We start from the raw sequence: 69,956 nt of genomic DNA on the forward strand, positions 1-69,956 counted from the left end.
ACGGATGCAGGCATAAGAGCCAGGAATCTTGGGTCAGGGCCAGTGGTAGAGGAAGCAGGCACAGTGGGAGCTTGGGGGAGGGCACAGCGGGACCTTCAACTGGCCAGGCTGCCAGCCCAGGCAAAGGGGACAGGAGGCATTCCAGGGAGAGTGCGCGTGGAACCCCCCGGCCATAGATGTCAAAGGTTACCTTGGGCCCCTCCACACCGAAAACAGCCTCTCAACATCCAGTGGTCTGAGCCAGAACTGGCTTTGGAAAATTGAGCGATCAGACAGTCATGTTAACAGGACAGGGACCTCTGGAGCCCTTGGCGCTGCAGCGGCATGGGGCACCCTCTCCTGCACAGCCTGCAGTGCCGTCGAGCCTTGGGTCTTGCCCCTGCCTCTCTGGCAGGGCCCAGTCTCTACGGGTTTGTTATCAGCACCACATGGGCCCATACTGGGAGCCCCTTTAGTTGGCTCTGGCTAGATGGCCTTTGGCTGGTTGGCCTTCGCTTAGCCTCTGAGCTTCCTTCCTCTGAATGCTAATCCCAGCCCCAAACAGGGCAAAAGAGCATGTCCAAATCCCAGTCCCTCCCCTACTGGGACCCAAGGCCCAGTCCAGGATCAGGGGCCCAGGTCCCGGGCCTGGAGGCAGTGTTGGAGCAAACGCTTGCTCACCCGGGCCACTGGATTCTCAGGCCTTTCTGAGCCCACCCTACAGATCCACCCACATTTCTCAGCACCTTCTAAGCCAGTGCCATCCTATTAGTGACCTCCGTACAGGTTTTACAATCATCACTTGTGCCAAACTAGCCCGGTGAATGATCTGAATAATATTTGGCAGACAGGGCTCCAGGGATGTAGCAGTTTGCTCAAAGCCCTTGGCCCAGCAGAGGCAGGTTAGACCGTTAGGTAGGCAGCCCTTTGGCGCTTTACTCAGGGCCTCGTCTCTTCCAGCCAGCTCTGCAGGAGCTGCCCCACACTGGATTCATGGCTGTTGAGCCTGTCGGGACTTGTCTGCCCTTTGGCTCCCTCTTCCAGCTGGGCCTGCCACGTACCTGGGCCCCTCCCATGCCTCAATGGCCTGCTCAGCACCCTCCGTGTGCATCTATCCATAGTGTTGCAACTCTACCTGGCCACCGCCTAAGCTAGTTGTCTCACTGCCTTGCACTTGGGTTCAGACAGAACCTCATGCTTGACTGGTTTTTCCAGACGAATGTTAGAGGACCAGGACACTCCTACCCCACTGATCACCAGCCCAGAGGAATCCCTTTCGAGATCCCATGTACCTCATTAGCCACTGTGGTAGGTTGATTAATGGCTCCCAAAGATGTCTACATCTTGAGGAGAAGGAGATGTGGCAATGGAAAACAGAGACTGGAGTGAAATAGGCAAGAAAATGGATTTTCCCCCCAGAGCCTCCAAAAGCAACCACCCTGTTGACACTTTGACTTTCTGTCAGTGTAACTGATTTTGAACTTCTAGAACTGTAAGAGAATAAGTTTCCATCGTTTTAAGCCACTAAGTTTGCGGTAATTTGTTACAGCAGCCACAGGAAACTCATACGTCTAGTATTCCCATCCAGTGCAGGGGTTAGGGGCTCAGGCCACTCAGGATTATCCTGGGAGAGTGGAAAGCCACTGGGGAAAAGAAAGTTGGGCCAGAGGGCAGCCAGCCTGGGGTTAAGGCACAACTGTGACTCAATCAGCTGTGTGCCTTGAGAGAACCCCTCTCCCCCGCCCAAGGCTTTGGGCTTCCCTGTACAAAGTGGGGATTAGAATAAACAGGACTGTTGTGAGGATCAAAGAAGAGAACACTGACCCGTGTGTCTGTTCATCCGTATATTTGGGAATGTGCTGGCTGAGGAGGTGCTGAACAAAAGCCAGCCCTCTGCCCCGCTCCCTAAGACCCTGCTCCTGTCATCCTGCTCTGCATTCCTCTTTGGCCTTTTCTCCAGTCCCCTCCTATCAAAATCATTTAACAAATCTGGAGTGTCATTGGTGTGAATAGCATCATCTGGGTCAGGAGCTGGAGGGTTCTTTAAAGTCAAAGAAAATCTGCCCTTGAGAAGATGACCATCAAAGAAGAATACGGAGGGGAAGATGGAGGATGGATTCGAGTTGCCCGAGCAGGACATGGAAATCTGCCTTGGGTACAAGAGTACCACTGACTGACAATGCTTGCTGCCTCAGGCTGCAGCTTCTCTGTGACCACTGAGCCCAGTTGTAATGAACTGTGATTCTGTCATTAATAACTACCTCTTCCTCCCTCACCAGACCGTGAGCTCCATGTCACTCTCCAGGGGGCAAGAAAGTCAAAGCTCCTTGACCCCTGCAACCTCGTCTCCTACCATTTCTAGCCAGAGCCCACGGTGGTTCCCTTAGCCTGGAAGGTGGAATGCTATTCTTCCTCAAGTTGGCCGAATCGGTCTCATTCTATTTTGTTTTGTTTTGTTTTTTTGATAGTAGCCATCCTAATGCGTGTGAGGTGATATCTCATTGTGGTTTTGATGTGCATTTCCCTAACGATCAGTGATGTCGAGCAGCTTTTCATGTGCCTGTTGGCGTATCGGTCACTCTTAAGCAGACGTTGGCAAAATTTTTCTGTAAAGACGAACTATTTTAGGCTTGTGGGTCACATGACCTCTGTCATAACTGGTCAACTCCGCCGTGGTAGCACAAACACAGCCATTGACAATATGTAAAAGAACGAGGCAACAAGCAGGATGTGACCCTGACTTCACGGTTTGCAGACCTCTGCTCTTGAGGCAAGGAGCACTTGAGTTGTTACTTTCTCTGTGGGACTCACTGAGAGTAAGGGCTCTATCTTGGTCACTTCTGTATCCCTTTGGACTTAGCGTGGTCAGTTAATATTTTCTGCGTTGATGGTCCCCAACTTCCCCCGCCACAGCCAACGGCGCCTGTGTCTCCTAGTACCTGCTAGACGAGGCATATTGCAAGGGTTAGTTGGGAGACAGGCCTGCAGTAGAGGACAAAAGAAGGGACACTTTTCCCTCCTTTTCTCCCTTACCCAGGTCACTCTAGAAAGTTCTCTGGGCTGAAGCAGCTAATGTGAACAAAACTGCTGGGGCTGAGTAGGTGCGAGGCAGACACAACAAAGGGGAGTCTACTTCGTGGCCACCGTAATTTGGAGTCTTTCGAGATCAACAACTAGGTAGTGCTTATGGAAAGAGGTGAATGCTGGTGATGGAAGGTTCTAGTGTCTCCCAATATGCCTCTTTTGTGCCCTGTGAGTCCTTCACTCTGGAAAGCCTCAGATGAGAGCCTGTGTCCCTTGGTGGTGTGTTAAGCTCCCTGAATCTAGATGGTGGCATGGGGTGCACTGGCCTGGGGAATCGGGAGCCCGTGGTCCAGCCCTGGCTGCTTCTCTCTGGGGCTCCCCCAGCTGGTCAGTGTGGGTGTTACTGGCTTTCTCCTCTCAGTGCCCTTCCAGTCTGGTGACACTTACTGATCACCTTCTCGGGAGTAAGCACTACACAGGACTCCAGGGACAGAGAAATGAATGAAAAGCCCCTGGCCCTTGAGCAGTGTAGCGGCTCACCGGAGATCTGGGCAGCTGAGCCAGTGATTACCGTATGATCGAGGAAGTGCTCAGACGGCAGGCCAGGATTTGTAGGAAAAGCCAGAAGAGAGAGGTCTTCATGGGGGGGAGCTGCGAGGAGGAAATGCTGCTACAGGTGAGGTTTGAAAGAAGAGGATGCGGGCCCAGCTGTGCAGAGGAGAGTGCCGCGGAGAAGCCACGAGGAGCTTAGAGGCTAACTTGCTGGGGTTGTGCGGAGGGAGGGAAGGCGAGGGAAGTCACATCAAGAGGCATTTCAGTTCAGTAGAAGGGAGAACTTTCCAGCACCAAGGCTGTCTCACCCAGCAAGTAGAGGGGAAGCCTAGAGCTCCTTGTCAGTGAGGAGAAACGCACACCAGAGTTTAGAGGGCTGTGGCCAGAGGCCTCAACCGTTCCTGTCCTGTCTGCTGAGCCAGCGTCTGCCTTGGTTCCAGTCCTTCCCCGGTTTGGAGTCATGGACCCCACAGATGGAACAGCTGGCCACAGGCACCCCCTGTCCCAGGAACACACGCAGATGGGGGTGCCCATGAGGCCTGGGAGCCCCAGTCTGGGCTCTGCCCCCTCGGCTTGTCTCTCTTGGACCCTCCGTCCAGGGCAGGCTTCTCTGCAGCTGCTGGCCCCCAGCCCACTGGCTCGAATTTTGTGTTGGGCCACAGTCATCTGTGAAAAGCTGATGACAGCTCTGTGCCTCTCCTGCCAAAAGACACACACTCACAGATGCCCCAAAGGCCATGTCCAATTTATGGGGTTCACAGACCTCCCGAGTCCACGCACGAATGCCAGGCCTGGAACCTCTGCTCCAACTAGGCCCGCTGGCTGCTGTTCCCCATTCCTTGGACTGTTTCCTCTGCTCGCAGCTGTTACTCCAGGATTATAGGCCAGGCAGGTGCTTACCCACGCTTCCTGACCTCCCCTCTGTGCTGTGGGGACACTGGTTGCCTCTACCTCCAAGGAGCTCCTGCCTGGTGTGGGTAGGAGGAAGCACACAGAGGGAACACAGTAAACGACGTAAAGATCGAGAGCCTCGGGCTGGGAGCCCAGAGGAAAGAGATGGTTTCCAGTCGGGAGGCTCAGGGTAGGCATCGGCGGGGAAAGGGAGCTGGCCATTCTGGACTTGGGGCCACCTGGGGGACAGGACACTGCAGGCGGCGGGGGCAGCCTGGGCAAGGGGATGGATGACACGGCCAGAGCAGTCTGCCTAGGGCACAGCAGGTGGGAAGCCCAGGGGAAGAAGCTGGCAAGGTGCACTGGGCCGTTAGGGACTGGCTGCAGAATGTGCTCAGGAGAAAACTGGGACCCACTGAAGTGTTTCCGGCAGAGGAGAGGCAGGATCTAGTTGTGGTTTAGGAAGGACACCTGTATGGGCGTAGAGTCTGCATTGGAGGGGACACAGATCAGCTCAGCCGTCCCAGTACACCTGACCCAGGTGCGCACGGGGCCACGTGTGGAACTAGGTCAGCACGGATGGGGAGGGGAGAGGGCCTGAAACAAGAGAGCTCCCCAATGAACATGCAGAACCGGGCCTGGACTTGTAGCTGTCCCCAAGCTGGGAGACAACGGCCTTCCCTCAGGCCTGAGGCTGCACAGGGGTGAGCCACAGGCCGGGTCGGTCATCCAGTGTGTCATTTTAGGGACGTGCACTGCACTGCCAGGCTCTGGTTGGCAGGAGAGGGACGGGGTGGGAAAGCGGAGGGAAGGCGGTGGTCCAGGGATCTGGGCAAGTTCAGTCTTTCGGGGGCTGACACGAGGTTCTAGCTGTACTCAGTGACCTGGTGGGAGCCCACTTCAGTTGCTCTGAACCACCAGGGGGGCTTGTGAAACAGAGTGCCAGGCCTGCCCTCCAAGTCTCAGTTCAGGTGTGCGGTGGGGCGCCAGTTTCTAACAACTTCCCAGGGCTGTGCAGAGTCTGTTTTCCTGGCTGTCACACTTTCTACAAACGGGTGGGGGGCCGAGAGCATTTTGGTCCTCGGTGCTCCTCAGCGAGACCCGCCAGCTTCAGTCTTCCCGGCCTGAGACCCCTCCTTCAGCAGCTCCAAAAGCGGAGTCTTCCCTTCACTGCCCTGGCCTCCTCCTGCCTCTCACCCCCCAGAGGAATCCTGACTCCTTTCCAGGCCCTTCCACTAAGGCTCCATTTCTAGTTCCATGGACAGCTGCAACATTGCTCAGAGTTTTGTTACTTCCTATCTGGTCTCTCAGGCTCCACATAGGGTGGCTGGAATGAGCTTGTGGGTTTTTGCTCCCCATTGCTGGAACTGTCAATGGTTTCCCAGGCCTACAAGATAAAGTTCAGCTCAACTAACCTCCAAGGCCAGCTGGACATTTCTGTACTTCATTGAATCTGAGAGACAACACATTGCTAATGAAACTATGACAAGCCAATGCCTGTGAACCTTACCTTTTACCTTGAAACGCCATCTAGGGGCCTGCACCTACGTACTCTTTAGCCATCCTTCAAGGCCTTGGCTGGAAGCCACGTATCCTTCCTCTGAACTTACACCACCTCGTCTCAAGTGTGTCTATCATTTCCTACCTGCTATTATAGGGGCTTGTGAACGTATCTTAACTCCTCTGTTCTAACTGCCTTAGGGGCAAAAACCCTGTTTTATTTCTGTTTGTGTCCCCCCACCCCAGTAGCTGTTTCCCCCCAGGTGGGGGTCAAGTTCAAATCACACAAACTGCACAGCATGTACAATACCTTCACTTTATTCCAGTCTCCCCAGCTGTCTCCCAACCCTTGCACAAAGGCAGAGAAGCAAACAGAAGTCTTTAAGGTTACATTTCAATGAGTCTGAGAAGAAACCAGATTCTGTAAGCAGAGCACCAGAAAATAAAGAATGCTGAATCACTATATGTGCGATGACTGTCAGGAACTGGCCTGAAGGGTTCTATGGGCGTGAGCCGCAGGGAAGTAGCCCTTTCGGCATCATCTCGTGCTGTTTCTGCCCAAACTCCAAGCAGATAAAGGGGGTACTCTTCTCTCTGACCTTTTCCACGGCTTACTGTCAACCTGCCCAATGTCCCGTGTTAGGAGAGGTGCTAAACAGCTTCAAACGGCATGCCACTCGGGCAGACCACCACCTTGCCATTAAAAGGGCACAGGGCTCTGTGGATAAAGAGAAAGGTGCCCATCAAAGAATGCTGTATGAAAAAATACTGCAGGCAGGCACACCAGCTGCACCTGAGAGAGAACTTGGGAGCATGCAAGGAGATGAGCAACTGGTAGCTCTTCTCCCCAGGGATTTGGGGGGTTTACGGTTATTCAAGCTTTTTAAAAGTTTTTGCTCTAAACTCTGTGTCTATTTAAAACGTACACTTGAAGCCTCACCATGTGTTTAGAACTTCTGCTTTTCTCTAGGGTATCTGTCATCTGTGGCTCCTTGAACAGTCTGCATGGAAATAAGTCTAGGACCCCCTCCTCGATCAGCAAATGGCTTGTTTCTTCCCTAGGCTTCTTTGACTGTTTACAAGGCCACTGGAATGATAAGGGACCCAGGAGGAAGCGGGTGGGGGAGAGGGAGAGAATACAAACCAGAAAACCAGGAAGCTGCCCTATTTTAAGAAATCTAAATCCAGTCCTACGAAGAAGAAACGTCTGCTGATTTCGCCACCCTCGGAGTCACAGAAGGGTGGGTGTGCTCTCACAGAACCAGCCGGAGGAGACCTAAGCTCAGAAGAAACTCACTGCAAGGAGAGAGTTATCGGCTGGGGAGTGCGTGGAAGGGCCCGGGCTCCAGGCCGCCTCACTCGACCTTCCGCAGGTGGCGAAAGCTCCGCACCGTCCTGTCCACGGCGTCATCCATGCTGACCAGCGGCCGGTAGCCCATGATCTTTTTGGCTTTCTCACAGCTGTAGTAATGGAACGTGCCAGCCAGCGCGACCCGCATGGGCGTGAAAGTGGGCTGAAGCTGGGCTATGGGACTGATTACCGTCACCAGGAGGGACAGCAGGAGGGCCAGGTAGTAGGCCACCCAGTAGGGGATGTGGTACTTGGGGGCCTCGTAATTGAGGCCTGTCAGGATGCGGGACAGGAAAGTCCAGAAAGGGATGGGCTCATCGTTGGTGATGTGAAAAGCCTGCAGGGGGGAAGGAGAAGTTAGGAACTGCTCTCCAGCAGGATGGGGCGGCAGGCCATGCTTGGAGCTTGGAGCTCAGCCAGGACCAATATTTTGAGAAACCAGTGGCCACTCCCTGCCTGCCCGCCCCAGTTCCTTTGCAAGGCAGCTCGAAAGTGAGGCGGTTATTAAGCCTACACAGGCCGCAGGCTGCAGGCAGCTTTCAGGCGATGACAGGATTTCAAGGGAAGCTTAGATTGCACTTGGGAAGGTACGTTTGTTAATTTAATAATTGTGTTAATCACGGTAACTGCAGTAAATCATCTTATCTTCAGATGCAACGAACGGGCCATATGACATTTCTGAAACGTGCCACCACACTGAGAGTTACAGGAGGGGGAAAATGGCAGAGGCCCAGGAGAAAAAAATGAGCCCAAATACGGGGGATTCCAAAGGTCGGAGTGAGAAACAAAGAAGACGGGGGCCCTAGGAGTGGGAGTGAAAGGAGCCCGCGTGCGCTCTCTCATCTCTGCGTGAGAGCTGACCTCACCCCACCAGAGGGGCTCAACCGTGGCCCAGTGGGATCCTAGAGCAGCTTTGCCAGGATGCAGGGTCACAGAAGCCACTTGCCAGTGGGTCCAATCACTGGGAGGAGAATTGTGAAGGCAGGCGGACACACAGGGGCAGGAAATGGTGGGCCAGCTGCTGCCGAGCAGGTAGAAGCAGGAAGAAGCAGGTGCCTTACCTTCCCACCCAAGGCTGTGTCTCTGGAGAGGTGCTCTGCAGCCAGGATGTGTCCGTGGACCACGTTTTCCACGAAGGTGAAGTCCACCAAGTTCTCCCCGTTCCTGCATGTGCACAAGGAATGGGTTCCCTGCGCCGGGGGAGAACCTGGTAGAGCCCCTGCACGTGGACCCAGGGCCAGGACCCGCCTTGGCAATGCCAGCCCCTGGCACACCTGGGCATCCGTAACAGTTGAAGATGGGCAGGAGGCCAGGGCTCCTAGGCCCTCAGGGCCAGTGGGATATTTAAGGGCCCACCAATGAATCTGCAAGTCCCATGCCCTGCCTGCCCCGTCCCAGTGTGGCCAACACTGGTATTGTCTGCTCTGGGCTCTAATTAGGGCAGCAGCTCTGAACTCCCTCCAGGGCACTCTGGGCTAATGCCTTTCTCTGGCCTCAGAGTTTTCTACTGTCTCTTTCAAATCCCACAGCAGGAAAGCCAAGTGAAAGGCAGGGAGGCAAAGTGGCAAGGCACAGGGATAAATGGGGAAAGAAAGGGAGAAAAGAGAAGGAAGAAAGGAAGAAAGGAAGGGAGGAAGGGAGGGAGGGAGGGAGGAGGGGGGAAGGAAAGGTACACTGGGGACACAGTCCCAGTCTCATCACCTGCAGCAGCCCTCCCACTTGCACTTGCCCAGAGGAGGAATGTGAACACCTACCCCCGCCTTCCTAGATGCAAGGAGAGCGGAGGGCTTGGCCCTTAACCCTGGGCCAATTGTTTCCCCTCTGAGCCTGTTTTCGCAGCCTACCTGAGAGGGTTCATGGGGCACAAGAGTGTCCTGCCACAATCCGTGTCTCCCTGGAACTCGTGACTCTGGCCTTATCTGGAGATAAGGTCTTTGAATATGTAATTAGTTTAGATAATGTCACACTGGTGTAGGGTGGGCCTGAAACCCAATGACTGGCGTCCTTATAAGAGGAGGGACGTTTGGGTACAGACACACAGAGGAAAGAACGTCACATGAAGATGTAGGCAGAGACTGAAGTGACGGGTCTACAAGCCCAGGGACGCCAAGGGCTGCTGGCAGCCACCTGAGACTGGGAGAGAGGCCTGGAACAGACTCTCCCTCAGAGCCTCCAGTGGGGCCAACCCTGCCCACACCTGGATTTTGGAGTCCTGGCCTCCATCACTGGGAGTGAATCCATTTCTGTCGTTCGAAGCCTCATCTGTTGTGGCAGCCCCAGGAAATGAGCAGCGGGCAGCAGAGAAGGCCACGTAAGGCAAGAGCCGACTGTGTCCAGGGCGGGGGGTGCGGGGAGGAGAGCAGCAACTTACCCGATCATGAACTTCATCTTGCCTTTCCTGGCCGCCTCGATGAGAATGGGGACCAACTGGGGGTCCCTTGGGCCAAAGATGCCATGAGGGCGGATGGCTGTGGTTATGAAGTTCTGGCCAGGATCGTTGGCACCCAGTACCGCCTGCGGCAGAGCAGAGGGACCATGTGGGCTGCAGACATGCTCCCCAGGGGACAGGACCTTGCACAAGGGCATGGATGCCACCCACCGCCCCGGGCTACAGACTCACGTCAGTGACACTTATAATTCGGGACTACTTCTGTATCCCTTTCCCCACTCCAACACCCAAATCTGAAAACACAGGAGACAGCTGGGTCGAAACCAGTAGAATCTAACAGAAAGGCCTGGGTTGGGGTTTAAACACTAAAATGCATGAATGCAGCAGTTTGTGGAAAATATCTGAGAGATCCAGTTAATGAGTTAGCTGGGGGCCTTCAGTAAGGCTGCTGCCACCAAACCGGCTCCTGACTTAAGTTCCATGTGCCAACTGTATGTTTCCACCAGTCCTGGGCTGTTGTGGTCAGAACTGAGTACCACCTCCTAGGAAGGGACTCTGATGAAGCCAACTGGGCTGGAAGAAGGGGCTGAGAAGGGAGAAGGTCTGGGAGAAACAGGGCAGCAACTCAGTAGCTAAACAGATGGACCAACATGTCGGGTGAATCCTCAGAGCCATGTTCTGTGTGGCTTAATGTACAAGCTAGCACTTAAGGGCTTCAAGTACAGAGAAACAAGTTTTGTCTCAAAGGGAACAAAACTTCCCAAAGGATCAGATAGGTTGTTGTTAAAAATGGGGACCACGATGGTACTACTGCCAAGGCTGTGTGCTGCTGAAACGAGATGGCCCACCTCACCTAGGATTTCTACTCCGTGGTGGCAAAATCCTCATTCACGTTTCGGTCCAGTGAGCTTAAGCCACTTGTTGACTGTGTTCACAATGATCGGAGTTACCCAAAGGTGGAGCTGCCTCTCCCCTCCCCCCACCAGGCCCTGGTCCCCACAGGGGCAGAGGAAATGACTAAATAAGCCTTCAAATGCCCTCTAGCCGAGGCTCATCTCTGTTACTAAAGAGGAGAAAGCTCTGGGAGTCCTAGATAACACCACACTCCATCTATTATCTGTCAGCACGTTTGAAAGCCGGCAGCAGCTTGACATCTGCCGCCAACTGGAGGCTCCAGCACAGTTACTGCCAGAGGCGTTTACAGGCTGAGCTCATTTCCAGCAGAGCACCCAAGAGTCAGTGCAAGTGACACGACGATGGTCTGAACCACAGCTGCCACTTGCAGCACCTGAGCCCAGGGGGCGGGAGACCCAGGAGCGCTGGCGGAGGGTGCACGGGGCCCAGTGGAAGCTTTAGCGCTCCTCGGGTCAAGTCTGAGCAGGTGGGAGCTACGTGAGGCTCTCTGTGCTCCAAGGAGCAGGCGGGCAGACCCAGGACTGGAGCTTGCAAAAGCTAGGCCTCCATGCGCTGCACCAGGAAGCCCTTGGGTCTCCCGGCAGATGAGGTCTTTGGGGACTTTCTGGGTTGGAGTAATAGCAAACAGATGGGAGACGGCTGACACTCAGGCCACGCAGGGGGACTCTGGCCAATCTGGCGTTAAGCTCTGGTTCCATACATACCGGCTGGGAAAGAAAACCTCAGTAGGCGTGGCCCGCTGCCAACAGCTGGGAGAGGCAAACTCACAGCTGCCTGGCTAAGGTGAGCTGCCTGTGGCCGATGAGCATCTATGGCCTACAGTATCGGGTGTCCTCAGGGTAATATTCTCCTGGACGTTAGTCCCGGAGCTGGCTACTGTCACAGTCTCTGCTACTTGGCCCAGACTGCTGCTACAACCAGGTGCTCCCTGGTGAAGCTGGCTTGCCAAGTGGAAAAGTACTTTTCCTTAAAATAAAGCAAGAGCCTTCCATTGTTTAATTTCAAAAAAAAAAAAAAAGGACAGAGGTGCAAGAGTGCCACTAGGAAGGTGTGTTCAAATCAAAACACACTTGAGTGTTTAGCCTGAGTTCTGCCTCCCACTTTGGGTCGTCATAAATTGTCTGATTGCTGGAGCAGTTCAGTAAACTTGCATGGTATACATGTTGAGTGCAGGCTCTAGAGCTGCGCGACCTCAGGAAGCTTCCGAATCTCTCTGCACCAACTGTCCTCCTCTGTAACCTGGTGACGGTAACAGTACCTGCCTTATGGGGTCATTACGAAGTTTAAATGAGGCAGCTCCTCGTAAAATACAGAGTAGCGTCTGGCCACATTAAGCTATTATGTTATTATTTTTTCTGTTATTATCCTTGAAATTGAATTCCATCCACAGATTTTACTGCCCAATTTACTTATTAGGCATCAGAATACTAACTTCCTATGTTCATAAACATTCTTCTTAAGAATCTAAATTCTGTAGACGTTCATGGACCTCGTTTGTCACTCACTCAACCAGTTCTCAGGTACGTACTCTCTCCTGTAAGATCTTCGTCTCCGTGTAGTAGTCAATGGGTTTCCTGGCATAAGGGAGGTCTTCGGTTCCATTTTTGATGTCGACACCCTCAAAGATGACACTGGCACTGCTGGTTAAAATGAGTTTCTGGCAGAGGAGAACAGAAGATTTAAAACAAATGAGTCAGGAACGATCGCTGTTTAAACACCACGATGGTCAGGTAGGAAAGAGAATCAAATGGCACGTGCTCACAACCCTCGCCCCATACAGATTCTTTACTGTGACGCCTTCCCTTTTCAGGCCTTCTTAAAATAATGCAAAGATCACCATCTTTTGCAGGTATGGGGATTTGAGACACATTATGGTATCACGCTCTAAAACAGTGAATTTCACACTTCCCCCCCTCTTATCACAACCAAGGGATAGAACAGACTTCCATTATTCATGGTATCTCACTATGGGAGCGATTCTCCATGGGGGAAGGATAGCCCACAAACTTCGAGGGAGATGCCTGTCTGCAAAAGACCCTGGTGATTCTGATCCCAACCTTGGCACGTCAGCACACACGAATGGGCACGTGCGCATGTCCACTGGCGAAATGCTATTTGAAAGGAAGTTGCTTTCTTACGAGGGTTCGTAGCTTCCAGCTATCTGGTTAAGGGCAGCCCATCCTAAACTGAACACCATTAGCTCGAATCACATCTTTATCACTTTTATTCAACAAGGTCCTGGAAGTTCTAGCCAGCATGGTAGGATAAGGGAAACAACAAAGTATAATGATTTGAAAAGAAGAAACAAAACTATTGCCACTTACAGGTGTTGCAAATGTCTACATACAAAGCACTACGAATATACAGAAAATATTAGAGTTCAGCAAAGTTGCTGAGTACAAAATCGGTATACAAAAATTAACTGTGCCCCTACGCAGTAGCAGTTGAAAATGTAATGTGAAAGATATTTCAACCACTAAAAGCAAGGTACATGGAATAAATTTAACAAAAGATGTACAAAACCTTTATGAAGTATAAAGCTCTATTGAAAGACATTAAAGAGAGAGATAAATAGACATGTATATATTTATGGATACGGAGACTCAATATTTGAAAGATATCAATTCTCTCCCAAATTACCTTTAGGTTTGAGGCAATTACAGTAACATTTCCAACAGGCTTTATCAAGGAACTTGACAAGCTGGTTCTAAAATGTATACGAGCAAAGGGCTAAGAATACACATATTCTTTTTTTTTAAATTTTATAAAATATTTTCAATTTTTAAACATCTTTATTGGGGTATAATTGCTTTACAATGGTGTGTTAGTTTCTGCTTTATAACAAAGTGAATCAGCTATACATATACATATGCCCCCATACCTCCTCCCTTGTGCATCTCCCTCCCTCCCACCCTCCCTGTCCCAACCCTCTAGGTGGTCACAAAGCACCGAGCTGATCTCCCTGTGCTATGTGACTGCTTCCCACTAGCTAGCTGTTTTACATTTGGTAGTATATATAAATCCATGCCGCTCTCTCACTTTGTCCCAGCTAACCCTTCCTCCTCCCCATGTCCTCAAGTCCATTCTCTACATCTGCGTCTTTATTCCTGTCCCACCCCTAGGTTCTTCACAACCATTTTTTAAAAAAATTCCATATATATGTGTTAGCATATGGTATTTGTTTTTCTCTTTCTGACTTACTTCACTCTGTATGACAGACTCTAGGTCCATCCACCTCACTACAAATAACTCAATTTCGTTTCTTTTTATGGCTGAGTAATATTCCATTGTATATATGTGCCACATCTTCTTTATCCATTCATCTGTCAACGGACACTTAGGTTGCTTCCATGTCCTGGCTATTGTAAATAGAGCTGCTATGAACATTGTGGTACATGACTCTTTTTTTTTTCATTTTATTTATTTATTTTTGGCTGTATTGGGTCTTCGTTGCTGTGTGCGGGCTTTCTCTAGTTGCGGCGAGCAGGGGCTACTCTTCACTGTGGTGCGCAGGCTTCTCTGCGGTGGCTTCTCCTGTTGTGGAGCACAGGCTCTAGGCGCGCAGGTTTCAGTAGTTGCAGCATGCAGACTCAGTAGTTGCGGCACACGAGCTTAGGTGCTCCGTGGCATGTGGGATCTTCCCAGAACCAGGGCTCGAACCCATGTCCCCTGCATTGGCAGGCGGATTCTCAACCACTGTGCCACCAGGGAAGCCCCATGACTCTTTTTGAATTATGGTTTTCTCAGGGTTTATGCCCAGGAGTGGGATTCCTGGGTCATATGGTAGTTCTATTTTTAATGTTTTAAGGAACCTCCATACTGTTCTCCATAGTGGTTGTATCAATTTACATTCCCACCAGCAGTGCAAGAGTGTTCCCTTTTCTCCACACCCTCTCCAGCATTTATTGTTTCTAGATTTTTTGATGATGGCCATTCTGCCTGGTGTGAGGTGAAACCTCACTGTAGTTTTGATTTGCATTTCTCTAATGATTAATGATGTTGAGCATCCTTTCCTGTGTTTGTTGGCAATCTGTGTATCTTCTTTGGAGAAATGTCTGTTTAGGTCTTCTGCCCATTTTTGGATTGGGTTGTTTGTTTTTTTGACATTGAGCTGCATGAGCTGCTTGTAAATTTTGGAGATGAATCCTTTGTCAGTTGCTTCATTTGCAAATATTTTCTCCCATTCTGAGGGTAGACAAGCAAGCTCTGAAGAACATGGTTGGGGGAGTGACTTGTCCTACACTAGATACTGAGGTTCATCCTAAGGCAGGGCACAGGGGCCGAGAGAGTTTGAGAGCCGGGAACAGGCCCGCACAGATGTGCTGCATAGGGCGCTGAACAGCGGAGAAAGGATGGATCGTATAACACATGCTGCCGAGCACCAAAACATCCTCTGTCTACTTCAGAACATATACGGACATAAATTCCTGGTGGATTAAAGATTTAAATGTGGGAAGTAACACTTTAAATCTCTGAAAAGAAAAGCACAGTAGTAACCAATCTTTTGATTGCTCTATTGAGAGACATTCCCTAAATACTACATTAAAAAAAAACACTTCCTGCACTGTTACCCACTGAGCAATCCTGCCACTTCAGTGAATATACCAGAGCTATGTATATCAAGATGGAGAAATCTCAAAAACATAATGTTGGGGAAAAAAAGCAAGTTGGGGGCTTCCCTGGTGGCACAGTTGTTGAGAGTCTGCCTGCTGATGCAGGGGACACGGGTTCGTGCCCCGGTCCGGGAGGATCCCACATGCCGCGGAGCGGCTGGGCCCGTGAGCCATGGCCACTGAGCCTGTGCGTCCAGAGCCTGTGCTCTGCAACGGGAGAGGCCACAACAGTGAGAGGCCTGCGTACTGCAAAAAAAAAAAAAGCAAGTTGCAGGAAGATATATTCAACATGATATTATTTTTACAAAGTTTTAGGTTTTCCTTCTTTTCTTTTGGCCACGCTGCACAGAATGCGGGATCTTAGTTCCCAACCAGGGATTGAACCCACACCCCTGCAATGGATACACAGAGTCTTAACCACTGGACTGCCAGGGAAGTCCCCTACAAACTTTTTTTTTTTAACATTTTTATTGGAGTATAATTGCTTTACAATGGTGTGTTAGTTTCTGCTTTATAACAAAGTGACTCAGTTATACATATACATATATTCCCATATCTCTTCCCTCTTGCGTCTCCCTCCCTCCCACCCTCCCTATCCCACCCCTCTAGGTGGTCACAAAGCACCGAGCTGAGCTCCCCGCGCTATGTGGCTGCTTCCCACTAGCTATCTCTTTCACGTTTGGTAGAGTATATATGTGTATATATATATATATATATGTATATATGTCCATGCCACTCTCTCGCTTCGTCCCAGTTTACCCTTACCCCTCCCCGTGTCAAAACCTGGAAACAGCTCTGGTGTTCTGACACCTGCTACAGCACAGACGAACCCTGAAGATGTTACACTAAGTAAAGTAAGTCAGACACGAACGGCCACATGTTGTTTGATGCCACTTCTATGAGGCCCCTAGAGTCAAATTCACAGTGACAGGAAGCAGAATGGCGGGCGCCAGGGGCGAGGGGAGGAGAGAGTTAGTGTTTAATTGGTACAGATTTCAGCTTAGGATGATGAAAAAGTTCTGGAGACGGACGATGGCGGTGCTTGTACAGCAATGTGAATGTGCTTAATGCCAGTGAGCTGTACACTTAAAAATGGTTAAAATGGTAAATTTTATGTTTTATATATATTTACATTATATATATATATATATTTAAGCCACAATAAAAAAATACAAGCAATTTCTAAATTGTGTAGCTCTTTAACCAAGACTAATAAAGCTTAGGGTCCTCAGATGGTCTGTTCAGATGCTCAGCAGGTCCTAGGGCTGAATTTCTAGGCTCTTCACAACACTTTAGGAAGCAAGCCTGGCGAGGCACAGGAAGAGAACAAGAGCCCTGGTCCCCACACACTTGGAAAGGGCCATCACACGCTCCCGACAGCACTCATTCCAGCTTTCCCCTTACCTGAACCCCAGCCTCTTTGCAAGTTTCAATGACATTCTTGGTGCCAACGTAATTCACTCTGTAAAAGAGTTCCTTGTTGTTACTGGATGGTGGGGGCGATGCGCAGTGGAAAACTGTGCTTACACCTTTCAGAGCTGGGTACAGATCCTGGAGAAGCAAACAAAGACAAAAAAAAAATCCCTCCTGCTTTAGACAAGTAAACATCCTCCTCACATTACCACTCTCCAATCTGGGGCATGTAGGTGTCTTGCCCTTTAATAATTCTACAATCAACACAGAAATACATTCTCACTGTAAAAGAGTCAAACAACACATAAGTACACGGCACAGAAACCATATTTTCCCTTTAACCACCCCCCTCCCCATTACCTGGGCCCAAATAAAAACTGGTTTGGGGCATGAGAAGCCTGTGGGATCCAGAGAAAGGCAGCATCTTTGCCTTTGCGCCTCATGGGTGGTGGGTGGGTGGGGTACAATTCAGGGCACCTGCAGTTAAAGCTCCTGGGGAAGATGAGCCCATAGATACACATTATGAATCATATGAAAAGACAGTGTAAATACCCAATACACAGCAGCATTCCTTTCCGTGAAACTAGACATAAAACAGTAACCTGAGACAAAAACATGTACGTTTTATTTATTGCTACAGGGAAGCAGAGCTCCTGAGATCGACGGCTGATTGCAGATCTGGGGCAGGAAACAGACAAGATGAGCCAGGAACACCTTGTCGCACCAGAAAATAATTCCTGTTAAAAGGACTCGAGAGCCAACTTGAAGACGCTCCCACTGGCCAAAAAGGAAGGGACAATTTGATCCCCAGTATGAGTAAGAATTCCTTTTGCAAAGTGGCAAATAAAGGGAAGGAGTCAAGCATTTAATCTGCACAAGGTACAAAGATTTGAGCTAAGAAATAAAGAGAGAATAATAGCATGTCACCATTTTGTGAAACCTTAACTGAGTAATAAGATCTAGGAATGATCAATAGATACTAACATCACCAAAAGAAAGACAACCATGAATTATGTGCCTAGATCCACCGATTATTAGCATTTTGCCACAATTTTCTCTATGTAGACATGATGTTTTTCCTTGAAACCATTTGAGAGTAAGCTGTAGACATCATGCCACTTAGCCTCTCAAGTCTTCACCAGGCACCTCCTAAGAACAAAGACATCCCCTAAATAACCACAAAACATTCATCGTATGCAAGAAATGTAACAGATAGGATACTCCTACGCAATCATTAGTCTCTATCCAAGCTTCCCCAACTGTCCCAATAATGCCCCCTCAATTTGGATTAGTCTTTTAGATTTAATACTTTTGGCAAGAACATCACACCAGTGACATTATGACCTTCTCAGGGCATCACCCAGTCTGTCCCATTGTTGGTGATGTTGATCCAATCATTTGCTTAGCGGGATGGCTGCCCGATTCTGGCCATCAAAAAGGTACCTTTCCCTCTGTGTAATCCACTACTATTATATTTGGTGAGGCTCAAAATGTCCCAGATTTGGCCAGTGGAGGCTCTTCAAATTGGTTCCTGTGTCTTTTTGACATATTCTCATTAGTTTTTGAGTACGTCCTTAATTTTGTCCTAAGAAAATATTCCAGGCTCACCTTGTGCTACCTACCCTGCCCCAGAGTCCTGCATAGGCTATTTTCCCAAGAAGCCCAGGTTCCTATTATGGGCGGTGGTGTGTAGAAAGCAAAATCTGAGCACCAGGTGTGCTTATGGCTGTTGGGTATCAATCCATGATGCCCCAACGGAAAAAAACCAAACCAGAACCAGATGCAGTCTTTACTCCACTAGAAATATAATACAAAGCATAGATATGACTTCACACTTTGTAGTAGCCACATTAAAAAAGGAAAAAGTGGGAATTCCCTGGCGGTCCAGTGGTTGCGACTCTGCGCTTCCGCTGCGGGGCGGCGGGGAGGCCTGGGTTCAATCCTTGTTCGGGGAACTAGGATCCCGCGAGCTGTGTGGCACAGCCAAAAAAATTAAATAAATAGAAGTAAAAAAATAAAAAAACATAAAAAAGTAAAAAGAAACAGGTGAAAATAATTTTAATGTATTTAATATAACCTACATGGACATGTTCAACAACACCACGGGGATGAAATCTGCAAGATCCAGACCATGGTTTATGATAAACGTCCATCATTCAATGAACAATCTAAAGCTTTAAAATGCGAAAGGGAACTTCTAAATGAAGAGAGACTTAAACATTTCAGTCCCGTCCTGCCCCTTCAGTTGACTGCAATATTCCTCAACCTTTTTGCTTCCTTATTTGGAAAGACAACTATACAAAAACATTGTGAGACATTCAGAGATATCTCAACACTGGTTAGAAATTAAGCAATTGTCAATATGTTTTAGGTGTGGTCATGGAGTTGTGTTTTTTCAAAGGATTCTTATCTTTTAGTAACAAATAACTGAAATATTTACAAAAAAAAAAAGACAAGATGTCTAGGTTTGGCTTTAAAATAATCTGAGGGTGGGGAGGGAATACAGATGAAACAGGCCTGGCTGTGAGTGTATATGGAATAGAGAGAATCTATAAAATATTATAAAGACAGAAGGAGAAAGAACACATGGAGGAGAGACTAAGAGACGTGTAGAATATAACGAAAGATTTTACTGTATGTCCAGTAAGGCTTCCAGAAAGAATGCGGGGAGAGTCAATATTTGAAGAATTTTCTCAAAATGAGGCCCACTAGGTGCTGAGTGGGATTCAAAAAGAAAACTAAAATTCAGACCTAGAGATACTCTCTACAGACCATAAAGGACAAAAAAGAAAATCCTAAAAGTCATGAGGAAAACTCAGCTGACCTACAGAGGAACGATGCTGAGATTGAGCGATGGGGGGAAAATTGTGAAACGAGAATTCCACCTGCAGCCAAACTAGACAGAGACATTTTCGGGCACGAAAGGACTCAGCGAGTTTACTGTGCACAGATATTCGCTGGGGGGAATGCTACAGGAAATGCTTCAGCAGGAAGAGGAAGGAACCTGGGAGAGAGAAATGGGATAGGAGAGGTGCTGATGGGTGGAGACTTCAGTCGATCCCTCCCTCGTCCTTCCCCGTCTTCAGGGTGAAGAAAATCTGGAAGCGAAATACTGGCAACGATGGCGTGGGAGTTGTGGGGGAGTGGTTTGGAGGGGAGCTGAAGTTTGCTAAAGAGCCTGTCTCCTTTGAGGGGACACGTCAGTGATCAAATGAGACCATATCCCTGCCATCAAGGAGGGTCCATTCTCTGGGTGGGGGGCACAGATACCTAAGTTTACACAGAGTATATCAGCTAGTGCCAAGTGTTACACAGAAACAAAGCGGAGTAAGGGAGATCCAGAGGGGCTGGATGCTTAGCATAAGGTGCTCAAAGACTTACAGGAATTTCCCGAACAAGCTCTGTGGTTCACAAAGAGCATTCCTGACAGAAGGAGCAGCGAGTGCAAAGGTCCTGAGGCAAGAACTCAGTTGGTGAGTTTGAGAAGCAGTAAGGAGGCCAGTGCACCTGGACAGGAGCAATGAGGGGGAGTGTGGGAGCGGGTGAGGTCGGATCACGCAGGGCCTTGTGGGTGATTATTCAGGTCTGTATGTTTGCTATAAATAGGACTGGACACTCCTGGAGGCTTCTGAACAGAGGAGCCCTGAAGTCTGATTTATGCATTAAAAGGGTGGTGGCTTGGACCAGGGTGGTAATGGAAGGGGTGAGGAGCTGATGGATCGGAGATCTACTTTGAGAGTGGAGTCAACAAGATTTGGTGATGGATGGGATCGAGGGTACGGAAGAGAAAGGAATCAAGGATAAATCTAAAGTTTCTGGCCAAAGCAATCCGAAAGACAGAGTGGGCATTTATCAAGATGGTGAGGACTTTAGTAGCAGCAGGTTGGCTGTGCTGGGGGAGGGGGCCGGCTTGTAGCAGGGAGCCAGGAGCTGAATTTAGATACAGCACAAAGAGAGATAGCCAGCAGGCAGCTGGACAGACACGAGGCTGCAGATCTCAAGCTTGGAGCTTATTAGCTTCTAGACTATTTAATCTGTGAGCCGGAGTGGATTCACCAGGACACTAAGTGTGCTTGGAGAAAAGAGATCTAAGGAATAAGCCCTGGATCCTGCCAAGTTTAGACATTACAGAGATAAGGAGACTGAGGAGGGGCAATTGGTGAGGCAGGAGGAGAAGTGAGCGGGTGGTGAGTGAAGAAACTATCAGGTGCCGCGGAAGGGTCCAGGCAGATGAGAAGCACGGTGTGGCCACCAGATCTGGTCGCTTCCAGGTCCCTGGTGGCTGTATCAGTGGCTGTTAGGTGAAGACCTAGCTGGAGTGCTGCTATGAGACAATGGAGGGAAGCAGTCAGAGGTGCTGAGAACAAATTGCCACAAGGGGAAAGTGGCGCAGTAGCTAAAGCCGCATCAGGGCGTTCTGTTTCCTTAAGATGGTGACGCTGTGCTGATGGCTGCGATCTGGTAGGACAACTTGCTGATCAAGGAGAGAGGGTGGAGAATCCCTAGAGGAATCACCAAGCAGGGAAGAAGACACGGGCTCTAGCTGGTGCCTGGGCCATTTCCAGGGCTAAGCACGTGAAGCGTGTAGGTCTGTGGATATGGTGCCGGAAGGTACATGGGTCGCTTGAAGAGCACGACCGTGAAGAAAGAGGCAACAAGCTTGTGTTTTCTTCTCCAGCCCCGTTAGGCTGCACAGAGACACCCCACGGAGGTAGAACTGGATTTAACCAGGGCTGGGGTTTAACCCAGGAAGTACAACATGATGGGGAGGTTTATGTGTCCATTTTTCCAGCAGACACTAGTCCAGGGGCTGCTCTGAAGATATTCTGTAGCTGTGGTTAACATCTACAATCAGTTGACTTGAAATCAAAGGAGACTGTCCTTGATAATCTGGGTGGGCTTCATTCAATCAGTCGAAAGGCCTAAGAGTAAAAGCTGTGGTTTCAGGAAGAAGAAAACCTGCCTCAGGACTGCCTGAGCTTGCAGCCTGCCGGCCTGTCCTGCAAATTTCAGACTTGCCAGCCCCCACGATCCATGTCTCCCTGGTTATTTCTCTGGACAACTCTGACTGATACATACAATGAGGGCTGAGAATCATGCAGGAGAAAGTCAGCCATAGACTTGACAGCAGGGAGGCTCTGAATGGGGTGCGGGATAGTGGGAAACGGCCAGATGCCTGGGTGGGTCACAGACCTGGTAGAGTGGAGGTCTTAGAGGCTGTGAACTGGAAAGATAGGAGCTGGGGCTCACAGTGCAACACCTGTAAGTGAGATCACGGAGAGGACACACTTACTGGGGACGACCGAGGTCCGGGTCTAGGGAATGACAATGGGAGTGGAGGCCAAGGCGAGGGTACTGGCAGGATCATAGGTGTGAATACTGAACTTGCCAACAATTACGATGAGGTTGACCTTGGCCAGGAGCTAAAACCACTGAGAAATGAGATGGAGTCACCTGGGAAAGGGAGAGGGTGGCTGTGGATCATGGCCACAAGGAAGGGTACGAGGGTATGTACAGCCTGCTGGTATTACCTTCAAAGCTGGAGGGAGCTCGAGTCAGGGTGAGAGAAGCAGTGATGATGAACAAGGAAGACTTCTACCCCATCTCCAGGCCCACAGGTGGGGAGGGTTGGGTAAGGAAGACAGCCTGGAATTTGACAGGGCTGCAGGGGAAGCCATGGCCTTAAAATCCAAAACAAACAAATAAACGAACTATAGCCAACGATGCCAAAGCCGAGAAGAAGAGCCCAGTGACAGGCTGAAGGAAGCCACTGTGATACATACAACATGCGAAGGACTGTCTCAAATAGAAAGGAATTACACATCCCTATAGGAAGAACAAGGTAAAGCCAAAGACTAATGAGCGAAGGTCAGCGACACGCATTTCACAGAGGAGGGTCAGGAAAAGGCGTGGCGCCTAGCCACCCGTGCAGGGGGCACATGTGACACTAAGCGTCACTGAGGTAGCACTTCACACTCTCCAGAAGGGCAATACCAAAACGTCTAAGAATACCAAGTGCTGGCAAGGACATGAGCAATGGGGATCCTACCACACGGCTGCTGTGAGCTTAAGTGACAAAGCAGCCTTGCTGAGCAATTTGGCAACATCTTAAAATTCAAAATATTAACACCCTTATAACTCGGCTAAATCCTGAAAACATTAAGGGAAAGAAGTCAGTCACAAAACGACAAATATTATGATTCCACTTATGTGAAGTGTCCAGAATAGAGATGGGAGATGTATGGTTGCCAAGGGCTGGCGGCGGTGGGGAGGACAGGAAACGGGGAATGACTGCTAGCAGGCCTGGGGTTTCCTTTTTGGGTGGTGACAATGTTCTGGAATTACATAGCGGTGAGGGACGCATCACTTTGTGAACAGACTAACAACCACTGAATTGTACACTTTAGAAATGTGAAATTTCTGGAATGTGAATTATATCTCAATTAAAAAAAAAAAACGCCAGCAATTGCACTTTTGGATATACACTCTGGGGCCACAGTCGGCACACTATGGCCTGCGGACAACTTTTTGTAAATAAAGTTTTATTGCTACTCAGCTACACCCACTCATTTATGTATTGGCCACACTTGCCTTCGAACTACCAGGGCAGAGTGGAGTAGTAGTGACAGAGATGACAGTTACTCATTCTCACTAGTAACAATGTGGGTGTGTGTTAAATTCTTTCCTATAACTTCACAATTTTTCAAAAAAACTTTTGTTTTAGAAACAACAACTTGGCTGGCCTCTGAGCAGCGTAAGTCTGGTAGTCTCCCTTCAGGGGCCTGGGGCAATCGGCAAGGCTGGGTGGTCTGTTACCTGTTGGCTGCAGAGGTCGCCCAGGAAGAACTGCACGCGGGGATCGTCGAACCCTTGCCGAATGTCAAATACGTTGACAGCGTAGCCTCTTGCCAGCAGCTGCTCCACCATGTGCTGCCCCAGGAACCCAGAGCCTCCGATCACTGTGCATTTCATGGCCTGCAGAAAGGGAGGGATGGCAGTGGGGTACGGGTGTGCTGAGAACTATTAAGAGCCTGGACTCACAGACCATGAGCCACTGCGATGGCAGGTCCATCTCTTAGTTTGAAACTGTTCTTGAGCCAAGTTGGAAGCTTCATATAATTCTGGTGTCCTATCACCAATGCCAACCTTCTCTCCTGGGATCAGGAGAGGCAGGATAGCAAATGATACTGAGGCAGACTTTGGTGAGACTGGATGACCTGAGGGGAGTTCCCTGGCGGTCCAGTGCTTATGACTCGGTGCTTTCACTGCCGTGGCCCAGGTTCAATCCCTGGTCGGGGATCTAAGATCTCACAAGCTGCACAGTGTGGCAAAAAAAAAAAAAAAAAAGTGACACCTTCTTGTTCCCAATAGCTGATCCATGGGCACTTCTAAGGCAAAAAGCAAACCAACCAACCGACCAACCACACACATGAATGGAAAAACAGAACAAATCAAAACGTGCCACCCACTCAATTGACAGTGTGCACTTAAAATATCAGAAAGGAGAAAGCAGAGTCTTCTTACTTCTTACAGAGTCTTCTTACTTCTACTTACAGGGCAAAGTCAGCCCCCTTTGCTCCCCAACCACTATAGGGCTGGCTGTGTGGCTTAGGACTCGTCACCTAACCCCTTCTCGCCTTAGCACATCCATGTAAGACTGTGCTTTTGTCTGATGGGATCTCCTGGTGGGGTTGCAGGGAGGATGGGTGAGCTGTTCATCAGCCAGGCCCAGGGCTTTGCTTCCCCTTCTCTGAGCTCTGAGGAAGTTGTTGAAAAATTAGGGGAGAGCTATGGTGTTTACATTTCAGTTTCTGCAACACATGCACTCTTGGCTAAAGTCCAACTCTGGTAATTGGGGATAAAGGAAGGACAGTGCCCCACATGCAGGCACTTGAATATTCTGACTCCAGGGAGTCGATGCAAAACTGTAGCTGGTGTACGCTGATGAAGCTGGCTACAAGGGGCCCAGATGGAGGCCCTGGTATATCCCTCCTCCCTGGGGTCTTTGTAAAACCATATCTGGGCTTCCTTAAGATGACAAACCCCCATTCTTCCCTGAGCTCATGTACAGTAAATCAAAGTTGGGGATGAAGTAGAGATCGTAAAGAAATTCTGCTCCTGATTAAAAAACCAACCAACCAACCTGCTATGTATGCCCTAAATGCCTGTATAACTGAGACATGCAGGAGACTGCAGGGGTGCCAGAGCCTCTTCTACGGCTCTGCCCCTCTCAACCTGTCGTCCCATCTGGAGTGGTATTGTTAGTGGAGTCCACCAGGCCCTCTGTAGACGGCTCTGTAGCGTTAGCATCATTTGTTCAGGCATTTGTAATCTCCTGACAGAGTCAGCCTCACTGTGCCCCCCCCCCCGCACCAGATTCTCGTCTATGCTTCGGTTACTGCCATATACATGTAATCACAGCACGCTACATTATTTGTACCTTTACTAAAATTTCTAACACACCCCCAGGGCATAGGCAAATGAAATTACACAAATCCCACTCGATCCCCCTTTCGGCAATCCCTTATCCTCCCGTTCCCCCCAAGTCAGCTGCACAGGCAAATGCAGTTTTTTAGAATAACTCTGAGCATCCTTGCTTCCCAAGCTATTTTTTCTTGGTTTAGTAAAAATCTGCCTGAGCCCAAAGAGGGTCTGAACTAGACATGTCTAAGGGCATCCCAAAGGATTTCAGAGTCTCTTGTTTATATTATCTGCAATCTCTAGTTACAGTTGTTTCAAAAGGCTGATATGGTCTCATTAAAAACAAATCAAATAACCTTGCTACTATGTCTAGTGCAATCTCGTTTCACGATTTTAAATGTGAGCAATCCGTACTCCTCTCTTTGACAGTGACGTGGATTTTTTTATTATATTGAAATGTTGCACCAATATTGCCTGGGAAGCGTGGGTCAGCAGCTGTGCCACAGAGAGTTTTGTAATGATGAGAACAGAGCTGGCATTTACCCCAGAGAAGTCAGATGTGGGATGGAACCATGGTATTTGGTTACAGGAGATCATGTGAAATAACCACTTAACTTTTCATGGCCATGAAAGATGGCACGGGGCAAGTGGGCCCAGCAGACAGAAGGAATATGCACTAACAAGTAAGAATGAGACTCCAGGCTGGAAACAGGTAGCGAGACTCAAGAATGGGGTACTGCCGGGAGTTATAAAATTGACATCTTGGAGACAGTTTTAAGAATAGGAAAAGGAAAGAGGGGCTTCCCTGGTGGCGCAGTGGTTGAGAGTCCGCCTGCCGAGGCAGGGGACACGGGTTCGTGCCCCGGTCCGGGAAGATCCCACGTGCCGCGGAGCGGCTGGGCCCGTGAGCCATGGCCGCTGAGCCTGCGCGTCCGGAGCCTGTGCTCCGCAACGGGAGAGGCCACAACAGTGAGAGGCCCGCGTGCCGCAAAAAGAAAAAAAGAATAGGAAAGAAAGCCATCTAGACATACTATTTCATTGCAATATGATCTTGAGAAAAGAGAATGCTCCAGGTCACTGGGTTTATTCCATCCTTTTCTGTTTTCCCTTGTCTTTAGCCGTGGGCCATTTTCTCAGAGAAGTCTTACACAGAATGTATATATAAGTTAGGGTGAAAGTGTTCTTTCTATTGTAGTACTTTGTGTAACTTTTACTCCCTATAAAGTCAATCAATGAGAACGAACAACCATCCGAATCCGGATTGTTTCTGGTTGCTGAGTAAAGTCCTGGTTCACACAAATAATGAGCTACAGACGGCAAGGAGCTCTGGTGGTTTGTCTGAGCGCTAGAATGTCAGATTTACGCTCAACCACAGAGGCAGAGAGAAGACCTTACTCCGAGCTGTACAGTAAAACCAGGGCGATCTGCTGACCTCTGGCAACCTCCTGGGAATCCCTAATTTACTAACATTTGATATAAACACATTTTTTACCTTGGTGTGATTTCATTTCTGAAGTGTTCGTTCAGCAAAAGTGAATCCAACCCACTCTTTGCAGATCTTTGTGGAAAAATCTCCAAGAGGCCTGACAATTCCTTCAAGTCCCTTCTGACACTTGCGACGCTAGACTTTAGGAGGCCTTGCTACCGCCCTTGTTGGCCCTGGAAAGGCTTCTGCCATTCTACCCAGAAGCACAGTCTAACCTGCTGGAGGCCACGTGAAGGCAAACCGAGGCACCCAGCTGACAGCCAGCAGTTACTGCCATGTGTGTGAGGCTGCCTGGAACATACACCTCAGGGTCCCCATGATAGCGGCTGTGACAGCAAGCCCAGGGGAGACCCACCAAGGAACCCCTGCCCCCTGCTGGGCCGAGCCCAACCTGTAGAATCGTGAACAAAGAAATGGGTGTTGTTTTAAACCACTACATTCTGACAGAGTTTGTTACACAGCAGTAAGTAACTGGTGCCTTAAATAAAGATATATATCTTCTATAAAGAAACAATACTCAACATTGATTGATTTAATAAATGAACCAAATACGATTTTTAACCCATAGCTATGTATCAATGTCTTGTTGGTATGTATGTGTTCGACTTTCCCCTTACCTGGTTTTGGTTAACCCTTTTCGTACTCACTTTTGGAATGTCTTCTGTCAAATGTGTCCATGTGCCCTGGTCTCGCACTGGCTCACCAGCTGCTTGTTCCATTTCAGCTGCAAATTTGGCCCTGTCTGCAGTCAACTTTTCGGTCCTTAAAGACATATTTAGAGACAGACATGTTATATAAACTGAACCATCTTTTAGTTATTAGTGTTCTGTGTGGATGCCCCCCCGCACACGCACACATGGAGTTTTCACAAAGAGCTCAACCACAGCTTCAGCTGCTGGATGAAGCACTCAGCGAACATTCCTGTGATGCAGGCTGCCCTCAGAGAAGGGCCTGACTGGGCCCATAACTCACTGTATATTTGGCTCCAGGCAGAACAGGAAGCCAGTTAAATAATCTCATCCATCAGTTACAATGAAAAGAATATGTCTAACATCACAGCTTTTCCCACAGCACTTCAATTATTGTCTATTTCTCTCGAGTCGATCAGTAGACTAGTAGACTGTGGCAGCGCGGTGGGAAAACGCACAGACCCGGGGAGGCCCAGGTTGCAGTCCTGGCACTGTCGGAAAGTGTATCAATCTGCTCAAGCCATGTCTCTCTGCTGCAGCTCGATAAAGCAGACTCAGTGCTCATCCCCATGGTGCCAGGGCATGGGATGCTGTGAGGAGGAAGAGTAAGAAGAGACAGAGCTCTCCTTGTTGGTGGAATTAAAGCCACCCTGACCACATATAGAACTCAGAGTGTCTGGGGCCACCGGAAACCCTCGGGAAGTGGCCAGAGTGTGGTGGGGACCCAGCAGTTCATAATCAGGAGACAGTAGCAAAGCATGTCAGGTGATAAAGTCCCACAACAAGACCAAACCACTGAACCGCAAACAAAGAGAAGCCGTTCACTTTGGGGTTACAGTGCATTAGGTCTTGATCTGCTTTCTTGGCAGCGGTCAATCTACCTAAGTCACAGATCCCCTAACACCGGCGGGTGGCAAAATCCATGACAAAGAAAGTCTAACTGCTTGCAAAAGGCTAGATTCAGAGAATACTCTTCAGTGAGGAGGTGGCAGGCAGGCAGCCCAATCACACACACACACACACACACACACACACACACACACACACACACACTCTGTCACGTGTCCCTGTAGGAGCTGATTTTGTGGCCTGGAAATGGATGTTAGGATCCTCGATGTCTGATGGAGCCATTTTGGGGACACATATTTCTGCGACCACAATGGAAGTTATTAGGAAATATATTTCAAAACTTCATTTTTCACAGAACTTTTTAGAAAGCACACCAACGAATAAGCGAAGTTCACCTGTAGCTCTAGGCCTATCCCGTCTGCCTTGTACACCATAATCCTCTTTGTGTCGGCAGATGGCCCTGTCATCTGTTCTCCCTAAACAGATGTGGCTGGCGAACATTTTGTCCATTTGGTTCAATGTGCATCTGCCAGGGAACAAGGATCTGGGCACTTGCACCAAGGCCTAGCAAACAGTGTGCCTAGAGGTCCTGTCTGTCTTGCTCACCACTACATCTTGGCCCTCACACGTCCACTGGACTCATGAATACATGGTGTGTGTACGCACCCATGCTTTCTGCTTTCAACCGCGTACACACAGACACCCGCATCTAAGATGCAGGAGCTTCACTGGGGGCAAATGGGTTTGTTATTTTTCTGGTGGTGTTACACTCACCAATACCCACTGCTGGTTTCTTACTCAATCTCTCCTGATACTCAGGGAAGCATGAGGAAATGAGAGGGCAGACAGCATTTGGAGTGCTGTGGTCACAAGCCCAGGGACACCTGGAACCCCCAGAAGCTGGCAGAGGCAGGAAGGATCCTCCCCTAGGGCTTGCGGAGGGAGCCTGGATCCATAACATAACTTTCAAGTAATGCATATACAATTCTCAGCAAACCAGCCTCTTTAAAAACAAAAACAAAATCAAATCTAATTTGTCTCAAATTATATACAAATTATTTTAAAGTTTGTAAATACTTTAAGCCAGATAAGAATTTTGCTGATACTTTAGTGGTCTGTAGAGGCTGGGTACCCAGGTCTAGCCTAGGGAATGAATCAGATCCCACTGGCAGCCCCCCTCCCCTGCAACCTAAATCCCCCATGTGATATATGTTCACGTCCAAATGAACACCAAGAAGAGTTGTGATTTAACAGACATTTCTCTAAAAAAGATATACTTTACAGATGACCAATGAGCACATGCAAGTATGCTCAACCTCCCTAATCGTCAGGGAAATGCAAATCAAAACCACAGTGGGCAATCACCTCATACCTGTTAGGATGGCTATTATCAAAAAACCCCAGAAAACAGAAAATAACAAGTGTTGACAAGGATGTAAAGAAACTGGAACCCTTGTTCACTGTTGGTGGGAACGTAAAATGGCGCAGCTGCTGTGGGAAACAGTATGGTGGTTCCTAAAAATATTAAACATAGAATGACCGTAGGATCAAGCAATTCCACGTCTGGGTACATACTCCAAAAAACTGAAAGCAGGGATTTGAACAGATATTTGTACACGCATGTTCATGGCAGCACTATGAACCGCAGCCAAAAGGTGGAAGCAAGTCAAGTGTCCGTTGATGGATAAACAGATAAAATGGAATATTATTCAGCCTTAAAAACGAAGGAAATTCTGGCAACTATGGAATGGGAGAAAATATCTGCAAAACTTGTATCTAATAAGGAGTTAATCTCCAGACTGTATTAGGAACTTCAAATCAATAGCTAAAAAAGAAAAGAAAAAAAAATCCAACCCAAACTAATAACCTGATTAGAAAATGAGCTTAGGACTTGAATAGACATCTCTCCAGAGAAGACATACAGATGGCCAACAGGTACATGAAAAAATGCTCAATGTCATTAATCATCAGGGAAATGTAAAACAAAACTTCAATGAGATACCACTTCACCCCTGTCAGGATGGCTGTTATCAAAAAGTCAAAAGATAAGTGTTGGCAAGGATGTGGAGAAACTGGAACCTTTGTATACCGTTGGCGGGAATGGAAAAACGATACAGCTACTGTAGAAAACAGTATGGAGGTTCCTTAAAAATTCAAATAGAACCACCAAACCACCATATGATCCAGCAATTCCAATTCTGGGTATATATTCAAAAGAGTTGAAGCCAGAATCTTGAAGAGACATGGGTACTCCTAAGCTCATTGCAGCACTATTCACAACAGCCAACATGCAAACAACCTAAGTGTTCATTGATGGATGAATAGATAAAAAAAATGTGGTATATACACACAATGGAATACTATTAAGCCTTAAAAAAGGAGATTCCACTATATGAGACATGGATGAACTTTGAGAACATTATGCTAAGTGAAATAAGCCAGTCACAGAAGGACAAATACTGCATGATTCCACTTATATGAGGGACCTAAAGTAATCAAACTCACAGAATCAAAGAGTGGAACGGTGGTTGCCAGGGACTGGGGGAGGGGGAAAGGGGGAGTTACTGATCAACGGGCAGAAAGTTTCAGTTAAGCAAGATGAGTAAGCTCTAGAGGTGTGTTGTACCTATTGTACATTCAAACATTTATTAATATGGTGGATCTCATCTTAAGTGTTCTTACAACAATAAAATAAAAATGAAAAGAAGGGACATTCTGACACATGCTACAACATGGATGAACGTAAGCTAAGTGAAATAAGAACCTTGGAGACATTATACTAAGTGAAAGAAGCCAGACACAAAAGGACAAATACTATATGATTCTACTTACATGAGGTCCCTAGAGTAGTCAAATTCATAGACACAGAAAGTAGAAGGGAGGGTGCCAGGGGCTGGGAGAAGTGGGAGAATCGGGAAGTGATGCTTAGTACATATAGAGTTTCAGTTCTACGAGATGAAAAGAGTTCTGGAGACGGATGGTGGTGATGGTTGCACGACAGTGTGAACGCACTTAATGCCACTGAACTGTACACTCAAAATGGTTAAAATGGTAAATTTTCAGTTCTGTCTATTGTACCACACATACATGCACACGAACAGCTGTAAGTGAGAAAATAAGACCCCAAAGAGCAACGTTCTAAGGTTCACATATCAGAAGCCTCAAGTCTTCTTCCTTTAAAATGATAGGTGTCTGAATTAAAACCAGTACGTATGCCCTTGTTCCTCTATACACACTGGGACAAGGCCTTAGGCTAAAAAGAATCTAGGAAGAGAACCATCTTCTATTAGGGAAACCCAAGCGCCTGGCTCCACTTCTGGGCAAGGGGGAGGAAGGTCACTGATAGGATTAGATACCGAGAGAAGGGAGTGAGCCCATCACCGCCTTCCTGCTGGGGAGAGTCTCCAGCTAGTGAGTCCTGGGGACAAAAGGACGGGATAGTCTGTCCATTTCGAACCAGATAGAGACAAGTGTTCCTTCCTTTGCGAACGTGGGAGACCAGGCTCTTTGTGAAGCGGAAATCCAGAGCAGCTCAGAGGGGTGTGTTGGGGTAGTTGGGGCCTGGCCTGCTGCTGTCCACAGACTCAGTGCAGGAAGCTACACTGTGGCCACCGCGAGCTCGATACCCTAGTCTGTGGGAGAACGACGCCAACAACATCCAAGGCTTCCCACCACTTCCCCAGAAGTCTCAATCAGCTCAGTCTTGTCCTTTCATGGATCTGAGGTGTCTCTGTGCTTCTGTCAGTCATTCATCTCTCTGCTGGTCTACTGACTTTTAGGACACAGAAAGGCCCTGATTTTGAATTTGTGGTGGCCACTGACAAAGCCAGCCTGAGAGCTTTAGCTTATGCTGTTCCCTCCACCTGGAATATTCTCCCTGTCCTCTCCATGGTGAGCTGCTCTGCTCAGCTGTCCCCTCTGCGAAACCTCCTCCTCCTCCCCGGGCAAGGTTAGCAGCTTCCTCAGAACAGGTTTCTGTTCTCATTCTAACATAGCACACAGCTTTAGGCTTTCTCCCCGCCACATCTGTCCTGGCCCGCCAGGCTGTGAGCCCCTGGAGGGCCAGCAAGGACCCTGGAATGGAGAGTATGGGTTGAACTGTGCTGCTGCGGCTGGTGTAAGAGGCCTCATCTGTAGAGCAGCGATCCTTCCCACAGACTTCAGAGTTGCTGTAGGGCTGAAAGAAGCCCCAGGGGTAAAAGGGGAGCTGTAACTTGTCAAAAAGTTGTGAAAAAGCACCCTGGTGTCAGCTCACTCACTCATACATTCCCTCATTCACAAGGCCATTGCCAAACAGAACCTTGCACAGCACAGACATTCAGGGAGTCCAGCATCTGGGGTGGGAGTCAGGCTTAGCAGAACATTGCAGAAGTGCCTTTGACTTCCGATGAGGGTAAACCCAGGCGGGGAGGAGATCCCTAAGCCAAGTTCTAAGGCCCTGGAGGCGTGAGTCAAACAGAGGGGCTGGCTGTCTGGCTTGTACTCATAGGGAGGCTGCTGCTGAAGGCCTGAAGTGGGAGAGGAGCGAGCAGCAGAGGTGGGAAAGAGAAAAGAAACGGCATTTAAGGGGGAAAATGGATAGAACTTGGAGGCTGGTTAATGGGAAGGGGGCACGAAAAGAGTCAAATATGACTGCAAGGTTTTGGACCTGGTTTATGCTCAAAGAGGAAGAGGGTAAAGGGCAGAAGGTCGGTGAACACTGTCGTTTAATCAATGTCAGTAAACCTCAGGCTTTCTCAGCCTGAGAAACTTATGCTCTGTCCCCTGCCCAGAGGGGAAGCAGGTAAGGGCTGAGAGCACACGTCCCGTTGTAATTCTCCAGGCAGGTCTCACACTTGCAAAACTCCTGTGACTTTGCTTAGGAGGTGTCTCCGCCTGCAATGCCCCTCGCTATCCACCTGGAGTGTTTGGGTGCCAAAAAGAATATATTTTGATGACCTGCTCCCTCTCACGCTCATATCTGCTTCACTCCCTTCCAAGTCCGCTCCCAGGCCTCCAGCTCACTTCCCTGGGCTGCTTTAAGCCAGGCGAGAACTACAGTGATCCTGTCTTGGAACCTACTTGAGAGGCAGGGGGTGCTCTTGAAGGGACACGCTCAAAGAAAGAGCCTCAGCTGCATTTGGCCGCTAACTCCCAGACGTCCGAACCTCTGCGACAAGGCTTGGCACGTCCCTTCCCTTCTCCGGGTCTCAGTTGCCCAGTGAGTACAGTGTCTGCTCCAACACGAAAGGTGACGCTCTTCTCTGGCCTCTCTGACCCTAACTCAATCTCAGGCCAGACCAGAGAGTCCCCGAGCCGGATCGCCCCACCCAACCCTTCCAGTCCTGTCGCCGACACAAGGGCGAGGTCGCAACCCTTACCCGTCCGTAGGCGGCCCCCTGGCTGTCCCCAGCGCGTCCGCAGCCTTCATCCTCAGCGCTCCAGCGGCCTGCAGCCACCCTTTTCTCCCCGCCCGCGTGAGCCGAGAATCTGCCGAGGCTCTTCCACCAAGGGAATTGGCTCTGTTCGGTGCTGGCTCAGCCAGTCGGCGCTCGCGGCGTGATCCTGCCCAATGAGGCCAGGCCGCGAGCGCACAGCCCCCGGCCCTGCGCCGGGAGTTCTTCAGATTAGCCCCACCCACTCCAGCCCTGTGCCAATGGGGAGCGGCAGCGAGCGGTCCGCCAATGGGGAGCGACGCCGCGCGCGCGGGGCGGTGGGAACGGAGTCGAGTCACTGTGTACGTCGGTTGCCGTAACAACGGGAAGTGGAGTCCATCCGCGATGGTGAGTGCGTGCCGCCGTCTGGAACCCCGCGTCCAGAGGCTGAGCCCTTCCCAGGCCTTGGCAAGGCCCCGCCGCCTCTCCTGCGCGGTTCTCGGCCTTGGCGCACTCCTTCTTCCTCTGAGAGCTTTCCCGGAAGGGTAGGGTAGAGATGCCGGCTGCCCTGCTGGGCCTGTGCTTCGTCGCTGTGTCCCCTTCAGCCACAGCCGCCCCCTACCCGCCCCTCGGGTTCCCCTGGCCTTCTCCAGTCCCTTCGGTGACCGTCCCTGGGCAAAAAAGACTCGGGTTCCCCCCAGGCCCCGACCCCTCTCTGACTCTGGCCTTCTGGCCGCCTCTACCAAAGTTTCCACACAGAGCTGGGGGGCAGTTTATTATGTTTGATGATTAATGCATTTAAAATGTTAAATATAGGGACTTAGGGAAACGCTTTGAGCTTCTTGGAGAAGGCTCAGAGGTACCAAGGGGATTGAATTTTATTATTCGATATTGACAGAACATATATCTTACCTTAGTAATATTTGGCCTAAATCTAGAAGTAATCAGAAAATCGGAGAACTTAGAGTGAAGCAGAGTAGCGTTCTAAGGACATTTTTATAATTAGGATTCCCAGATTCAGGGAGAACTGGTTATCTGTACAGTTCTCCCCAGTCAGCTCCTTGGCTAGCTCTCTTTTGGGATGATTTTTCCATAAGAGACGTCCAAAAGAACAAGGCATTTCCTTGCTTCTACAAACAATAGTTTGTTAAGCAAAGTTTTGGAATTCGTTGGTATAAGCTATCTTAAAATACGTGTGGTTGTAACTATTTTATGTAAAATGTGGACTCTTACTTAATATTGTGCTTCTGTGTTTGTAAAACATATAAAGGCCTCTAACTTTAAGAAGGCAAACATGGCATCAACTGCCCAGCGGAAAAGGATGAGTCCTAAACCGGAGCTTACTGAAGAGCAGAAACAGGAAATTCGAGAAGCCTTTGATCTCTTTGATGCTGACGGAACTGGGACAATTGATGTTAAGGAACTTAAGGCAAGCGCTATACATTCCTGCTCTGCTGACTTATCTTTTCTCTGCCTCTTTGTCTTCTGTGCTGTGTTTTCCTGTCTTTACTTACCTCGAGAATTATTAAATAAAATTGAGCGCACATATCAATTTGCTTAATGTTATAGTGCTTCTTAGTCATTTTAACAGGATTGTGGCAGATGCTGGCTTAACACCCTCAGCACTGTCATTGTTTCGCGCCTGGGCTTAGATGTGCCTATTGAGATGATCCTCTTTTTGTTGTAGGTGGCAATGAGGGCACTGGGCTTTGAACCCAAGAAAGAAGAGATCAAGAAAATGATAAGTGAAATCGATAAGGAAGGGACAGGAAAAATGAACTTTAGCGACTTTTTGACTGTGATGACTCAGAAAATGGTAAGTTAGCTAAGATGATCAGCATATTTTCCACCAATAATGGTGGACAAATTTGAATCTCGATATGGAAATGTCTTCACTGAAGAAAAGTTAACACAAACTGGAGAGTTCAGATAAAGGAGAGTATTTGTGACTGAGAATTACGATGTTTAGGTTCTACTTGGCTTTCTTCAAGGCCACAGAGTCACAGGGAAAGTCATTTTACCCTCTGAAAGGAAGTAAAAGTCTTCCTGCTCTCATGTTTTTTGCTATTACCTTTCTCCAACTGGTATGTCAGTGTGATACCCACAAGCAGTAAAACTTTTCATAACACCAACAATATTACAGTGTCTCGCATTTTGACAAGACAAAGTCCATGTATTTAAAGTTTGAAATTCTTTTCTCTCCTATTTGTCGTTATTCTGGGCAGCCTCAGCCTGAGGCTGTGTTTTTATCGCACTGAGGATTTGGTCTTTCACCACTTCCAAGGTTGAATTCACCCATTTTCTAGTCTCTTGGGTGTCACCCTTTTAAAGGGTCCAAATGGTCCAGAGAGACTCTAAGATGACACCTCACCAGTCTACCTCAGTCCCCTGAGTGTCCCACCCAGGAAAGATGTTCACATTGGTCCATTTCTCTTTCGTTGACCTCCTGGCTCCTCCTTAATGTGGCTCAGCTATGTTCTATTGGCCTGTGGAAAAGTAACTCCATCAGTGTTTCAAGTGTGCTTCCCAGGGCACAGGCCCGTTCCTACTCTAATAATCCTGTTGCTTTGAAATGATCTAATCACACCTATATTTTTCTTCAGAGACTAGTTTAAGAGTTCAGGAAGTTTAACATTCTGTAAAAACCTAGTAAAGCTGTCCCACATTCAAGGTTGATTCCCAGATTGGTCTTAGTAGAGGCTCACTCTATCTTTAGCTACGTTTCAGGAATATTTGGACTTGGAGCTCTTGGAGATCTTACTCTTTTCCTCTGTTAGAGTACTTGGGATCCCAGTAACGCTTTGTGATCTCGTAACAAGTGAAATAGTCTTCTCTTTCCTCCCTCCCCCTCCCCCCTCACCAAGATTCTCCCTCCTCCACCAGCTTAAGCAGTATATTTCCCCTAAATTTAACTCCACCGTCTGCTTGTATATCTTAAAAACAAATCTACTTTCTCTTTGGTTTATACAGAAAGTGTTTTAAATACAATCCTTTATATTTCCTTTTTAGCCTCTGGGTTTCTAATAATTTCATCGTTTGTCCCCTTTTTCTACCCTGGTTGATGTGTGATCTTCTGTGATCTAGCCCCTGTGGTCATGAAGGCTGTTACCAAGATGTCTGTGCAGGGCAGGGGGGATGGGCGGTGGTGGGGCTGCAGGAGCCAAGTAAGTATGAGTCATGACTGTCTCCGTATTCATGTGTTTTATGTTCTACTTGTTAAGTCTGAGAAAGATACCAAAGAAGAAATCCTGAAAGCTTTCAAGCTCTTCGATGATGATGAAACCGGGAAGATATCGTTCAAAAATCTAAAACGTGTGGCCAAGGAGTTGGGTGAAAACCTCACCGATGAGGAACTGCAGGTTTGTGATGCATCAGCCTGGAGCCCTGTGTGACTTTTCTGACTTACATTTTCTCTGGTTACATATGAAGGAAAACTAGTGTTCTCTCGTCGCTCTGTTGACCACTTAATTTCTCTTTTGATAGTGTGACAAACCTATGGACGCTGCTCCCAAAAAAATACACACGTGAACAATTTTACTTACTATTTTAGGTTTTAGGAATCTCCCTAGTCAACATGATCGTTGAGCTTCCTTCTAGGTGATACACATGTGGCAAAGTATGGCTTGGTTTTCAAATGACTTTTCAGGACCCAAACCATTATAAAAAGCAGCACATTTGCATCAGGTGGACCACAATTGTCTATTCATGTAGCATTTTAAAAGCCTGTTACTTAGTCACATTTTCGTTTCATTTATGAATTAATCTAACCGGAATCTTTTCTGTGCTGAAGGAAATGATTGATGAGGCCGATAGAGATGGAGATGGAGAAGTCAATGAGCACGAGTTCCTGCGCATCATGAAGAAGACCAGCCTTTATTAAGATCAGTGTCATCTGTTATAACGCGAGCACGTAGAACTCGATTTCGTGCCTGCTGTTGTCTGAAGCCTGGTTTTTGAGAACGTAAATTATTTTTCCCCCACTGACCTCTCTGTATGACTTTAGTACTAACTCTGAATCTATTTTCAACTTTTGAAAGTGTTCTTTGAAACTGAGGTTCTTTGCAAGGTGACCTACTGACTGCTTTAATTCCCCAGGACAGCACGAGAGCACGTTAGAGTGGAGAAGAGGGTCTTTGAGCTTTTGCACACCTGCTGTTCTGCCTTGTGTCGCTTAACTCTTGTCCCGCATTCCCACATTTATGCCACCGCAGAGCAACTTCTTCACAGGCACACGTTGTACTTGTGTCACCACAAGCAGGGGGCATCTCTTCAATGGTTCCAATTTTAATTGGCACCTGAGTGCAGCTTTCTCTCTCTCTCTTTTTTTGCGGTACGCGGGCCTCTCACTGTTGTGGCCTCTCCCGTTGCGGAGCACAGGCTCTGGACGCGCAGGCTCAGCGGCCATGGCTCACGGGCCCAGCCGCTCCGTGGCATGTGGGATCTTCCCGGACCGGGGCACGAACCCGTGTCCCCTGCATCGGCGGGCGGACTCTCAACCACTGCGCCACCAGGGAAGCCTGCAGCTTTCTCTTTTATAAAACCCAGTGAACTCTCTTACTTGCATTTGGATGTGTGTGTGTGTGTGTGTGCGCGCGCACGCGCGCTATTTGTTTTGTCTTCAAATAAAACCTTTCTTATTTTGAGCTCTTGTTCTCTAAGGATGACTTCTTTAGCCTTGACTATGCGTTCAGCTTCTAAACCATTTCATTGAATGTAACCTGGTAGATCCCAAACTCCTTGCCAGCCCGTGAACAGAAAACAAAATGATCCTTTACTATGGATGCGAATTGCTTTTTGCCCTGGGAACCCATCAGTTTCTAAAATTAGTTGACTGTTTTGCATAAGCCTAAATGATGCCCAAAAAAATAGTTTTGGCAAAGTGTACAGCTGGAAAAGAGTCTTATTGGTAATTTGTGCTTGGGACAAATTGGGGAAAGCCAGGTGATTATGACAGTAGGTTGAGCTTAGCCAACCTCTGGTGGTCAGTTTATTTGCTGGATGGTGTCTCAGAATCTCTGTGTGGTTCGGGTCCAGTGACCTTGTCTACCGCCCTCCTGGCCCCATATGGGATGACCTATAAGAGAAATCCCGGCAGATGGCATTAAAGTCTCTGCCCCAGGCTGAGGGTGAGAAGCAAGAAGGGATGAGGAGGAATGGAAAACCGATTAAGCTGATAAAAACAGAACACCTAGGTTAATTTGAATTTCACATCAATTTTTTTTTAGTGCAAGTGTATCCCATTTGGACATTTTGTTGTTTATTCATTGTTGATCTGAAGTTCAACTTTACCTGGGTGTCCTGTATTTCAACTAGCAACCCTATGTGGGGTGCATGTTAAAGAGGTGTGACCATGGGCCTCATCTCTGGACACTGGCATCCTGGAGGACTTGGGGGTCCCCTGGACAACTCTCCTGCAGAGGGACTTCTCCTTGAGAAACACTGAGGTATGTGGGGGGAGCCCAGAGTAGCTTCAGACCTGGGTTCTCACAGGGGCTCCACCACTTTCTGGCTGTGTAATTTGGGGCAAGCTGCTTCTCTAGGCACCCCAGTCTCCTTGTTTGTGAATAGGGAGAAGAGTGGTGCTTAACTCAGAATCGCTGGTGGGGCCAATGAAAACTTAACAGAAAGGGCCTGGATTTATAGTGCCGAGAAGGAGGCATTTCAGAAGTATTTGTTCTCACTCATTCCTTTGGTATGGTTGTCACATAAGCTTTTGGTTAAATGTGGGTCCATGAAGCTTTTATGATTACTGTCCCCAAAGTCGAGTTGACAGCATTTCCTGTGAGGATTTGACCTTTGTCATATTGCTGGTTTTTAATAAGAGGCATATGATCTGATAAAAGACGTACAATATTGGAAACGAGTGAAAAAACTGGGCCCTACTTCCCATTTCACTGTTAGCTGTCACCCTGGAAACATTCTTATCCCCTCCTGCTTAATGTTCTCCTCAATGAAATAAAGTCAGAATCTCTTGGAGGGAGGGAGAGTGGCAAGTAATGTGTTATCCCTAAGGATCAGGACAGACATAATGTGCTTGCCATATGTATGTCTGGCAGCCATTCTAAGATAGGTTTTTTGGGTTTTTTTTTACATCTTTATTGGAGTATAATTGCTTTACAATGGTGTGTTAGTTTCTGCTTTATAACAAAGTGAATCAGTTATACATATACATATGTTCCCACATCTCTTCCCTCTTGCGTCTCCCTCCCTCCCACCCTCCCTATCCCACCCCTCTAGGTGGTCACAAAGCACCGAGCTGATCTCCCTGTGCTATGCGGCAGCTTCCCACTAGGTATCTGTTTTACGTTTGGTAGTGTATATATGTCCATGCCACTCTCTCACTTATCCCAGCTTACCCTTCCCCCTCCCCATATCCTCAAGTCCGTTCTCCAGTAGGTCTGTGTCTTTATTCCCATCTTACCCCTAGGTTCTTCATGACATTTTTTTTTTAAATTCCATATATATGTGTTAGCATACGGTATTTGTCTCTCTCTTTCTGACTTACTTCACTCTGTATGACAGACTCTAGGTCTATCCACCTCATTACAAATAGCTCAATTTCGTTCCTTTCTATGGCTGAGTAATACTCCATTGTATATATGTGCCACATCTTCTTTATCCATTCATCCGATGACGGACACTTAGGTTGTTTCCATCTCCGGGCTATTGTAAGTAGAGCTGCAATGAACATTGTGGTACATGACTCTCATTCTAAGATAGGTTTGCACGAATCCGTGGCTGTGGCACTGGAGCAGAGTCACAGGAGGGTCGGGAAGATGGGGATGCAGGAGGATCTGGAGCCAGTTCATGTGGAGGCAGAAAAGAGCTGCAAGGGAGTGGGGAGATTTGGATGGAGAGGAGGCTGCGGTCAGTTCATGTGCGGCTGGGTCAGATAGACTGATGGGATGGGAACGATGGGGGGAGGCAATGGTAGGCGAGGCTAGCGCAGGTGCAGTTGATGCAGAGAGTGTAGGGTGAGTAGGGTCATGAAAAGGGAGAGGAGTAGAGGTTGGTTCATGTGGGGCTGGACCAAGAGATGTAGGCAGAGTGGTTGGGTAAACTCTGGGCGGTGTGGGGGTGGATAGGGAAGGAGAGACAAGGTAGGTCAGTTCCTGAGGATGGATGGTCTACAGAGCTGGAGGGGGATGGTGGGGGATGGGCAGGGAGAGAGCGGGAACGGGTCAGCCCCTGTGGGTGGACCAGAGATGTTGGGGGAGTATGGCAGCGTGGACTGGGAGACGTAGCAGAGGTCAGGTCAACTGGTGATGGAGCAGAAAGATAATTGGGGACTGGGAAGTGAGGGACTGAGGTCCATCCATGTGAGTAGGAAAAAGTGATGGGTGGGGAAAGGAGAGGGAGAGGGAGAAAGGGTTGGTTTCTGTGCAGACGGATCAGGGCTATATGGGCTTGGGGGTGACGAGGAGGGGAAGGCAGCAGGTGTTAGGTCATGTTCAGCTGGAACAGAGAACTATAGTGGGTTTGGGGTGATGGGGAGGGAAAGGATACATAGTTCAGTTCATGTTGGGCTGGACCAGAGAGTTGTGGGAGAGTGGGGGCGGGATTTTGATGATACAAGATTTTGACTGGTTTGCGTTAGCATAAACCAGAGAGCTCTATGGGAGTTGGGGGAAGGGGGAGGAGGGACCAGGGGTTCCTACATGTGGGGCTTGACCAGAGATATGCAGGTGGAGTTGGGGGGAAGGGAAACAGAGGTTGGTTCATTTGAGGGTGGAGTAGAGAAGCATATGGGTGTGGGAGGATGGTGAGTGAGAGAGGGCATTCCGCGTTGGGCTGGGCATTGGGAAGCAGCGGGAGCTGAAGTTAGTTGATGTAAGATGGACCAGAGACGACCATAGTGAGGTGGCAGGGATGTGGATGGAGAGGGAGCGGAAGTGCCTTCACATGGGGCTGGAGCAGAGGGGTGTGGGGAGATGGAGGGCCGGGGATGGAGAGGGAGCCGCCATCAGTTCCCATGAGGATGCCGTGGAGAGATGGGGAGATACCGCCAAAAAAAAAAAAAAGGAGGAATCTCAGTTCCTGTCCTTTTCAACATGGAAGAGCTCCTGGACCCAGAATGTTGACCAGGCATCAAGGGTGAAAATGCACATTGGGTGCCCTAGGGGGCCCTTTTGAAGTCCTTTCACCCTCTATCAGATTTTAAATTCTTGTTTTTGTCACACTTTCAAATAGTAGGAATTTTGGAAGCACATTCAAAGGGAGAATACACTCAAAACAACACTTTACCTACAATTACAGCTCACTCACATTTCTGTAAAAAACAGCCGGTAGTCATTTCACTACACACTTAATCACCCTTTTGTTTGCCTAGACCTGCTTACTCCCTGATAGCTCACTCCACGAAGGGAAGTTCTGCCACAGGCCAGGAAATACCCTTTTATGAGCCCTCCACGGCCTTCATGATAAGTGTCTTGCAGCAAGTGGCTCCCTCCTCCATTCCATGTCTCATGACCCGCTCAGCTCAACATCCTATATTCTTCTTTTTTGCGGTACGCGGGCCTCTCACTGTTGCAGCCTCTCCCGTTGCGGAGCACAGGCTCCGGACGCGCAGGCTCAGCGGCCATGGCTCACGGGCCCAGCCACTCCGCGGCACGTGGGATCTTCCCGGACCGGGGCAGGAACCCTCGTCCCCTGCATCGGCAGGCGGACTCTCAACCACTGCGCCACCAGGGAAGCCCTCAACATCCTATATTCTTGAAGTCACTGGAATATTGTGCATCTTCACTTGTAGCAAAAGTTATCAGTCTTCATTGATTACAGCTGTGGAGCAATGACGCCATCCTGGTGTGCCATGCTGTGACATACGGGACATATTTAGTGACCCAAATCCCTATCGCCAGTGCCCCAAACTCTCACAGGGGCTCTGAGCCCAATTCTGAAAACCTCACCATCAGGACTTGATGTATCTGGAAGCCAAGTCGCCTCTTGTGCTTTTCCCTGCTGACCCTCAGTCTTCTAAGCCTTTCCCCTTTTTCTTTGTGAGTGCCATGGTGTAGAGGCTTGTCATTTTCATCGCCTTTCTCCTCTTTGCACTGAACATCTATTATGTCACCAAGATTTCCCTACAGTAGCCACTCTGATCCTCCTCTTCCTTTTTCATTTCTGAAGCCACCACCTCAACCCAAATTTGGAATGCAGTAATGTCCTCCTAGTTGCTTTTTCTGTCCTGTCTTTTCCCAAGATGATCTGTGGTACCATCTTCCTTGTGCCACTATCTTGCTTAGGAAAGGAGCCTGGCATTTAGACTGACTCATACCTGCTTCAGATCTCAACTCTTCTACACAGCAGCTGTGGCCCCGGGGGACATGACTTAACTGTGTTTTTAAATTTTATTTATTTAATTTTTATTTTAATTTTATTTATTTATTTATTTATTTATTTATTTTGCGGTACGCGGGCCTCTCACTGCTGTGGCCTCTCCCGTTGCGGAGCACAGGCTCCGGACGCGCAGGCTCAGCGGCCATGGCTCACGGGCCCAGCCGCTCCGCGGCACGTGGGAACTTCCCGGACCGGGGCATGAACCCGTGTCCCCTGCATCGGCAGGCGGACTCTCAACCACTGCACCACCAGGGAATCCCCTGTGTTTTTTTAATATATATTTATTTTTGGCTGCGTTGGGTCTTCGTTGCTGCGCACGGGCTTTCTCTAGTTGTGGCGAGCAGGGGCCACTCTTCGTTGTGGTGCGCGGGCTTCTCATTGCGGTGGCTTCTCGTTGTAGAGCATGGGCTCTAGGCATGCAGGCTTCAGTAGCTGTAGTTCGCAGGCTCTAGAGCGCAGGCTCAGTAGTTGTGGTGCACGGGCTTTGTTGTTCCGCAGCATGTGGGATCTTCCCGGACCAGGGCTCGGACCTGTGTCCCCTGCATTGGCAGGTGGATTCTTAACCACTGCGCCACCAGGGAAGTCCGTGACTTAACTGTCTTGAGCCTCAGTTTCCTCCTTAACTTGGACTGTTTTGTCCTTAATCAGTGCCTATATATGTTATCCTTGGTATACGGTTAATTTCTATATACGTACTTATGTCCCTGCCATCGTCCCTATTGAAATATAGCCCCCATTTCCGCCCAAATCTGTATTCTTCTCATGTTGTGAAACTCGACCTAGGAGTCCCCTCCTTCCAGAAAAACTTTTGTTTGACGGTAGGAGTATTTGTGGTCTCCTTCCTAGCTGGAATTGAGAATTGAGACAGCAGCCTTGCAGATATGTCCCTTGCCACTAGGTGGAGTGCCAGGACAGAGAGGCTCCAAGGCACCGAGTCACTTGGAGTCCAGTGGTTCAAGCTGGATCTTCTCAGGTGCCCTGAGAGGGCTGTGGTCCCAAACAGCCTTGGAGTGTGATGGAGAGGATGCCACAGTGTCGAGAATCCTGGCAGAGCTGTGAACCCCTCAGAAAAGCTACCAGGTGCGGAGACTAATGGAAGGATGGCTTGTCTGGTTGGAAGCTTGATTAAGTCTAATTAAAAGAGAATAAAATGACATGTTTGCATTTCTGAGTGTTTGCAGGGAAAATTGTTTACCTGCTACATGGCCTCATTGAGATTCCCCAACTACACCGAACATTTATCAAGGGAAGGGCACAGATGTGCTTTTGATTTCTTCGTAGCCATGCTTTGTACCGAGTAAAATGCTCTGTTCACAGTCACGCCTCCTCATTTGCCAGCTTTGTTGATCCTGTAGCAAGGGTTTATTAACTCATTAAAAATTCCAGCATTCTGTGGCTTTTTTTCTGACCACTGTGCCTTCTTATGGCTTGAATTGTGTTCACTTAAAAGATACGTTGCAGTCCTAGCCCCCAGGACCTCAGAATGTGACTATATTTGGAGATAGGGTCTTTACCAAGTTATAATGAGTTCATTAAGGTGGGCCCCGATCCAATCTGACTGGGGTTCTCAGAAAAAAGGGAAATTTGGATGCAGGCATGCGTAGAGGGAAGACAGTGAGGAGACCGAGAGAGACAGTCATCTATGAGGCAAGGAGAGAAGCCTGGAGCAGGTCCTTTCCTCACAGCCTCGGAAGGAACCAATTCTGCCAACACCTTGATTTTGCACTTCTAGCTTCCAGAACTGGGAGACAATACATGTCTGTTGTTTAAGCCCCCAGATCTGTGGGACTTTGTCTTGGCAGCCCCAGCAAACTCATACATGTCTCTTTTACTGAAAAACTTCCTTTATTCCACCAAGTGTCCTGACCAGAAGTGCACATGGTGATGTCAAGGAAACAAAACTTGGACGTGGGGGTATGCAGCCTTGAACCCGCCCCCCCGAAACATTTTTTCTCAATTTAGAGTGTAACCTTGTACATGGATGTGAGGCCATCTCCTTGTGAGATGTTGTATGTGGGTGAATATTTGTGCAATCCCTCATACAAATAGGTCCAATGATGGCAAACTGAGTCTGAAAAGCATTGGAAAGATCAGTAACCAGAGGCAGTGTGACAGAATTTCTGAGGTTGTTGTTGGTGGATGAACCTGGCTCTCTGAAGAACAGACACCAACCTCTTGAGGGGCACCGTGGAGTAGTGGTGAAATGTCTCTGGAGCTAGACAGGTGAAATCCCATTATGTGACCTCTGGCAAGTTACCTAAAGCCTCAGTACTTCATTGGTTTCATTTGTCAAAGGTTCCTTTAAAAAAATTTATTGGAGTATAGTTGATTTACAATGTTGTGTTAGTTTCAGGTGTACAGCAAAGTGAATCATTTATACATATACATATATCCACTCATTTTAGATTCTTTTCCCATATAGGTTATTACAGAATACTGAGTAGAGTTCCCTGTGCTATAAACTAGGTACGTGTTGTTTATCTATTTTAGATATAGTAGTGTGTATATGTCAATCCCAAACTCCTAATTTATCCCTCCCCCCACCTTTCCCCTTTGGTAACCATAAGTTTATTTTCAAAATCTGTGAGTCTGTTTCCGTTTTGTAAATAAGTTCATTTAAATCATTTTTAAAAATTAGATTCCACATATGAGTGATATCATATGATATTTGTCTTTCTCTGTCTGACTTACTTCACTTAGTATGATCATCTCCAGGTCCATCCATATTGCTGCAAATGGCATTATTTCATTCTTTTTAATGGCTGAGTAATATTCCTTTGTATATATGTACCACATCTTCTTTATCCATTCCTTTGCTGGTGGACATTTAGGTTGCTTCCATGTCTTGCTACTGTAAATAGTGTGGCAATGAACATTGGGGTGCATGTATCTTTTCAAATTATGGTTTTCTCTGGATATATGCCCAGGAGCGGGATTGCAGGATCATATGGTAACTCTATTTTTAGTTTTTTAAGGAACTTCCATACTGTCCTCCATAGTGGTTGTACCAATTTACACTCCCACCAACAGTGCAAGAGGGTTCAAAGGGGGTTTATTAACAGAACCCACCTCAAGGGCAGTTGTAAGGATTAAATAATCCAATATACCTAAAGAGCTTAGAACAGAGCCTAGCACATGGCAGGCATTCAATAAACATTTGATGAATGAAAAAATTCAGAATTTGGCTAAAATCCTCAACTCTAGGGTTTGGGAGTTACACCATTCATCCCAGTGGTACAATTTAGGGAGATACCTTTAGAACAAGGATTCTTAACCTGCGACACTTCCACTTCAGAGGTCCACGAATTACTCCAAGGACGTTCTTAAATCTCCTAAAATAACATGCACAATTTGAAGGTACAGGCAGGTGGGCAACTTTCATCAGAATTGTTCAAAGACCATGAGCCTAGAGATTCAGACCCACTGCCTTGGAATTGGGCATTGCCATCTGGGGCGTGGAGAGAAATGCGCAAACCCACAGCATTGTGTAGTGGTAGCAGCAGTAGTAATAATAGCAGTAGTGTGTGAGACCTGGTTTTGTGGTCATTTGTCCACCCAGGCATTCCCTGAGATCTGTTTCCTGGCTCTGCCTGAGGACCTGAGGCTGCTGCTTTCTTGCCACTCGGGCTCTGGGAATCTCTACAATGCTGTTTCTGTCCCTGTCTAGACCTCCTGGCGACCCTCCACTCCATGGAGCCTTTGGATTCCAACAATATCACCACTCACCTGGGTTTCTGGTCATCTCCTCTCCCAACGCTTTTAGCCTTTTTCAGTTTGAAGATCAATCTTCTTGAAGTAAAATGCCAACAAAAGAGGACTTATTTTCTTTAAGAAGTTGTTCTTTCCCCTCCTTATACTGTTTAAAAGGCCTTTTACTTATCCGTCTTCAGCAGTTTTCAAAAGCCTCAATCCATTTTGAGGTCTAGCCTTCCTGAAATTGTTGTTTTGGATTCATACCATTGCTTTTTGTTTGTTTGTTTTGAATCAATCATTAGATCTTTTCTCTCCTTCTATCATTTATTTATCATTTATTCAGCAATAATGAGCATCTATTCTGATTCAGGCCCTGAAGTAAACAAAATACAGACCTTAGCCTCATGGGATTTACATTCTGGTGAAGGAGACAGAAAAAAAATCTCAAGAAAGTAAAGCAGGAAGAGGAGATAGAAAAGGATGTAGGGGTGCTATTTTAGACAGATGGTAAGGGAAGGCTCCTCTGTGGGGATGACATTCAAGCAAAGACCTGAAGCCATGAGGAGATCTGGGGAAAGAGTACCCCAGCAGAGAGAACAGCAAGTACAAAGGACCTGAGGCAGCAGTGGGGTTGGTGTGAGTGAGGAAAAATGAGGTCCATGTGGCTGCAGCAAAGTGAACAAAGTGAAAAATGTCAGGTTGGAGAAGGAGGCAGGGGTCAGGTAAGATAAGGCCCCGTAAACCCCGTAAGTAATGGTTATGTTCTGCAGACGATGGGTTGTCATCACTGAGAGCTGATCAGGAAGGTAAGCTGACTTGTAGTGGAAAGTCTCACACTGGCAGCTGTGTTGTGAATGGCCTACGGGAGCCAGGGTGGAAGCATATATCTTTTCGTAATATGAGCTCACTTAGAGGTCTCCCTGCATAGCCACATGGCTGACTTTTTTTTATTTTTAAATCTCATTTGGATGACTTGAGATTGGGAACTTTGGGAATTTGAAGTAATGAAGGCAGATTTCCCCTTTTTAGAATCCTCATCGTTTGGAACCACTTCCCTTAGAGTCTCTAGCAGTAGGACTGCAAATTGTGTTGTGTGCTATTTTGCTTTCTGTCCTTTTCCCCCTGGAGTCTGCCTTCTCAGATCCTCTAATCTAAGTTCATGTCTGATTTCCACCCAAGCTTGTCTGCCATTATTATGAACCTCAAAATGTCATTATTATTTTTTCCCAAATTCTGGTCATTTCCTCACCCACAACCAGTTCTTCTCTCTTGCTGGTCAGGTTTAATCAATCATTCTTAGTCCTTTCTAAACCATAAAGAGTTTGGGAAATATTGATCCTTGAATTATCAGCGTTGGGCAAGGATTATTATTACCCCATTTTACAGATAAAGTAGCTGAGGCTCAGAGTTTCTGATTCTGAAGTTCATGATCTTTCTACTTTATCACTCTGCTCTCTAAGACAACGTGCTCCTTGTTTCGATTGGTTTTAATACTTTTAACTGAAAACTAGATGGTTGAGCCTATTCTTTTTCTCTCTGGGATGGTTTACAAGTTTTCTATTCTTAATTTCTTACTTAGAATTTTGATTGCTTGCAACACCCATCAGGGCAATTGCTTAAATACACCACAGCTTCCTGCTCTGGGTTTGGTCTCCAAAGCAGTTCACATGACCAGTCCAATGGTAAATTTTATGTGTCAACTCAACTGGGTCATGTGTCAAACATTATTCTGGGTGTTTCTGTGAAGGTGTTTTTGAATGAGATTAACATTTACATCTATGGACTGAGAAAAACAGATTGCTCTCCCTAATGTGGGTGGGCCTCATTCAATCAGTGGAAGACATGAATAGAACAAAAAGCCTGACCCTTCCCCTGAGTAAGAGACAAAGAATTCCTCCTTTGAACTGGGATATTGGCTCTTCCTGGGTCTTGAGTCTACCAGCCTTCAGACAGGAACTACAACACTGGCTCTCCCCATTCTCAGACCTTTACACTCAGACTGAAACTTATGCCATTGGCTCTCTTGGGTCTCCAGCTTGCTGACTCACCCTGCAGATCTTGAGTCAATTCCTTATAATCTCTCTCTCTCTCTCTCTCTCTCTCTCCATATATATGTATATATATATGCAAAACAGAACCAATAGGAGCTTAATTATATATATATATATGTATGTATAAAATCTCCTATTCTGGAGAACCTCGACTAATACAGCCAGCAGAGGGCAATGTCTTGTCAAACACTACCTGTTTCCCATTTGGAACTGTTGGACAGTTGTTTTCTTCAAAAGGGAGAAAATCTTTCCAATTATTTTTTTTTCCCAGACAAAGGAAGCAATTTCAGAGAGGGAAAGGACTATAAAGAGTTGTTGGTATATGTGATAGGAGAAGGTCATTCCAAAATAAGCCTGACACTTCCTAGGTGATGCATTCTGCATGAGAAAGATACTAAAATTCAGCTGCTAGTGACAAAACTCCTCAACGCAGCTTACTCTTCCAGGACATCAATGACCACATTATAACCAGTGGGATAAGCTATAGGGTAAGATTTCAGAGGTGGAATTTAAATTTCTTAAAACAAGATTGTATTCATGTATGATTTTCTTATTTAAAAATATTATTAAATAACACAACACATGCACTAGGATGGCCAGAAAAAATGGAAAATGACAAGTGTTGGTGAGGATGTGAAGACAGTGGAACCCTGGTTCATTGCTGGTGGGAGTATAAAATTGTGCAGCCACTTTTGAAAATAGTTTGGTGACTTGTCAGAAGATTAAACATTGAACTACCATATGACCCAACAATTCCACTCTTAGGTGTATTACAGAAAGAATTGAAAGTACAGACATGAGAAGACATTTGCATACCTGTGTTCATAGCAACATTATTCACAATAGCCAAAAGGTGGAAACTCAAGTGTCCATCGACAGATAAATAGATAAACAAAATATGGTTTATATAACACAATGGAATATTATTCAGCTATAAAAGGAATGAAATTGAGCTATTTGTAATGAGGTGGATAGACCTAGAGTCTGTCATACAGAGTGAAGTCAGAAAGAAAAAGACAAATACCGTATGCTAACACATATATATGGAATTTAAGAAAAAAAAAATGTCATGAAGAACCTAGGGGTAAGACAGGAATAAAGACGCAGACCTACTGGAGAACGGACTTGAGGATATGGGGAGGGGGAAGGGTGAGCTGTGACAGGGCGAGAGAGAGTCATGGGCATATACACACTTAACAAACGTAGTAAGGTAGATAGCTAGAGGGAAGCAGCCGCATGGCACAGGGATATTGGCTCGGTGCTTTGTGACAGCCTGGAGGGGTGGGATAGGGAGGGTGGGAGGGAGGGAGACACGAGAGGGAAGACATATGGGAACATATGTATATGTATAACTGATTCACTTTGTTGTAAAGCAGAAACTAACACACCATTGTAAAGCAATTATACCCAAATAAAGATGTTAAAAATAAAAAAATTAAAAAAATAAAGGGAAGTAACCATAGTAAATAATACCAGTGTGGTATAGGGCCAGGAAAAAATTGGACTATTGGAATAGAAGAAATGGGCTTGAAACAGACTTAAGTGTATATGACAGTTTGGTATATATCAGGGATGCTGTGAAAAGATGGACTGTTTCTGCTGCATGTATGTATGCGGCTACCTATGTATATATTTTTCTTTTTTTCAGAAAGGATTTAAGGATACTTGAAAAGATACATTCTGGTGACAAAAATAAAACAAGTGATTAAAGAGGGAGAAAATGACATGCTGGCACAATGAGGTGAAACATGTATTTAGGTTTGGTAACTTTAAACATCTCTGACCACTTTAAACATTGGTGCTAAGCTGATTTTAGATACCTTGATCAATTTGTGGTGAGATCTATCAGATGGATAATTCCATTTATGTAACTTGCTCTGCAATATCACTTGTCGGGGAGAGACTCACATTTATTCTGAACGTTGCTACGAGAATCATGCAGTCCCTGGTTTTTGCCCTGTGTATTGTACAACAGCATTTGACAACAAGCAATAAAACCTGACATGAGCATTAGACAGGCACTGACTGTTCTGGCTTCAGAAACAGCTTCTAAGTCACACAAGAACCTTGGGTTCATTTCTCTATAATCATATCTTCTTTCTGACCCCAAGTGGCACCCTATGAGCCATCCTATGCTGTGTTTACTCTGATGCCTTTCTCCTGAGCTGTTTGATACCCCTAAGCCTTCACATGTCTTTATGTCTACAATGTCCCCTTATTTTTTCTCTTCCCCAGCAGACTCATTCTTATCCTACAACGTCCAACTTACTTGTCACGTGCTCAAGGGGAATCTTTCATGACTGGCCTGACCTGGATCTGTGCTCCTCTCTGTGCTTCCCTAGCCCCTGTCCTCTCTGTCATAGCTCTGGTTCTACAAGATTAGCAAGGTCATCAACTCCACTGACCTTGTGCTTCAACTCTGCATCCTTGGGGCCCAATACCTGGCATGATCAGAGTTGTCACACTATGTGTGGACAGCTTGTAGTAGACAAGTGGGGATTTCCACTTAAAACCACAACTACCATTTCTATCTGCATGATGATTACATTGGAGTATACATTTGTCAAATTTCTCAAGTTTTACACTTATGATCTGTGCAATTTTTTTATGTACGTTGTACCTTGACAAAGCACTGTTAACTTAAAAAAATTTTAAAAGAGAAAAATCCATCCCCTTAACCACCTGCAGTTGCTTTTGCTTTCCAGGGGAGAGGCATGGTTTTCTCTGGGTAGATAGTTCTTTGCTTACGGAGATGCTTGGCTGCCTCGGGGTTGAAAGGAGAGAGTCACAGAGAGCTGAATTTCTCCCCCGCATGAAGGCGGCAGAATCTGGAATTTCTTGATTCTGAAAGTGTCCCCTAGTGTTAAAGGGCTTAGGGACCCCATGAGACTGCTACTTTGCTTAGTGACACTTTTCAAAGGCCTTTCATATCCACTCTTTTGTTTGTCTTCAGGACAGTAAATGTCAATATGGCCTCAGGGTCCTTCTGTGAAAGGATCCATCCAGGGTGATCATCTCAGCCTGGGGCACAGGTGCCAATGACCAGGAAGTTTTGAGAAACTGGAACACAGGGCAGAAATGTGCTGGTCATGGGCCCGGGGGCAAGAGAGTCATGCCAGAAGTCCCTTAGCCCACAGGACAGCAGAAGGAAAGGGATCTGGATCTTCTGAATTGGATAAGCTGGGGTGCAACTCACTCAGGCTTCCTGAGGTGTAAACACTGGTTTGGGGGTCAGACTAAGCTGAGTTGAGTCCTGCCCTAGGCTGCGTGGTAGCTTGTGTGACCCTGAGCAAGGTAGTTAACCCCTCAGAGTCGCGGGTCCCTCCTCTGTGAGACAGTCATAGTCTTTACCTCACACGAGTGGGAACAGAGAAAGATATTATATTAGTCTATTGGGGCTGCCATAACAAAATACCAGCGACTGCGGGGGCTTAAACAATGAAAATGTATTGTTTCCCAGTTCTGGAGGCTGCAAGTCTGAGATCAAGGGGTCAGCAGGGTTGGTTCCTTCTGAGGCCTCTCTTCTTGGCTTGTAGATGGCCATCTTTTCCCTGTGTCCTCACATGATCTCCCCTCTGCCTGTCTGTGTCCTAATTTCTTCTTCTTCTTCTTCTTTTTTTTTTTACATCTTTATTGGAGTATAATTGCTTTACAATGGTGTGTTAGTTTCTGCTTTATAACAAAGTGAATCAGTTATACATATACATATGTTCCCATATCTCTTCCCTCTTGCGTCTCCCTCCCACCCTCCCTATCCCACCCCTCTAGGTGGTCACAAAGCACCGAGCTGATCTCCCTGTGCTATGCGGCTGCTTCCCACTAGCCATCTATTTTACGTTTGGTAGTGTACATATGTCCATGCCACTCTCTCGCTTTGTCCCAGCTTACCCTTCCCCCCGCCCCCATATCCTCAAGTCCATTCTCTAGTAGGTCTGTGTCTTTATTCCTGTCTTACCCCAGGTTCTTCATGACAACCTAAGTGTCCATCATCAGATGAATGGATAAAGAAGATGTGGCACATATATACAATGGAATATTACTCAGCCATAAAAAGAAACGAAATTGAGCTATTTGTAATGAGGTGGATAGACCTAGAGTCTGTCATACAGAGTGAAGTAAGTCAGAAAGAGGAAAACAAATACCGTATGCTAACACATATATATGGAATTTAATCTCTTCTTCTTATATGGACATTACTCACATTGGATTAGGGCCCACCCCAATGACCTCATTTAACTTTAATCACCTCTTTAAAGACCCTATCTGCAAATACAGTCACACTCTGAGGTACTAGTGCTGGGACTTCAACATATGAATTTTGGGGGACCACAATTCAACCTAGAGTAGATATCATCCCAGGGTCTGGCCAACAGGAAGTCTCACTAAATATGTGCGTACTGTTGCACGGGGCTTTGCCTGTTACTGTAGAAGTAGATCTAGATCCTTTAGAAAGTGGACATATTTCTAAAATATGGGCAGAACTAGTGCTGCTACCAGCAACCATGGACTCACTGCCACCTCATTCCCTATTCCAATTGTATCTCCTTAATGCTGGCAGTACCCTCTACTAGACTGGGAGCTCCCCCAGAGCAAGGCTTGGAGAAGCCTTGCTTTCTCCAGTTTTCTGTTGAAGCCCTAGAACAAGTGAGGGGACCATGACTCTAGCCATCCCTATCTCCTTGTCATGGGGATCCCAGAGGTGCCTTCTCATGAATGCCTGAATGCCTGTTTGGGTCAAACCCTTCCAGCTTCTGGTGTCTGAAAGCAGCTAAGGGAAAATATAGCGGCCCCTAAGGTGTGCTTTCTGACACATGAACTTGGGTTAATTACATCTACTCCCTATAGGTCAGTTCTCTCTTTTGTAAAATGGGGGTTACAACTAGGACTGGCTACATAACTTGTGGAGCCCACTGCAAAATAAAATATCAGGGCTGCTTGTTTAAAAATTAAATTTCAAGATGGTGACAACAGAGCATTATACCAAGTATGCAGAACCTTTCTAAGCATGGGGCCCTTGGGGACCGCCTAGGTGGCACACCCTCATCCCTGAGGCTAGCCTTAGTTCTAACCTTGGGCTTTCTCCTTAACCAAAGCAGGTGTGTGCTATGTGATAATCTTGGGGAAAGTGCTTTACAAACAGCCAAGTGCTAGACTTGAAGATTGAAGAGCTTCCTGAAGCCCAGCATCTTCCAGTTCTTGGCACCTTTTGGGCTCATTTGGACTTTTCTAATTAGTTTGCTTACCCCACTGCACTCCTTTCTCACTCCCCTCTCAAGACCTCTTGCCCAGTGTGCAGCCCCCTTTCACTTGGCTATGGGCCATGGTGACCTGAAAGGACCAGAGTGAGGGGGTACCATCCATTCCCTGGGGCTCAGACCTACAGCTGTGCTCACGTCTCTGCCCTTGGGCTAGAGCAGTCTTGCTCTGTGGCAGCCTGGGAAATCCCAGCGTTCCCTAGCAACAAGGCCGAACCAGAGCTGTTGCTAGGGAAACCCTGGGATTTCCATAGCTACCAAGAGCTCAGTGAGCATCTGCATTCCCACAGCTGAATATATTTGTCGTTAGCAGAAGAGCAGAAAGGAGAACCGATGTTCTGCTGCCAAGGGGGGCAGGGTCGGCTCCTCTGAATCTCATTACCTACACAAAGAGGGTCAAAAAAGTCACCAGGGGCAGGATAACTCCTCCAGGCTGACAAATGGATGGTCTCTCCTTTTACATAGACCTCCAGAAAATGGCTGGTCCGCTTGGAGTTGAGTAATCTGCTGGATTCTCACAGTGCCTGGTGCCCCTGGCACAGAAGTCACCATAATATGTTGCATCTACACATCTGTGTGCCCTCCCACTCCCAGTGGCTGGATCTTACTGAGACTGTGTCATGGGCTGCTGTGTCCCCAGGGCCCAACATAGGGCAGGGCTTCTTAACCTCCTTGCTCATGTGGGGGAGACTGGGGGGGATCTGTCTGAGAATAATGTTTTTGAATGCAAGAAACAAAATAAGTAGGGTTACAAAGGAAAGCAATTTTATTGAAGTACAGTTATCAAACTATTTAAGAAACACAATTGTGATATTGTAAAATATATGTGTATCTTCACTGATGCATTAAATAATATGACTGAGTAGTATGTCTAATAATTACTGTAATTAGGAAGTAGTGACAAGGGTAAAGAATATTTGGAGAGAGCTGATGCCATGGTAACATGATATAAAAATACCAGGGATTTCTCCTGGTGACAAAGTTGCAGGTGCTGCTAACCTTCCTGTGGTTGGTTGCCTGCATTAATGAAAATAAAGAATATTCTTCCCCCAACTAATACCACAGAGATTCCTAAATTCTACTAGGTTGTTGGCTCTAAGTTTGGACACAGCACGTTGTATGAATGAATGAATGGGTGATGAAAGAGTAGGAGCTGAGTAAATTATCCAGTTTCCTTGAGAAACTGAGTGGCTCAGCGAGAGGAAGGACCTTGTTCACAGTCATTCAGTCACCTTCAGACACCCTGCTCCTTGTCACTCTTCCTTTAAGAGCTGAGGAATTTCAACAAATGGTTTTGGAGCAACTGGGTATCTACATGCAAAAAGATGTTGAGCCTTCATCTTACACCATATAAAAAATTAACTCAAAATTGATCAAAAACCTTAACATAAGTGCTAAAGCTAAAGCTCTTAGCAGAAAACATAGAGGAGAAACTTCATGACATCGATATGGCAATGATTTCTTGGATATGACACTAAAAACACAGGCAACAAGAGGACAAGTAGATAAACTGGACTACATCAAAAATTAAACCTTCTGTGCAACAAAGGAAACAACCAACAGAGTGAAAAGGCAACCCATGGAATGGGAGAAAATATTTGAAAATCATATATCTGATAAGGGGTTACTATCCAGAATACATAAAGAACTTTTAAAACTGCACAAAAACAAAACAAACAACCTGATTAAAAAAATGGGCAAAGGACTTGAATAGAAATTTCTCCAAAGAAGATATATAAATGGCAAATAAACGCATGAAAAGATGCTGAACATCATCAGTCATTAGGGAAATACAAATCAAAACCACAATGAGATACCACCTCACACCCATTAGGATGGCAACTATTTAAAAAACCCCAGAAAATAACAAGTGTTGGCGAGAATGTGTAGAACTATCATATTGATCCAGAAATTTCACTCCTGTGTATATACCCCAAAGAATTGGAAGCAGGGTCTTAAAGAGATATTGGCACACTAATGTTCTTAACAGAACTGTTCATAGTAGCCAAGAGGTGAAAGCAAATCAAGTGTCCATCAGTGGATAACTGGATAAGCAAAATGTGATACATACATACAATGGAATATTATCCACTCATAAAAAGGAAGGAAATTCTGACACCTGTTACAACATGGATGAACCTTGAAGACTTTCTGTTAAGTGATAGAAGTCAGTCACAAAAAGACAAATACTGTATAATTTCACTTCTATGAAGTCCCTAGAGTAGTCAGATTCATAGAGACAGAAAGTAGAAAGGTGTTTGCCCAGGGCTGGACGAGGGGTTGGGGAGTTAGTGTTTAACGGGAGCAGAATTTCAATTTTGCAAGATGAAAAGAGTTCTGGAGGTGGATGGTAGTAATGGCGGAACAGAACTGCAGAATGTGCTTAATGTCACTGAACTGAACACTTAACAATAATCAAGATAGTGAATTTTATGTTATATATATATTTACCACAATTGAAAAGATTGGAAGGAAAGCAGGAGGCAGCTTCTTGGCTTGAAAATGCCTTGCCAGGGAAAAAGGTGCCCATGAATCCTGGTGGGGGACTAGCAGGAAATCAACAGCCTTTCTTCATTGTCCTGCAACCTGAGGATGAGCGAGCCAGTATTCAGGACAAATGACCTGTACAACAAAACTGCCTAATAGGATATCAGAGAAGGATGCCTGCTACAAGGAACTCTTTGTAGGGACCTGAGGGATCTTCCAACAGCTCTCAGCTCTCAGGCTTCCCAGTCTTCTCACTTTCAGCTCCTCAAGACTGCAGACTGGGCTGAGACCTATGCAGCCAAGCACCCAGGGAAGTGAAGCCAGAGGAGGCATAGCCCCACAATCCCACGACTGAGTCATCAGAAGGGTGGGGACCTGGTAAGCCTGAGCCTCTGCACAGGGAAACCCTCACAAGCCACAGAAGCTCAAGGGCACAAAGGCAGTGTCCGTAGGGGCCCTCAACATGGCAGGTAAGAGCTTTGCTTGAGGGGTGAGGTAAACCTGGGCCTCAGATTGTAGCCAAGTGGGGAGAGTGGCAAGGTGCCAGGCTGGCTAGGTGGTCAAAGTCCTCAGTGTGTAGGACCCCATGAGCCATGGAAAGGAGTTTGGAATTTATTCTGAGGAAAGTAGGGAGCCACTGGAAGGTTTAAGCAGGAGAGAAATGTGATTTAATTTATTTTTTAGTCAAGATCCATCTAATGACTGTACAGACAGGAAGAAAGATGCAGGCCGCGGGTGTTGGGCTCTTCCACAGTCCTTCCCACTAGCGGGAGCTCAGAGAACCGAGGCCCCGGCCCCGTGGCGTTTCCGGGCACCGGCCGAGGCACAGTGGGCAGACGCTGGGGCCTGTCATCCTCTTCCCGTGTTGGCTTGTGCTACCGATTTGGAAGTCGGGCCTTGGGGGTCCAGGCATCAGTTGCAAACTAGTAAAGTTAGTCAGGGCAAGGGGCTCCCGGTGGGCTTGGGCGAGCAGGGGCAGCTGAGACGGCCAGTTGGGAAAGCGGAGATTCTCTCCTCGGCCAGACTGCTGTAGGGCAGGGGTGCCGGCTGGCAGCGTACCTTGGTGGCAGAGGCAATCAGGCCACTAAAAGTGAGGAGGTGGCAGGGGCAGATATAAGTGTTGCTACTTCTCTCTCCTAAGCTGGCCTTACCCTCAGGAAAAGGCTCCCTCTTCTCATGATGGTTGCCTCCTGTGTCTTCTCAGACTCTCTTGCCAGAAATCTTGCTTCCTACCTCCAGCACGGTGGGCTCAATTCACAGTGCAAATCATGCATTTCTAGGTACACCATTTGCCAACTTTTGTGATTTTGATTTCTGGCCATCCGCATTGTCATATTCTGCAGAGGTATCCGATGGGGAAAGGACTGCGAACCATCCACTGTATTTAGCAACAAAGAGACAGTGGAGTCTGAGGTTACATTCATTCATCCATTCATTCAACTAAAATGTATTGAACATCTGCTACATGACAGGCACGTTGTTAAGGAAAACAGAAAGAACCACAAGAACAGGGAAGGAGCCAGGTTTCAAAGAAAGGAGGAAGTCTAGGACCAAACCTGTGTCCCTTCTGCCCTCTCAATTCCTAAAAGATGCTCTGGCAGCCATGAGCCCTAACGGTGGGCCCATATGACCCAATCCACCTGCCTTCTCATGAGCAGGCTTGCCTAGGTGGCAGGATCCTGGGAGATCATGGGCTCAAGCAGACTGAGCCCAGAGCTGGGAAGAGAGATATTCCCCTACCCCTTCCTGCTTGTGGGAGTCAGGGTAAGATTTGAGGCAGCTTCGGGGGTCCCATGGCCTGGCTTTCACAGGTCCATCACAGGCACCTGCAGAACATGCAGCAGTGTCCAGGGACGGTGACCTGGGACCTAGCGCACTACAAGATGACAGACCAGGGCTGGGGTGGCATGGCTTTTGCACAAGGATCTTAGAACATTTTAATTCTGACTGCCTTTTCCCATCTTTTATGTTATTGTTGTGGCATATTCCCCTATACATTTCTGAGTCACTGTTCATATATTTTAAAAATATATTTATTGGAGTATAATTGCTTTACAGTGGTGTGTTAGTTTCTGCTGTATAACAAAGTGAACCAGCTATACGTATACACATATCCCCATATCTCCTCTCTCTTTTCTGCTCTACAAAATACACTACCAAGAGGATGAAAAGACAAGCCACATACTGGGAGAACATCTTTGCAAATTCATAACTGATAAAGGACTGTTATCCAAAATATACAAAGAACTCTTAAAACTTAACAAGAAAATGCACAACCTGATTAAAAAATGGTCCAAAGATCTGAACAGTCACCTCAGCAATGAAGAGTTACAGATGAGAAATAAGCATATGAAAAGATGCTCTATCTCATACATCATCAGAGAAATACAAATTAAAACGGCAATGAGATACCACTGCATACCTATTAGAATGGACAGATTCTGAAACACTGACAATGTCAACTGCTGGTGAGAATATGGAGCAACAGGAACACTCATTCATTGCTAGTGGGAATGCAAGATGGTACAACCACTTTGGAAGACAGCTTGGACGTTTCTTACAAAACTATACTCTTAACCACAAAACCCAGCAATCACACTGCTTGGTATTTACTCAAAGTAGTTGAAAACGTCTGTCCCCCGAAAACCTGCACATGGATGTTTATAGCAGCTTTATTCCCAATTACCAAAACTTGGATGCAAACAAGGTATACTTCAGTAGGTAAATGGATACATAAACTGTGGCACATCCAGACAATGGAACACCACAATTCAATGCTGAAAAGAAATGAGCTATTAAGCCATGAAGACATGAAGGAATCTTCAATGCTTATTACTGAGTGAAAGAAGGCCAATCTGAAAGGGCTACATCCTATATGATTCCAACTATATGACAGTCTGTAAAAGGTAAAACTATGGAGACAGTAAGAATTCAGTGGTTTCCAGGCGATGGGGGAAAGGAAGCATGAACAGGTAGAGCACAGAGGGTTTTTAGGGCAGTGAAACTACTCTGTATGGTATCATAATGGTGGATACATGTCATTATACATTTTCCCAAACCCATAGAATGTACAACACCAAGAGTGAACCTGTGGACTTTGGGTGATAATGATGTGTCAATGTAGGTTCACCAGTTGTAACAGATGTACCACTCTGGTGCCAGATAATGGGAGAGGCTACACATGTGTAGGGGTAGGGAGTATATTGGAAATCTCTGTACCTTCCTTTCAATTTTGCGCTGAATCTGAAACGTCTCTGAAAACTAAATTGTGTTAAAAAAATAAAATGTCAGACTCAAGCCCTAACAGTTCCATAATCACATTAAAACACATGGTCTAAAATACATCAATTAAATGACAGAGAGTGGAAGAGGCGCCTCGCCGAAGCCGGGTGCCCTGCCCGCGTTGGGGCCCTTCTCGTCCGCAGCCATGCGGAGCACGGCGTGTCCCTCCGCCACGTAAACGGGACAGTGCAGCGCGGCCGGCAGCACCCTGGGCTCACACTCCCGCTCAGCCCCTCACAGAAGTGCTCCGGTTGCTCGGGGGTGACAGCACAGCCCAGCCAGGAAGTGACATCATAAAGGGCAGGCCCGTCAGCATGTCAGCCTCCTGCTTCACGCCCGTCATCGCAGGGGGCACGAAGACACTCGTGCACGGGTGCAGAGCCGCAGGCCGAGCGCTCGTGCAAACCGGCCACGGCCTTCTGGTCCCAGAGCCCCCGGGCGAGGCACACGTGCACGGACCCACGTGTGACCCACGAGGTCAGAAGTCCTCCTGTGTGTCCCCTGGCCTTCCGGGCCGTGCACAGCACCCATGATTTCAAGCACGAGCATCGCCCGAGACGCGGCCCACGGTCAAGGTCGCTAAAACATTACGATTCACCTATGAACTGGAAGAAAAACCCTCACGATGTCTGGGTCTGCAAAGTGCCTACCTTACCCTCTCCCCGGAGAGGTGTCCCATGGGTGCTGAGCAGGAATCGGACTCTGGACCCCCGCCCTCACCCGCAGCAGCCCTTTCCCTCCATTGCCCACAGCAGAGGCCAGACTCAGATGAAACGTTCAGGGAAATTTATTAAACAGAAACATTGACTGAAACCATTGAACACAGGGCATAACAACACACAGAGGAACTTCTAACGGCCACCGGAGCTCACGGGTCCCGGCCCCACCAGGGTCCTCAAAAAGGTGCCTCCGCTACACCCCACCCGGCGGCCCTCCATCTCCCCACAGTCTCCCTTCCTGAGGGCCCCGCGGGTGGCCTCTCGCCAGGAAGATGGGCGTCGGCCATGCCCGCTCCCCCCAGGGCAGACCCTCCATTTCAGGCCCACATGCCCGGGGCCTGGCCCTGCCCTATGGCGGGCACAGGACAGTCCCACAGCAGGGCGCACGCCACCAAGCCGGGGACGTGGAGTCCCGAGGAACAACGGGGTGGCCCAGCAGAACACAAGCCCTGGGGGGCCTCCCGCAGACCTCCTGCAGCCCCGGTCAAGGTCTTCCTTCGAAGGTCGCAGGTGGGCTCCCAGGTCCTGGGGTGGGCGCTGGCTATGACTTCGTCCATCCTGTCCTTCCTGCCGGCTCCTGAGACTGGGCTTCGTGTCTAGGCGCCGCGACCGGGGCGGGGTGGACTGCTCAGAGGAGAACGCATGCACATTTCCACAACAACAGGCAGCGCTGGGCCTGAATCTATGCCCAGAAAGCACACGTTGAGCTCACGACACTGGCCCACAGAGACCAGAGCCTTGGCTGGCACGTGGCGCACCTCAGGGCTCTGCGGGGGGACGATGGCTAGGGTGTGTGTGTTGGGGGGAGGGGAGCGGGGGCTGGGGGGTTCCTTGACACCTGGGTCCCTCTGGGGCCTACAGGGACACATTTGGGCTTGCCAGTACAGGGAGCAACCTGCCCCAGGGGATGATGAATAGGGGTCCCCTCTCAGGAGGGAGGCCCAGGCACCGGGAGTGGCCCCTAATATGGGGCCAGTAGGCTGCCAGGCCTGGCCTCCCCCTGCCTCCAAGCCTGGGGGCCCCGGGACCTGCTGAGCCTACTGGCCTGAGGTGCACCCCGGGGGGCTCATCTCTGCAGCCCCGTCCTCATTTCCCGGCTCTTCTGGGATGGGCTTGAGCCCCTCCTCGGGGGTCTCCTCGGCCTCCTGGCCTTCTGCCTGGGCGAGGCCCTCTGGCTCCCAGCCAGGACCTCCTGGGGCCACCGGGGAAGCACTGCCCATCCGGCCAGGCATGGGGACTCCGGGGGCATCTGAGGGTCCTGCCTGACCTAGGCCCGCAGGGGCGGCAGCACTTCCATCTTCCTGAGTGGCTGTGGACGCGTTGCTGGTCTCCCCAGGGCCAGGGGCTGCCCTGGCGGCACCATGGTCTTCAGGGGCCGCCTCGCCAGCCTTGGCAGTGCCGGCAACTGCCGCACTGGCCTCGTCACGTGCCGGGTGGTCCTCGGCGCTCCCTTCCTTGGAACGGGCGGCCTGGGCGGTGCTATCTTCACCGGCCGGGGAGGCCTTGGTGCCATGTGCAGTGGTGCCTGCGGTGATGGCCTCATGGGCCGGGGCGGCCTGGGCGGCTGCTGCCAGGACTGCAACGTCCACACGGGCCTCTTCCTGCCCTGGGAAGTGCTCCCTGCTAGCCGGGTCGGCGTCCCAGGCCTCGGTCTTCTGGATGAGCCGCAGCATCCCCGCAAAGCCGGGAGGCCTCCTCATCAGCCGCCTCCTCCTCAGCGTGTCCCGGAGCGTGTCGTTCAGCCGGGCCCGCGTCAGCACCTGCCGGGCGCGCGCCTGGTCCGCCATGGCCGGGTGGATGGCCCCCTTCTCCAGGGCCGACTGCAGCAGGCCTTCCAGGCGCATCACGTACGCAGAGAGAGTCTCCTGGGGCCGCTGGGCACAGGTCACGAACTTCAGCCGAGCACTCCCCCGGGGGTCCTTGTTCCCAAACACCTGCACCAGCGCGGCCAGGCAGTCCTGGGCAGCCAGCTCGGGATCTTCCGCCAGGAGGCCGCGCAGGAGGTCCAGCGCGGGGCCGCGCAAGCTCTCCACCAGCCTCCTCCTCCTCTCCCTCTCAGACACGTGGCGCCACAGGTGCAGCGTGTGGCTGGCCTGCTCCAGCCAGCTCTCAGAGGACCCTTCCCCGTGGCCCGGCTCTTCCATCCCAGAGAAGGTTCCCAGCTCCTGGTAGCCCATGCTGTCCAGCACGGGCTGCGAGGCCTGCCTCCACTGCTGGGTCCCGGGCCCTGCCTCACCCATGGCGCCTGCCGCTGTCACAACTGCTTCCTCAGGCGCAGCCGTTGCCCCGCCCGTGGGTCCTGCCATACTCAGAAGTCCTGCCACGCCTGCAACATTTCTGTAACCTGCAGCTCCTTCCTCATCTGACTCAGCTCCTGCTTCACCTTCAGCTCCTGCTTGACCCTCAGCTCCTGCTTCACCCTCAGCTCCTTCCGCACCTGCAGCTCCTTCCTCACCTGCAGCTCCCTCCTCACCTGCAGCTCCCTCCTCACCTTCAGCTCCCTCCTCACCTTCATCTCCCTCCTCACCTGCAGCTCCTTCCTCATCTGACTCAGCTCCTGCTTCACCTTCATCTCCTGCTTCACCTGCAGCTCCTTCCTCACCTGCAGCTCCTGCCTCACCTGCAACTCCTGCCTCACCTGAGGTTCTGTCGTCACCTGCAGCTCCTTCCTCATCTGACACTCCTGCTTCACCTTCAGCTCCTGCTTGACCCTCAGATCTTTCCCCACCTGCAGCTCCTGCCTCACCTGAGGCTCCCTCCTCACCTGAAGCTCCTTCCTCACCTGCATCTCCTGCCTCACCTACAGCTCCCTCCTCACCTGCATCTCCTGCCTCACCTTCAGCCCCCTCCTCACCTTCAGCTCCCTCCTCACCTGCACCTCCCTCACCTTCAGCTCCCTCCTCACCTTCAGCTCCCTCCTCACCTGCAGCTCCTACCTCACCTTCAGCTCCCTCCTCACCTGCAGCTCCCTCCTCACCTTCAGCTCCCTCCTCACCTGCAGCTCCTACCTCACCTTCAGCTCCCTCCTCACCTGCAGCTCCCTCCTCACCTTCAGCTCCTGCCTCACCTTCAGCTCCCTCCTCACCTGCAGCTCCCTCCTCACCTTCAGCTCCCTCCTCACCTAAGGCTTCCTCCTCACCTGTGTCTCCCTCCATACCTGCGACTCCCGCCTCCCCTGCAGCCTCCTCCTCCCCTGCAGTTCCTGAGTGACCTGCAGTGCCTGCCTCACCCGCCCTGCCAACCACTGCTTGTCCCTGGGGCTGCGCAGGGCAACTGGGTCTATCCTGTGAATCAGCATCAGGGGCCTGGGGCAGGCAGACCACAGTCCAGGGCCCTCCCTTGCCTGGTATTTGGCGGGGGAGCAAGCTTCGATTTAAACACTCAGCAAACTCGACCAGGGCAACACTCGACCCCAGCTCCTTTCTGTAGACCTTGCCCAGCACTCGGTACCTGCCCAGGGAACGCAGGGCAGCCTGCACAGCCTCCTGGAATTCCTGGTCTTTGCAGTCATCTGGGATTCCCAGGATGAGCAGAGATCGCTGAGCGTTCACGCCCATCGACCTGCACCAGTCCCGCAATACCGCCAGAGCCATCGCCATCTCCGAGGACCTGAGGGTGGGGGGAAGCGATCAAACAGGTGTGCACAGGCTGTTGAAGTGTGGGAATCGGCCTGTGGGTGCAAAGAGGAGAGAATCATGTTTGTGCCACACAGCCCACCCTAGTGCCCCTCACAGCAGCAGCCTGGAGCACCTCCCTGCCCTGTTTGGTTTGTTTGACTTTAGGAAACTTTTTTTATAAATTACATTTATTTACAAGATAGAAGGCTAGGGACTTCCCTGGTGGCGCAGTGGTTAAGAATCCACCTGCCAGTGCAGGGGACACAGGTTCGATCCCTGGTCCGGGAAGATCCCACAAGCCGCGGAGCAACTAACCCCACGCGCCACAACCACTGACCCAGCGCTCTAGAGCCCACGAGCCACAACTACTGAGTCCACGTGACACAACCTCTGAAGCCCACATGCCTGGAGCCCGTGCTCTGCAACAAGAGAAGCCACCGTAATGAGAGGCCGGCGCACCGCAACGAAGAGTAGCCCCCGCTCGCTGCACCTAGAGAAAGCCCGCGCGCAGCAACAAAGACCCAACGCAGCCCAAAGTAAAAATAAAATTTAAAAATAATAACAAAAGAGCACTTGTTGCGTACGACTCAAGAAACAATAATAAAATAAAATAAAATAATTTTTTTAAAAAAGACAGATAGAAGGCTCGTCACCTTTTCTACATTTCTGGCCTCAGTTTTAGGAAGCTGCCTTTTTCCCAAGGAATTTTTCAAGTCTTCCAATTTGTTAGCATAAACATTTCCATAATGTCCCATAATATTCCCCTATATCCTCTTTGTTAATGTACATCTGATCCGTAACGTTGGCCCTCTTTCATTCCTCATATTGGGGATCAGCGTTCTTTCTATGTTTCCGTGATTCATCGTTCTAGGACTTGCTCGGTTTCCTTGCTCTTTTGAAAGAAGCGCGTGGCTTTGTTCACCGTGTCCATAATTTGCTTTCTATCACTGATTTCCTCTCTTAGCTCTCTTATTACTTCATTTTATGTTTCCTTTGCTCTTCTTCTTCTAGCATCTCTCAATGGACTGTTAGCTCACTGATTTTATGTCCTGACTCTTTTCTAACAGAAGCATTTAGAGGAATACAGTTTCCTCCTGTTGCTTTTTGCTGCCTCCAACTAATTTTGGGAAGTCGTGTTTTTTTAGTATTCACTTGGAAATATTTTCTAAGTCCCTCTGTGATATTTTTCTTTGATTCATGGGTTTCCCAATATTTGAAGATATATTATCATTAGTACCATCAAATAAAATTCCCCCGTGATGAGAAAACTTATCATGTAAACTTGCAATACTGCTAAATTTATGGAGACTGTTTTACAACTCTGGTATGGCGTGTCCGGGTGAATGTGCAAAGCACCCTCGTAAAGAATCTGTGTACTGTGTGTGGAGGCCAGGGCCTTGCCCTGCCCACCCACCTCTGCAATTCCTGTGCCACCCGGACAGAGGCGACCTGAAGCTCTCGATGCCTCATGCAGTGGGCCAGAGCCCCTCCCTGGACCCCACAAATCCATCTGCCATGGCCAACAGCCTCCACCAGATCACAGCAGCCCCAGCACCTCCCCCCTCTCAGCTTCACTTACGCCCCCCCCGTGGCCAGGCGGCTCCTCCCCGACCCCTCGCACTACATCCCCTCCATACACCCTCCCCCACCCACCAGCTGGTGGCGCTCCGCTCTGGGCCCTGGAAGCCGGGCGCCCCGCCATGCGTAGAGGTCGGACTGCCTCTCTCACCTCCCCACACCGGGGAGTCCTCCCCCGAGCACACTCAGCGCCAGGGGCTCTCGCTTCTCGTACCCCAGACGCAGAGCCCACCCGTCTTGCCCCCGCCCACCCGGGAGCCGGAGCCCCCTAACTGCCACGAGCGTCCTCCCCCCCCACCCCACGCCCCGCCCCGGCGGGAGCTCCCCTAACGCCTACCGCACCCGCGCCCGGGAGTCCTCCCCATCGACCCCCGCTTCAGCCAGGAGTAGCTCCCCCTTCCTCCCGCCACACGCAGCAGCCGTTAGCCCTCCCCTCCCGTCTCGGCCCCGGGGGTGGGGCCCGCCCGTCCCGTCCCGTCCTCCCCACCCCCGCAGCCAGTCGTCCTCTCCTCTGGCCCCCAAGGCCAGCCCCACCCGACCAGCAGGAAGCCCTCCGCTCAGGCCCCCCCCCACGCATTAGCCCCACCCTCTGCACCCCGACTCCAGAACGCCCCCCACCAGCCACCCCGGAAGCCAGCGGTCCTCCCCTCTGACCCGCTCACTGGGGGACCCTTCCCTCAGCCCCCCTTCAGCCCGCTACCCTCCGCCGCCGCTCCCCCACTCCCAACCGAGCAGCCCGTAGCCCTCCCCCGACCTCCACTCCTTCCCAGGGCCCCCGGTACCTGCGGAGTCCAGCCCCCGGCAAAGCCCCCGCCTGTCTCCTGACTCGCTCTGACTCTGTGGATGGCTCCGGAGTCCCGCTCACGAGGGGCTGAAGAGCTCGTCTCAGCAGAGCAGCCAGGAACTGTGCCGCCGACTGTCCCAGGCACTCTGTGCGAACGCCACGTGGGCTTCCGGGTGCTCCCGGAAGCCCCAGGAAGATGAGGGAGAAAGTTCTAGACGTCTCTTTACCGAGAAACTGGTTGGATCAGAAGAGCACGTGAGGAGGCGCTCTGCTACGGAAGCAGCAGTAGCCATGCGCACTGAGGGCCTGAGGTCCCAAGGCTTGGCGCCTCCGGAAGCAAAAGACACGCCCATTGGCCTTCCACCAATAGGAAGGCCTCCTGCGAGGCTGCGGAGTTGGGGGAGCGAACTTAGCGATGCAGAGCCCGTTGTGGCAAGTACGTCCATTTGTCTTTACAGGTGGTTTTCTACTGTGATTGATAATGTCATAAACCTATTCTTATTTCTTTGGTTTGTTTTAACTTTTGAATTTTATTTTATGTATTTTTTTATACAGCAGGTTCTTATGAGTTACCCATTTTATACCTATTAGCGTACATATGTCAATCCCAATCTCCCAATTCATCACCCCCCCCGCCCGCCCCCACCATCTTCTCACCTTGGTGCCCATATGTTTGTGCTCTACGTCTGTGTCTCTATTTCTGCCCTGCAAACCGGTTCATCTGTACCATTTATCTAGGTTCCACATATGTGCATTAATACACGATATTTGTTTCTCTCTTTCTGACTTCCTTCACTCTGTATGACAGTCTCTAGATCCATCCACATCTCTACAAATGACCCAATTTCGTTCCTTTGTACGGCTGAGTAATAAATAATAGTAATAAAGCTCTTCTTTATATGGACTGGTTTCTTGTCTAGTTGTATCAACTAGCCATCTTCTCACATGGCACAAGAGGATGAGGCAGCCGTCTGGGGCCTCTTTTATAAGGGAGGTAATCTCATTCATGAGGGCTCCCCCCTCATGGGCTAATCACTTCCCAGGGCCTGAGGGAGGACTGAGGGGAGCCTGGACCCCAGAACAGAGTTGGACCTGGGAGGCCAAAGGGCGGGATGAGCACGTGCAGCACTTCCTGACATCCGGGTCTCAGAGACGCTGGGGAGGGGAGTACGGGGCGGGGTCTCAGAGAGGCTAGGGAGGGGGTATAAGGGTCGGGGTGTCTGGTGGGCACGGGAGAGAATCCCAGGTCCTCCGTGGAGTCAAGGTGAGTGCCCTGAGGGAGGACTGAGGGGAGCCTGGACCCCAGAACACAGTTGGCCCTGGGAGGCCATAGGGCGGAATGAGTACGTGCAGCACTTCCTGACATCCGGGTCTCAGAGACGCTAAGGAGGGGGAGCACGGGGCGGAGTCTCAGAGAGGCTGGGGAGGCAGTATAAGGGTCGGGGTGTCTGGTGGGCACGGGAGAGAATCCCAGGTCCTCCGTGGAGTCAAGGTGAGTGCCCTGAGGGAGGACTGAGGGGAGCCTGGACCCCAGAACAGAGTTGGCCCTGGGAGGCCATAGGGTGGAATGAGCACGTGCAGCACTTCCTGACATCCGGGTCTCAGAGACGCTGGGGAGGGGAGTACGGGGCGGGGTATCAGAGAGGCTAGGGAGGGGGTATAAGGGTCGGGGTGTCTGGTGAGCAAGGTAGAGATTCCCAGGTTCTCCGTGGAGTCAAGGTGAGGGCCCTGAGGGAAGACTTAACAGAGCCTGGACCCCAGAACAGAGTTGGCCCTGGGAGGCCATAGGGCGGGATGAGCACGTAGAGCAGTTCCTGACATCCGGGTCTCAGAGGCGCTGGGGTGGGGGAGCACGGGGCGGGGTCTCAGAGAGGCTGGGTAGGCGGTATAAAGGTCGGGGTGTCTGATGGGTACGGGAGAGAATCCCAGGTCCTGCGTGGAGTCAAGGTGAGTGCCCTGAGGGAGGACTGAGGGGAGCCTGGACCCCAGAACAGAGTTGGCCCTGGGAGGCCATAGGGCGGGATGAGCACGTGCAGCACTTCCTGACATCCGGGTCTCAGAGACGCTGAGGAGGGGGAGCACGGGGCGGGGTATCAGAGAGGCTGCAGAGGGGTATAAGGGGCGGGGTGTCTGCTGGGCACTGCGGAGAATCGCAGGTCCTGTGTGGAGTCAAGGTGAGGGCCCTGAGGGAGCACTGAGGGCAGCCTGCAACCCAGAACTCAGTTGGCCCTGGGAGGCCGTCACGTGCAGCACTTCCTGACATCCGGGTCTCAGAGACGCTGGGGAGGGGAGTACGGGGCGGGGTCTCAGAGAGGCTAGGGAGGGGGTATAAGGGTCGGGGTGTCTGGTGGGCACGGGAGAGAATCCCAGGTCCTCCGTGGAGTCAAGGTGAGGGCCTGAGGGAGGACTGAGGGGAGCCTGGACCCCAAAACAGAGTTGGCCCTGGGAGGCCATAGGGCGGAATGAGCACGTGCAGCACTTCCTGACATCCGGGTCTCAGAGACGCTGAGGAGGGGGAGCACGGGGCGGGGTCTCAGGCTGGGGAGGCAGTATAAGGGTCGGGGTGTCTGGTGGGCACGGGAGAGAATCCCAGGTCCTCCGTGGAGTCAAGGAGACGGGCCTGAGGGAGGACTGAGGGGAGCCTGGACCCCAGAACAGAGTTGGCCCTGGGAGGCCATAGGGCGGAATGAGCACGTACAGGACTTCCTGACATCCGGGTCTCAGAGACACTGGGGAGAGGGAGCACGGGGCGGAGTCTCAGAGAGGCTAGGGAGGGGGTATAAGGGGCGGGATCCTAGGCGGGCACAGGAGAGAATCCCAGTTCCTATGTGGAGTCCGGGTGAGAGCACTGAGTGTGGACTGAGGGGAGCCTGGATCCCAGGACCGAGTTGGCCCTTCCAGCCATAGGGCGGGATGAACAGGTGCAGCACTTCCTAAGATCCGGGTCTCAGACACCCTGGAGAGGGGGAGCATGGGGCGGGGTCTCAGAGAGGCTAGGGAGGGGGTATAAGGGGCGGGGTGTCTGGTGGGCACTGCGGAGAATCCCAGGTCCTGTGTGGAGTCAAGGTGAGGGCCCTGAGGGAGCACTGAGGGCAGCCTGCAACCCAGAACTCAGTTGGCCCTGGGAGGCCGTCACGTGCAGCACTTCCTGACATCCGGGTGTCAGAGAAGCTGGGGACCTGGGATAAGGGGCGGGGTCTCATGAGGGCAGAGGGTAAAATGTCAGGTCCCTGGTGGACTAAGGTTAGGGCCCTTAGGCAGGACTGAGGGGACCCTGAGGGAGGACAAAAGGGACCCACCAGGTCACCGCCCTTGCAGGTGGCCGTGGGAGGCCCCGGGGTGGGATGAGCACGGTAGGCCTGTCCTGACGTCCTGACGTCAGGGTCTCGGAGAGACTGGAGACCTGGTATAAGAAGCAGGGACTCACACTGGCAGACGGGACAATCCCAGGTCCTGCCCAGAGTCCAGCCTGCACACGAGGAAGGAAGGACTGAGGACGTTAGACCCCAACACAGGGAGGGATCCTTTGCCCTTCCGCGGGGGCCTTGGAGGCGCCAGAGCGCGGTCAGCAGATGAGATGTTTCCTGACCTCTCGGTTGGGGTCCTCAGGAGGTCAGGTGTTTGGTGTGAGGGGTGAGCCTTCAGGTCCACAGAAGGTGGACTCCCAGGACCCCGAGGGAGGACTGAGCAGACCCCCAGCCCTGGAACAGGGGCCTCAACAGAAACCT

At 49.2% G+C, this 69,956-nt stretch overlaps 3 protein-coding genes across 5 annotated transcripts; 1 reads left to right on the forward strand and 2 right to left on the reverse strand.

The window, feature by feature from the left end:
* Positions 1-6,248: 6,248 nt before the first annotated feature.
* On the reverse strand, positions 6,249-33,638 carry NSDHL (NAD(P) dependent 3-beta-hydroxysteroid dehydrogenase NSDHL). 2 transcript variants are annotated; one of them, XR_002175851.3, is made up of 9 exons: positions 33,433-33,638; positions 27,182-27,296; positions 23,444-23,602; positions 16,619-16,765; positions 12,130-12,258; positions 9,669-9,811; positions 8,359-8,461; positions 6,887-7,634; positions 6,249-6,664 (listed from the first exon to the last, which is right to left on the reverse strand). XR_002175851.3 is itself a non-coding variant. In XM_019932435.3 (8 exons), exons 1-8 carry the CDS (start codon positions 33,480-33,482, stop codon positions 7,302-7,304), a joined length of 1,179 nt encoding a protein of 392 aa, XP_019787994.1. In that variant the 5' UTR covers positions 33,483-33,638; the 3' UTR covers positions 6,249-7,301. The 2 variants fall into 2 exon arrangements, 1 of the variants encoding a protein (XP_019787994.1); XM_019932435.3 differs by having other exon boundaries at positions 6,249-7,634.
* Positions 33,639-33,699: 61 nt separating this feature from the next.
* CETN2 (centrin 2) lies at positions 33,700-38,069 on the forward strand. Of its 2 annotated transcripts, none has more exons than XM_004325771.4 (5): positions 33,700-33,834; positions 34,697-34,855; positions 35,114-35,242; positions 36,648-36,785; positions 37,217-38,069. In XM_004325771.4, exons 1-5 carry the CDS (start codon positions 33,736-33,738, stop codon positions 37,304-37,306), a joined length of 615 nt encoding a protein of 204 aa, XP_004325819.2. In that variant the 5' UTR covers positions 33,700-33,735; the 3' UTR covers positions 37,307-38,069. The 2 variants fall into 2 exon arrangements, with proteins under 2 accessions (XP_004325819.2, XP_073655348.1); XM_073799247.1 differs by lacking the exon at positions 33,700-33,834 and adding an exon at positions 33,839-33,971.
* A 22,232-nt stretch (positions 38,070-60,301) lies between these two features.
* On the reverse strand, positions 60,302-62,555 carry LOC117310398 (paraneoplastic antigen Ma6F-like). The gene has a single exon (XM_033849955.2). The coding sequence runs from the start codon at positions 62,553-62,555 to the stop codon at positions 61,287-61,289; it is 1,269 nt and encodes a 422-aa protein (XP_033705846.1). The 3' UTR covers positions 60,302-61,286.
* Positions 62,556-69,956: the final 7,401 nt, after the last annotated feature.

The sequence above is a fragment of the Tursiops truncatus genome, chromosome X (genome assembly GCF_011762595.2).
Source record: "Tursiops truncatus isolate mTurTru1 chromosome X, mTurTru1.mat.Y, whole genome shotgun sequence".
NCBI lineage: Eukaryota > Metazoa > Chordata > Mammalia > Artiodactyla > Delphinidae > Tursiops > Tursiops truncatus.

Excerpts from the sequence above, each read along its gene's own strand:
- NSDHL (XM_019932435.3), bottom strand. The coding sequence starts at position 33,482 with ATGAAGGCTGCGGACGCGCTGGGGACAGCCAGGGGGCCGCCTACGGAC. Across the intron at positions 12,259-16,618 it reads GCAAAGAGGCTGGGGTTCAG|AAACTCATTTTAACCAGCAG; the intron begins GTAAGGGGAAAG and ends CTCCTCTGCCAG. Across the intron at positions 7,635-8,358 it reads ACACAGCCTTGGGTGGGAAG|GCTTTTCACATCACCAACGA; the intron begins GTAAGGCACCTG and ends TCCCCCCTGCAG.
- CETN2 (XM_004325771.4), top strand. The coding sequence starts at position 33,736 with ATGGGGAGCGACGCCGCGCGCGCGGGGCGGTGGGAACGGAGTCGAGTC. Across the intron at positions 34,856-35,113 it reads TTGATGTTAAGGAACTTAAG|GTGGCAATGAGGGCACTGGG; the intron begins GCAAGCGCTATA and ends TTTTTGTTGTAG. Across the intron at positions 35,243-36,647 it reads CTGTGATGACTCAGAAAATG|TCTGAGAAAGATACCAAAGA; the intron begins GTAAGTTAGCTA and ends CTACTTGTTAAG.
- LOC117310398 (XM_033849955.2), bottom strand. The coding sequence starts at position 62,555 with ATGGCAGGACCCACGGGCGGGGCAACGGCTGCGCCTGAGGAAGCAGTT.